This window comes from Rattus rattus, chromosome 14, assembly GCF_011064425.1.
Source record: "Rattus rattus isolate New Zealand chromosome 14, Rrattus_CSIRO_v1, whole genome shotgun sequence".
Lineage (NCBI taxonomy): Eukaryota > Metazoa > Chordata > Mammalia > Rodentia > Muridae > Rattus > Rattus rattus.
In genome coordinates, this window is record NC_046167.1 from 54,013,759 (window position 1) to 54,085,847 (window position 72,089).

Sequence of the window (72,089 nt, forward strand, 5' to 3'; positions counted from 1 at the left end):
GTTCAAGTAATCTTTTTATACATGATGTGAATTTATATATAGAAAAACACAAAAGACTTCACTAAATATCATTATAATTGATAGATGAATTTAGTAAGGTTGCAGGATACAGAATCAAAATACACACACACACACACACACACACACACACACACACATGCACGTGGGACTGTGAAAGGCACCCTGGTTCTTGGTTGAGCAAAGGCTAGAAACCCAGATGACCCTGAAAGGGACAGTAGGCATTTTGCCTGACTCCCAGGAAACCAGGTCCCATCACTAGCCACAGCCATCCATAGATTTATGGCCATTGGTCATGTAAGGGCAACGCCCCAAGCCCCTCCACAGGTAGAGGGCATTACCACAGGTCATGTAGGCTAATGACAGATCTATCTCCATTATAACGATGTACCTACAGGCCTGAAGGCTTAGTCAATGAACTTTTCTTCCCAGACACTTCTCCCTGCAAAAGGTATTTAATCTCAGGCCCACCCTGAGAAGTTGGATATGGTTTTACTCATCCACTTTCTGCCACAACAATAAATGTCTTCAAACCATGGACCGTCTTTTCATCAGGACCCCCAAAACCCTATGCGGACACACACACAGCCACACACAAACAATGCCCTGTGTTCATGAACTAGAAGAATACTGTTAAATACACCCAAAGTATTATCTATAGACATCTCAAAAGGATGACAACCTTGTCATGACAAAAGCACACACACACATACTTTGTTCAAAGATGTTGACATATTGTATGTCAACAATGTCACTGGAGGATGGTGCTTTACTAATATTAACATTCTTGCAGTATTAATGTGAATTTACTGTCAAAATACAAATTTCATTCTTTACCAAAAAAATGAGAAAAATACCACTGACACTGGTATGGAATACAAATGACCCTAAATGCCACATCAATAGTGGGCAAAAATAACACATTTGAAGACATTACAAAACTTAACTTCAAAACATGCTGTGAAGAAGTAGAAACAAAAACAGCGTGGCATGGCATAAAAGGCAGACATACAAATCAATGAAACACTATAGAGAATCAGAAGATGAAATCATCTCTATAGACAACTTATTTTCAACAGAGGCCATAGTAGGATCATGAATTGATAAATGAAAGCCTCTTCAACAGATGAGCCTAGGAAGCTGGACAGAAACTTATACAAAAGAAAGAAGTTAAAGAGAATTAAATCCTGCCATGTACGGTGAAATGTGTGGAACCAGAGAACATTGCATTAAGTGAAATAAGCCAGATAAAGAACAGGCTTATCCCCACCTCTATGTGGCAGCCAAAACATTAATGGCCAAGAACTAGAAAAAAGATGTGAGGGGATTTGTGGTTGACAAAGAGTACTTAGAGAGTAGAAAGTCTAGTTAAGTAAGAATAACTTCTAACATTGACTATGAAAAATAATTTCTTTTTTTTTTTTTTCTCGGAGCTGGGGACCGAACCCAGGGCCTTGCGTTTGCTAGGCAAGCGCTCTACCACTGAGCTAAATCCCCAACCCCGAAAAATAATTTCTTACATACAGCATGATGGCCTTTGTTATGGTTGGTACTATTAAATGACTATATCAAAATAACTAGTTATAGTGGCTATTTATTCCTGATTGTCAACTTGACTATATCTAGAAAGAAATGCAATCCAGAATTGGAAGGCTCACCTGATCTTGAGGTGAACCTGATCTTGAGGCTGGGAGATACAAGTTTCTGACCTGGATCTTGGTATGGAGATCTTGAGGCATAGTGGCTATGAATCCCAGGAGACTAAGACATGGAGAACTCTGAATCCAAGGTCATCTGGGACAAAGAAAATCCCAAATCCAGACAAGGTGGTATGGGTCACACCGTCTGCTGTAGACCTAACTACATAAGGACATTAGAAGAAAAGAGATTCTCTCTGTTTTGCCTTTTTGCCTTGTGGGATTGAGCAACTGCTAGATCCTTGGACTTCCATTCACAGCTGCCGCTGACCATTGTTGGGGAGTTGGACTGAATAGTTCTGTGACTCTAGAGAACCCTGACTAATACATTAGTAGAGAGAACTTTGAACATTCCCCAAACAAAGAAATAATGTATCTAGTGTGATAGATACACCAATTAGCCTCAATTGATGAACATAACACAGAATGGACTGGAATCTTATTATATCACTCCATAAATATGCATAGCTACTTTTAATTAAGATAAAAATTAATTAGAATAAAGAAGACTTGGTTACTTCTGCTTTAGATTCTGACACTTCCCTCTCCTCACTGTCACACTGAGACAAGAGTTAGTGGGCTGAACTATCAAAGTGAGAGTTCTGGTGGCAAAGATCAAGAGCACTTTGTCAAAAATGTTCTCCAGGACTGGAGAGATGGCTCAGTGATTAAAATCACTTGTTGCTCTTGCCGAGGATTTGGGTTCAATTCCAGGTACCCACACAGTGGTTCATAACCATCTGTAACTCCAGTTCCAGGGGATCTGAAGCTCTCTTTTGACTTCTATGGGTACCAGGCCCAGGTATGGTGCACACATACACATACATGCAAATTATTCATACATATAAAATAAAATCTTAAATATACATTCTCCTGGGTATATATTCTACCTGGGTATATATTCTGTATTGTTTATAGGTGAGAGAGCAAAATCGCTTAATGAATATCCTGTATTAGAAGAAAAGTTTCAAATCGTAGATTGTATTTCTGTTTTCTTAATCTCTTACAACGTGTTTGGATATGAGAAAAGTAAAATACATTGAAGAAATGTTAAGTTTTGCCTCATGCTCCCAATTTGTCTTCATTGAGCTGAGAGTTCAGTTATATAAGCACACATTAAAAAGAGAAAGAAAAACAGGAAATTTCAGTAATCCTAATACACAAAAGCACATGTGGATGTAATCCACACAGCATATGATGACCTTGAGCACAAAGACTCATAATAGTTAGTGTTGGTAAATTGCTTTGTGTTTTACTCACATGCATAATTTAATTTGATGCTCACAAGAGCTCTGCGCAATACGGTGGGATTATTATTCACCTCACAGATGAAAAATGCAATATCAAAATTAAGTAACTCCTTCAAGTTTACACAATTAGTTCGTGGGAATTGGAGCAGAGGTGAAGCCTGTGAAAAGTCTGCCCAAATTACAGACTCCAAAAGGAAGATGGGAGATAGAGGAGATGTGCAGACATATTATAGAGAGATGCACTTTGCATAATTGAATGTTTTGTGTAAAATTCTAGCCTGGTGAGTTGAATTGCTTAATATAGTGGCTCTAAATCCAATTTAATTGGAATCTCTGGGGGTGAGACCCGGGGCCGTGTTATTTTTTTAAAGCTCCCTGGGTGATTCTAATCACCAGCCAGGTTTGGGAAACACTGGCTTTTGTTGCTTCATAAGCAAAGAATGTGTGCGTGAGTGGCAGAAGAGAGAAAAGCAAGCTTGTGGGAGTAAAGGGAGATGTAGGAGGAAGAGTGTATTTATTCAGGGTTACAGGGACCATTTGCTTCCAACTTTATTAAACCTTATCAGGCTTAATGTTAGCCTTCACTTTTAGTTTTAAAACCTTTAAAGAAACCTTTAGAAGAATTTACTGTTCACATACTCCAGTGGGGCAGTTCTATTTCATTTTAAAATGGTTTTTCTTAACAGGATTTTAACGTATGAAACAGAACTTTATTTTTGTACATATGTAGAATAGCTATTATATTTATGCATAATTGTGATGGTTAGTGTTGATCGTTAATAAAACTGAAAACCATCTGAGACATGGGCTCAGGACATGTCACGAGGTGTGGGGGGGTAGGATTTCTTGATTACCAAGTTAACAGATGTAAGGAGACCAGCCTATTGTAGGCAGCACCACTTCCTGAGTGGCATCCTTTGCTGGGTATTTACCTCATTTGAGGAGAGGAGGTAAACAATTCAGTCGCATGCATGCACTCATTGCTCTCTTCTTCTGACTGTGCAGACGATGTGACCAGCTGCTCTAAGTTCCTAATTGTCTTGGCATCCCCACCAATAAAATGAAACCAATCGACTTTAAGCTGTTTTTCTCAGGGTGCCTTTATCACAGTGACAGGAAGAAAAACTAAAACAGTATTCAGAGTAACAAAAGTAGGAATTGACATTGTTCAGAGTCCTTGCATTTTTGATTTATTAAGAATGAGCTGTGCGGTACAGAAAGATAGAAATAATCCCATGCGTGCTATCGGACCACCACGGCCTAAAGCTGGTCTTCAATAACAAGAAGGGAAGAATGCTCACATATACGTGTAAGTTGAACAATGCTCTACTCAATGATAACCTGGTCAAGGAAGAAATAAAGAAAGAAATTAAAACTTTTAGAATTTAATGAAAATGAAATTGCACAAACATACCCAAACTTATGGGACACAATGAAAGCTGTGCTAAGAGGAAAACTCATAGCTCTGAGTGCCTGCAGAAAGAAACAGGAGAGAGCATATGTCAGCAGCTTGACAGCACACCTAAAAGCCCTAGAACAAAAAGAAGCAAATACACCCAGGAGGAGTAGAAGGCAGGAAATAATCAAACTCAGAGCTGAAATCAACCAAGTAGAAACAAAAAGGACCATAGGAAGAATCAACAGAACCAAAAGTTGGTTCTTTGAGAAAATCAACAAGATAGATAAACCCATAGCCAGACTAACAAGAGGACACAGAGAGTGTGTCCAAATTAACAAAATCAGAAATGAAAAGGAGACATAACAACAGATTCAGAGGAAATTCAAAAAATCATCAGATCTTACTATAAAAGCCTATATTCAACAAAACTTGAAAATCTGCAGGAAATGGACAATTTCCTAGACAGATACCAGGTACAAAAGTTAAATCAGGAACAGATAAACCAGTTAAACAGCCCCATAACTCCTAAGGAAATAGAAGCAGTCATTAAAGGTCTCCCAACCAAAAAGAGCCCAGGTCCAGACGGGTTTAGTGCAGAATTCTATCAGACCTTCATAGAAGACCTCGTACCAATATTAGCCAAACTATTCCACAAAATTGAAACAGATGGAGCACTACCGAATTCCTTCTATGAAGCCACAATTACTCTTATACCTAAACCACACAAAAGACCCAACAAAGAAAGAGAACTTCAGACCAATTTCCCTTATGAATATCAACGCAAAAATACTCAACAAAATTCTGGCAAACCGAATCCAAGAGCACATCAAAACAATCATCCACCATGATCAAGTAGGCTTCATCCCAGGCATGCAGGGATGGTTTAATATACGGAAAACCATCAACGTGATCCATTATATAAACAAACTGAAAGAACAAAACCACATGATCATTTCATTAGATGCTGAGAAAGCATTTGACAAAATTCAACACCCCTTCATGATAAAAGTCCTGGAAAGAATAGGAATCCAAGGCCCATACCTAAACATAGTAAAAGCCATATACAGCAAACCAGTTGCTAACATTAAACTAAATGGAGAAACTTGAACAATCCACTAAAATCAGGGACTAACAAGGCTGCCCTCTCTCCCTACTTATTCAATATAGTTCTTGAAGTTCTAGCCAGAGCAATCAGACAAAAAGGAGGTCAAGGGATACAGATCGGAAAAGAAGAAGTCAAAATATCACTATTTGCAGATGATATGATAGTATATTTAAGTGATCCCAAAAGTTCCACCAGAGAACTACTAAAGCTGATAAACAACTTCAAGCAAAGTGGCTGGGTATAAAATTAACTCAAATAAATCAGTAGCCTTCCTCTACAAAAGAAACAAGCCGAGAAAGAAATTAGGGAAACGACACCCTTCATAATAGACCCAAATAATATAAAGTACCTCGGTGTGACTTTAACCAAGCAAGTAAAAGATTTGTACAACAAGAACTTCAAGACTCTGAAGAAAGAAATTGAAGAAGATCTCAGAAGATGGAAAGATCTCCCATGCTCATGGATTAGCAGGATTAATATAGTAAAAAATGGCCATTTACCAAAAGCGATCTACAGATTCAATGCAATCCCCATCAAAATACCAATCCAATTCTTCAAAAGTTAGACAGAACAATTTGCAAATTCATCTGGAATAACAAAAAACCCAGGATAGCTAAAACTATCATCAACAATAAAAGGACTTCAGGGGGAATCACTATCCCTGAACTCAAACAGTATTACAGAGCAATAGTGATAAAAACTGCATGGTATTGGTACAGAGACAGACAGATAGAACAATGGAACAGAATTAAAGACCCAGAAATGAACCCCACACCTATGGGCGATTTTGACAAAGGCCAAAACCATCCAATGGAAAAAAGATAGCATTTTCAGCAAATGGTGCTGGTTCAACTGGAGGTCAACATGTAAGAAGAATGCAGATCGATCCATGCTTATCACCCTGTACAAAGCTTAAGTCCAAGTGGATCAAGGACCTCCACATCAAACCAGATACCTCAAACTAATAGAAGAAAAACTAGGGAAGCATCTGGAACACATGGGCACTGGAAAAAATTTCTGAACAAAACACCAATGGCATGCTCTAAAGATCAAGAATGGACAAATGGGATCTCCATAAAAACTGCAAAGCTTCTGTAAGGCAAAGGACACTGTTGTTAGGACAAAGCGGCAACCAACAGATTGGGAAAAGATCTTTACCAATCCTACAACAGATAGAGCCTTATATCCAAAATATACAAAAGAACTCAAAAGTTAGACACATGGGAGACAAATAACCCTATTAAAAATGGGGTTCAGAAGTAAACAAAGAATTCACAGCTGAGGAATGCCGAATGGCTGAGAAACACCTAAAGAAATGTTCAACATCTTTAGTCATAAGGGAATTGCAAATCAAAACAACCTGAGATTTCACCTCACCAGTGAGAATGGCTAAGATCAAAAACTCAGGTGACAGCAAATGCTGGCGAGGATGTGGGAAAAGGAACACTCCTCCATTGTTGGTGGGATTGCAGACTGGTACAACCATTCTGGAAATCAGTCTGGAGGTTCCTCAGAAAATTGGACATTGAACTGCCTGAGGATCCAGCTATACCTCTCTTGGGCATATACCCAAAAGATGCCTACATATAAAAAAAGACACGTGCTCCACTATGTTCATCGTAAAGCCTTATTTATAATGGCCAGAAGCTGGAAGGAACCCAGATGCCCTTCAACAGAGGAATGGATACAGAAAATGTGGTACATGTACACAATGGAATATTACTCAGCTATCAAAAACAATGACTTTATGAAATTCATAGGCAAATGGATGGAACTGGAAAATATCATCCTAAGTGAGCTAACCCAATCACAGAAAGACATACATGGTATGCACTCATTGATAAGTGGCTATTAGCCCAAATGCTTGAATTACCCTAGATGCCTAGAACAAATGAAACTCAAGAGCGGATGATCAAAATGTGAAGCTTCTCCTTCTTTAAAAAGAACAAGAATACCCCTTGGCAGGGGAATGAGAGGCAAAGATTAAAACAGACACTGAAGGAACACCCATTCAGAGCCTGCCCCACATGTGGCCCATATATATACAGCCACCCAATTAGACAAGATGGATGAAGCAAAGAAGTGCAGAAGTGTAGATCGCTCCTGAGAGACACAGCCAGAATACAGCAAATACAGAGGCGAATGTCAGCAGCAAACCACTGAACTGAGAATAGGACCCCCGTTGAAGGAATCAGAGAAAGAACTGGAAGAGCTTGAAGGGGCTCGAGACCCCATATCTACAACAATGCCAAGCAACCAGAGCTTCCAGGGACTAAGCCACTACCTAAAGACTATACATGGACTGACCCTGGACTCTGACCTCATAGGTAGCAATGAATATCCTAGTAAGAGCACCAGTGGAAGGGGAAGCCCTGGGTCCTGCAAAGACTGACCCCCCAGTGAACTAGATGTTGGGGGGGGGGGCGGAAAGGGGGGGGGGATGGGGAGGGGAACACCCATAAAGGAAGGGGAGGGGGAGGGGGATGTTTGCCTGGAAACCGGGAAAGGGAATAACACTCGAAATGTATATAAAAAATACTCAAGTTAATTAAAAAAAAAAAAAAAATGAGATGTGCTAGGTTGGGCTATAGTTCAGCAGTAGAACACTTGCCAGCAGGTTAGATATTCAGACCCTAGGTTATATCCTCAGCATTGCTATAATCATAATTAATAATTATAATCATAATAGTAATGGTAACTTCCAAAATAACTTAGATACCCTAACTTAAAAGTAAGAATTTCTGTAACTTTGGAAAGTCATTAAACACTGCTCATGTAGGAAATGTACTGAGAGATCAGCAATTTCATTTTATATTAGAAATGCACTCTGAACTTAGCGATAATTCACTTCATTACTTCAATGTTCCCCAGATATCCAGGGATATTAAGATGGGTAAAATATCAGGTGAAGAATTCATAAGTTTACTTCTAAAAATTATCAATCATGTCAAAGAAGATGTAAATAGGCAGGTGGACAAAGGAGATGAATTCAGGACCCAGAGAAAAAAGTCATCAACATAGAGGAAAAGATTGAAAATGTGGGTTTGGAAGTCAGTACCATGGATGAGGAAACTGGCAAAGAAATTGAGGCAAGAAAATTTAAAAAGTACAAAAATGTTGAGAATGACAAAAAATGAGTTAAGTGAAAATGCCAATGGAAAGCATCAATAGATAAAGCCCAGTGGGATGCCATCAATGGACAAGCATAAGAATCCATTGGGTACAAGTAGCACCTGTAATAAAAACTGAAGTCAAGGAAAATCTACTTAATGAAAACATAGAAAAGTCAATCTGGGGAAAAGAAATATATATCCAAGCACAAGAGGCATTTAGAATCCCAACCACTTATAAACAGAGAAGTATCTCTCCAGGACACCTCATTTTTAATAAAATAAAATAATGTTAAATGCTATAGTGGAAAAATGCCAAATCACAAAAGCAACCACATCAAAACAAAATGAGGCCTCTCTGCAGAAATATTAAAAGCCAGAATGATAATCCCAAGCTCCAAAAGCAAATAGCTCACCAATTAATGTTACTATCTTCAAAAAGTATCTTTTAGAGCCAAGAGAAAGCCATTTTGGGACATGCACAAACTAAAACAATTCACAACCATCAACCCAGAGCTGAAGAAAAGATGCGCAGGAATTTTAGAGGAAAAGCAAAGTCTAAATCTTAAGAGTATAGGAAAGACTAAATCTCATGATAGGACTAAATTAAGAAAGGAGAATTAGGAATGAATCTGTTATGTTCAACACAGCAAACACCTAACACAAATGTAGGATAAAGAAAGGAATAAACATTAATCAGAGTAGGAGAAATCAACAAATGTCTCTCAATAATAACCTTAAATGTGCCTGGCATGGTATCTATTGGAAAAGTGTTTGCTACATAGGCATGAAGACCTGAGTTTTATCCCTAGCACCCACAAAGAGAGCCAACTATGGTGGCACGTGCTCATAATGCCTGTATTAGTGAGGTAGAAGCAGATGACTGGGACTGAGTGACTTGCCAAACTACCCTAACTCTTAAGGCTCAGGTCACAGTGAGATATTCTGTCTCAAAACAATATACCTTGAGTTGACCTCTGACCTATACCTTGACCTCTGACCTCAACACAGAATTATACACACACACACACACACACACACACACACACACACACACACACACATCTTGAATGTGAATGGTCATAAATATCTCACTAGAAGATGCAGATTGGCTGACTAGATTTTTTTTTTGAAGATCCAACTATCTGTTGTCCAGAAACATACCTCACTTGCAAAGACTGGCAGAAACTGATAGTTAAAATATTGGAGCCAATTTTAATATATCAAGCAAATAGAAGCTGAAATGGTTAGGTATAGTTATCCTTATAGCTGCTGAAATAGATGTCAACCTAAAATTAATAATAAGAGATTGAGGGCATTATGTATTGAAGAGAACAATTCTTCAAGAAGATTTAACAATTATAAATATATATGCATTGAACATTGGGGTTCTCGATTTCATAAAACAAACACTAATAGACATAAAAGGACCAAAACTCTGAGTAACTTCAATACCATATTTTCACCCAGAGGCTGTCCAGACTGAAACCAAATAAGCATAAAACAGAAAAAATAAAGTTATATGTCAATTTTCCTGACAGAAATAGAAAAAACATTAAAAAAGGCTATCTATGCACCATGATCAAATGGGTTTTATTTCAGGAATGCAAGGATGTTTAGACACACACAAATCAATAAATGTAATACAGCATACAAATAGACCCATGGACATAAATTATATGCTATCTCAATGACTGTAGGAAAGGCATTTGACAAAGTTCAACATCATTTTATGATAAAGTCTTGAAGAAAAAATGAATATATCTCAACATAATAAAGACCTTCTATGACAAAGCTATAGTCAACATTATATGAACCAAGGAAAACTTGAAACATTACCTCCAAAATCAGGGGTAAGTCAAAGTACTCATTCTCTCCAATCTTATTAAACATTGAATTCTTTGCTATCAAAATAAGAAAAGAAAAAGAAATGAAAAATTACCAATAAAAAAGTGAAAATTACTTTTCAAATTACTCTTGTTTTTATGTGCTCTGACCCCAATATTTAAAAGACTCCACAGAAATTCCTTAGACCTTGATAAACACTTTCAGTCAAATATTAAACAGATTCGAGATGTGAGCTCTCAGCTTTGTTTCTGCCATCTGCCACCTCTATTCAGTCATCATGAATGCTAATCTTCTGAAAACACAAGACCAAAACACACCTTTCTTCTGTAGGTTCCTTTGTCACGGTGTCTTATCACAGTAATAGAAAAGTAACTAAGACAGGATATATAATGAACATACTAAAATTAGTAACCTTTATCTATGTCAATAATTGACTCTCTAAGAAAAGAATTCCTGACCCAATAGCATACAACAAATATTTCAAAATAAATCTTAGGGTGTGAAAGAGTTTTACCAGTGAAAACTTTAAGCCACGAAAGAAGAAATCTGAAAATGACAGAAGATTGAAAGACTCTCATGCTTATTGATTGGCAGAATTAATATTGTAAGACTGGCTATGTTACTGAAAACAGCCTACAGGTTCACATAAAACAGCCTACAGGTTCAAAAGTCAGTGGTATCATTCACAGATCTAGAAAAAAAATGTTAGCAGGATTCATCGAAAGTACAAAAAACACAAATAACCAAAACAACTCTAGGCAGAAACAGAAAAGGTATCAGCTCACTAAAACATTGATAGGATAAGATCAAATAAATGAAACATTCTGCAAAGGCACAAGGGGAGGTGAGGATGCTTATCTAGTCCTATGTTAATGAGAGCTCTAGATTTGTCTTCATAAAGCTTTTTTTTAAAAAATCCATGAAGCAATAGGATTTAGTATAAATAACCCAACACACTGAAGCCCAAGCTACTTAGAGAATGATGGCAAAATCCACACAGTCAACAAGCTAGTAACCATTGAACAACTTCTGGTTAAAAATCACTCTATTGGCAAAAACGTGGCAAGTGAAACCAATAATCCAGAGGGGAAAAATCAATAGAACCAGAATCAGTATTTATATGAACTACGGAATTTACAAAGACATCAAAACAGCTGTCATAAATATAAATATTTCTAAGAAATGCCAACATACTGTGTAAAGAAATGGGAGATATAAAAATAGCTTGATGAAATTATAAATCTAAAAAAATACAATATCTGAATAGGAAAGGAAAGTTACTAGATAGTTTGACAGCACATTGAATACCATAAAAACAAACTAATAAAATGAACTTGAATAATACATTGAACAGATATTATCCACCATAATGTATGTAGAAAACTAAGTGGCAAATATAAAATTAAACATTGATTTTTATTTTATGTATATGGCTGTTTTGACACCACTTATGTATGTATACTGTGTGCCTGCCGATTGTCCTCAGAAGCCCGGAGAGGGCATTGGAGCTCTGGAAATGAAGTTTGGGTAGTGGTAAGCCATAACTGAAATGCTGGGAATTGAATCAGGTCAGTTAAGAGAAGCAAATGTTCTTAATTGCTGAGCCTTCTCTCTGTGTCCATAAATTTTAAAGTCTTGAAGATGTAACTAAATTTACAAAAGGAGAGAAAAGGTATTTAATGATAAAATGATTGAACATTTCAAACTTGATGAAAACTCTGAGCTTACATGTCTAAGAAACTCTGTGAAACCCAACCAAGCATGTACCCCAAAATTATGACACAAACTATACTGCCTGATTCAATTCACCAGGTAAGCCTATAGCTGCCAGGCTGTTTCTGCTTTACCTGACAAGTGGGAACATTGAAATCACAAACCCAGCTGGGCTCATGATCTGAAAGGCTACACTTAAAGCCAATAACAAGTTCACAACAAGGAAGTCTGAAGTGGAAAACTGGTTCAATGTATATGTTGGCCTGTGGTCAAGTCTACAGGGGATTACTGTGACTGCCTTAATGTGAGAAGACTTCATCTGAAGTGGGTGACACCTCATTTCTGTTTCTGGCACTGGAGAAAGTGAGTTGAATAGTAAGTCCGTACATAGCCATATTTATCTGCTCTTGACTGTGCATGCAATGTGACCAGTTGTTTTAAGTTTCTGCTGCCTTGACTTCCTTTCTATGATGAACTGTAAACCTGAAAGTATGAGCTAAAATAGACCCTTTCTCTTTTAAGTTGCTTTACTCACGATAGTGTATCCCAGCAACAGAAATAAAAATAGAAGACTTATATATGTGTGTTCATGTATGTTCACATGCATATAGGGATGTGTGTGTGTGTGTGTGTGTGTGTGTGTGTGTGTGTGTGTGTGTGTGTGTGTGTCTACAAATGTGCTCAGGTATGTGGGAAGGACAACCTCAAATGTCACTCCTCAACATCGTCAACATTTTTTTTCCATACAAAGTGTCTTGCTAGCCTGAAGATCACCAGATGGGCCAATCTAGCTGGCCAGTGAGTTCCAGTAGCAATTCATACAGTTATTAAGTTTATGTTTGGGGGTCACGACAACATGAGGAACTGTGTTAGTGGGCCACAGCATCAGGAAGGTTGAGAACCACTGCCCTAGCACTTCCCACGACCATGTGAAGATGGAACAGAATCATGTGCATCTGGGAAGGATGTGAACGAAGTGAGTGGCTGGCATGTCAGGTAAAGGTCTAATGACCTGTCTTACTCTCTTTCAGTCTAAGAACTCCACACACTCCATCTTGAGTCACAGAAACTCCTGTCAATGTGGCAATGACTGTCATGTTTGGAGAACAATATCCCACAACAAAAGATTTTGAAAATTAATTTTCTTCACTTTTAAAAATTTTCCTCTTTCTTTCAAAAAGTTTGTTTCACAAAATTGAGAGAGAATTGCTTCAGCCACATTTTTTTCACTTAACAATGTACTATACATTTTTCAGTGGGATATATCCATTTGCTCAAAAACTCAAAAAATATTGTAATAAAGTTTGCCTCAGCTTGTAATAAAGTTTCCCCTCTCTACTCATTATAATATGGACATCTTTGTCTTAACCTGGCTTTGGAAAGAAAGCCTCAAGTTCTCATTGGTGATTATAGTTGCTGGTTTAAGATATATAATCTCTATACTCTTATTTGTCCTTTTCTTTGAATCTTCTAGGAGTTGATTTACTTACATATTTATTACTTATTTTTAATTAACAAATGACTATGGAATTGCAGCAGATGTCTCCTGGTCCTCAAGCTGCAGTTGGATGAGGATGGGTCCTTGAGATGGGAAGGTCAACAGTGAGGATTATTACTAGGTCTCTATCAGAGGAATGGGGATAATACACCAGAGGGAAAAGAAAGAAGAAGACATTAGCTGTCATAGAAACTCAAGAGAGCAAGAATGGGTTGAGATGGCTCTCAGGCTTTGACCTTGGCCATTCCTAGGACCATCCCATGGAAATCAGAGAAGGAGTCAGTGTGAAGGGGAAAAAAATAAATGGTCAGCGACCAACCCTGAGTTTCAGACGGTTGAGGCATTTCTTGTGGAAGAGTCCAGTCAGCAGACAACAATGAAGACTTCAAGAACATGAGAGAGAAAAAAAGTTAGGTTTACAAATTTACCTGCATAGAAATTAATCAAGATGGTAAGGAGTCATAGAGTGGCCAAGGGGAAGCCAGTGGGATAAGAAGTTCCGTTTAAAGAAGGAGGGACTTTGCAATGCTCTTGTGACCCTTTTGTGATCAGAGGGTCCTTTGTTGAATGTTTCAGTGATATTTAACCAGACATATGGATAGGAAAAATGACACGATTTGGGAATTTGAGGTTAGGAATAACATTTTAAAATAAAAGAACAAATCTTTTAACTATGACAGAAAGGCAAAGATCATGTAAACAAAAAGAAGAGAATACACCCAGGAGCTGAGTGGGGAAACCTCAGCCTCTGCTATAAAGTGGATAATGAGGTCTGCTAGGGAGGAGATGGAGTTGCCTGGGATGTGAGAATTGCAAGAAAAACAGCTGTGGTCGAGGGTGTAGGGAGTCCGTTAGGAAAGAGACAGAGGCTTACAGATTCTGAAAGGTCACATCGGACTGCTATCAGAGTTAGCGGTTCAACCCATCACGGATCCACTGTTCTCAGCTCTTGCGCTGTCTCTACACCCAGCTCTTCAATGTGGAGCTTCTTACTTGATCCTTAAAGAAACCTTTCCAGATTGGTGTTGTGACCAATGCCAGAAGATTTTAAGGTTGCAATGTGCGCCTCAAAGCTCAGCTGTTAGAAGTTTCATTCCTAGTGAAGACAGTGTTGGGAGGCCGAGCCTAACAAGAGATCACATCATGTGGGCTGTGCCATTATCGCAAGAGAGTGTGTGTCGTGAAAATCTAATCCAGTTCATTCTTCCTTGCTCTCTTGAATTTGTTCTTTACCTTCTACCACAGGATAACACAACATAAGCAGCCTAACCAGGGGTGACAGCTTGGAATTCCATTTCTCAGTCCCCCAAACTGTGAGTTGCCCAGTCTGTGATGTTCTGTTATAAGCCTATTAAATGGAATGACAGTGACTCAAACCCAGCTCTTTTCTATACCTGAAGCCCATGTTAGCACCCTTCTCTACACAGCCCTCCATTTCTACTATATTGTTCAGTATGTGGATTCCTTGACCTCCAGTCAGCTACATTTGAATTCATTTCTTTTTCTTTATTGAAAACAGATCTTTTCCTTTGCACAACATATTCTGACAACAGCTTCCCCTCCTCCAACTCCTCCCAGTGTCTTCCAACCCTTACTCCCATCCAGATCCACACCCTTTCTGCCTCTCATTAGAAAACAAACATTTAGTTTATAAACAACATCCTGGATGAGTTTTCAGACACAGTTCCATTTTAACACTGAGATGATAGACTGAGTTCTGTCTCATTCCCACCAGTGATCTCTGGCTTGGTTTCCTGAGAAACCTCTCTTACTGGAAGACTTGGGATCTCTGTTTACTCTGAAGCTGTCCCCTCAAATGGTGTCTTGTTTTGCGTACAGTGCACCTTTAAATTGCGTTGTGACTTTTCCAATTCTCTCTTCTAAGGTAGACTCTTTGCTCAGAAAATCTTGGTCAGCTGTGCGTAGAAAGATGTAAGCACGTGTAACAGAATCTCCAAGGTATTGTCTTGGAGGAAGAACATCCTCAGAGCAATAAATTCCCAGCTGTGTGCTTCCTCTGGGTTGAAATTAAAGACCCATAAAACTACCCTATGGGGTCCCTAAGACTAAACACAGTGGCTTCAACAAAGGGCTTGAAGACCCATATGGTGAATGTCACAAGTAGTTAATGAACCCAACTGCTTGCTTTCCAGATAACTGAAAGGAAAATTTGCATAGTCTCAGGCAGAGAACAACAGGCTGCCATGGCATACAGCATCCTAATCAGTGGCAGAAGTTGACATCACTGAGATGGGGAACGTGCCACAAGATCTCACCAGCCTCCATCCTGGAGTCAGCCCCTTTCACTTTGCATTTAATCCTGTATTAAAGTGGTTCTCTTGGAGTTTGATAGCATGACATAATTGGTTTGTTAACCTAGCAAAGAGAATTTCCTCCTCCTCCTCCTCCTTTTCTTCTTCCTTTTTTTCCTCCTCCCCTCCTCCTCCTCTTTTCTTCCTCCTCCTTCTCCTCTCTCTCAGCAGAACTCATACTCATATATCTCCCTGTCTCAGCCTCCCATATATAGAGATTGCAGAATATTGCCATTTTTTTCTGTTGGGCACCAATCATTAGGGACTCCTCCACCATGATCTTGGTTCATTCCTGCTGCTATTACAAAACACCTTACCCTACTACATCAGCAAAATATATTTATTTCTCATAGCTCTAGATACTGGAAAGTCCAAGATCAAGGCACTAACAGATTCAGTGTCCTCAGCATCATAGGTAGTACTTCTTGCTTGGTTTCCCAAGACCAAGAAGAACACAGATAAACTTACTCACTTCAGTCATTTTATATGGGTATTAATCCTACCCATGAGGATGAATTTCTCAAAGCTAATCATTATCTTCTAAAGGTTCAACCTCTTGCTGCTATTGCATTGAGAAGTAAATTTGTGCGTTACTTTTGAAGACATAGAAAAATTAAAACCCTAGCAGCCCCTAAGCAATGAGTAAATGCCACCACATATTAGGTACTATGCTTGGTGGGGAGTCAACAAGGACACAGAACATCCCTTTCCTTGAAGAATGTTGACAGGTGAGTGAAAAGATGGATTATAATATGATGTGCTAGAGATGCAAACAACCCAGGAGTATGAAAGAAGTCACCAATTCCACTTTTTGGGGGTAGGAGGAGTCCCAAGCAGTAGGAAATATAATAACACCTGGGCACTTTATAAAAATGCAATTTCCTGGGTATTGTCACTACTACCCAGGCTCCAGTATTACACATTTCAATTTCTCATCAGAATCTCCAGGCTTGTCTTAGGATTCTACTTTGCCCAAAAACATTCCTAGTGATTCTCCACAGGTGTGGATGCTGTCTACAAAATTCTGCTCTAAGAGGAAGGCTGGAAGAGGGACTGGTGAGGGCGTTCCAGGGAGAGGAACCAGTGGGGGTGCAGATGACTGGCAGAGTTTGGCTTATGTGAGTTTCCAGGCACCTTAGACCCGTGAGCCAGCACGTGATTACAGCACATGGGATTCAGCCTGAATCACAGCAGCAGCCAGAAACTAGGGTGCCCTGGCTGTACTTCATAGTGGTTTTCAACCTTCTTAATGCTGTGACCCTTTAATACAGTTCCTCATGTTGTGCTGACCCCCAACCATGAAATTATCTTCGTTGTTACTTTATAATTGTAATCTTGCTACCATTATGAATTATAATGTAACAATCTGATATATAGGATATCTGTATGAAACTCCCGCAAAAGAGTCGTTTGACACCCCCTCACCCCACCTCTACCCTCCCCACCCACCCTCTCTACCGAATTGATCATGAACAGGTTGAGAACCACTTGCCTAGACGATGCTCTAGGCTGGGATACAGGAGCCTGCTCTAAGCTTCCCTGTGAAGAACGGGGCCAAAAGAATCATGCTGCACTTCAATCCATACAGCCTGATGACAAGTCCACCCTAGCTCCTGAGCCCTGTTTCTTGTCCTTATAGCACCTCATCCTCCCTTTGCCACTCTTTGCTCTCTAGGGGCTGATGAATCCTACTGAATGTCCCTAGCTTTGCTACCCTGAACTTCTGTCCTTGTTTCCAGTACTTAGTTATTCAATATCTAACAAGTCCCTCTAGCAAGTTTTGTCCTGGCCCCTTCTGGATGTCCAGTTAGCCTGCTTGTCCAGGGACATAAGGGACATCCTGTCCAGTCAGAAAGAGAAAGATCTCTGCTTCCCAGCTTGGTCGGTCATTGTGTATGGCTGTCTTCAACTCTCCAGTCACTAAGGTAGCTGAAAAATCAGTGTCCATCCCTCCAACTGGTCATGCACTTACCTCGGGGGTGGGCAGAGACTTTGTAAACGATACATATGTGAGGATAGCTATATGGGTATCGAATACCCATATCTATTCTTTACTGCTGTTAATCTGCTTGACATCAAGCCTCAGTAAAAAAAAAATACCTTTTCTCATTTTGTACAATAAAGGATTAATCTGCATCAGAGCCTGCCCACATGTGGCCCCATATATATTCAGCCACCCAATTAGACAGTCTAGAAGTGCAGAAGTGTAGATGCTTGGCAGAATTACAGAGGAAGGATCAAGAAAACAGTTGATAAATTAAAAGAAATGAAAACCAGGGTCCCATATGTACACAGCTTCCAGGGACTAAGCCACTACCCAAAGACTTATGGACTCTGGTAGCAATGAATATCCTTAAGAGCAAGTGAAAGCCCTGGGTCCCTAATACTGAACCCCTAGTGAACTAGACTTGTAGCAATATTTCTTCGGAAAGGACTTGAAAGGGAAATACAAGTTAAAAAAAAAAAAAGAAAAGAAACAGTTGGATAAATTTGTCCCCATAGGCAGGTCTTTGAAAGCTTGATTTAGGCGTGATGATTTATAATACCCAAAGTGATACCCAAGTTATAATACTGATCCTTTTGAGGTAATTGGAATTTTTAGAGGATGATTAAAGTTTTCAAAATAAAACAAACCAAGGTACACAAACCCAAAGCTCTGTCTGGTCACTTTCAGGTACATTATCCTTTATGAGGCCCAAGAATCCATTTTGTCAGATAATATTATGAATACGCATGGCAGCCAATTCTTATCTTTTTACAAAATAGAATATTTAGTGCTTTCTATTTCCGATTAGTAGGGAATAAAATTACTTAAACATAGCATGAAATTTTTAGATGACAACATGTAGATTATTACAGAGAGTTTCAGAGTAATTTCTTGTGGCTCAATAGCAGCCGTGTGAAGGCTCCCAGTCAGGACACTGGGTGTGAAAGACTGTAGTTTTAGTCCTGTAGTGTTTAATGATGGGGACACAATCTAAGAACTGCACCATTAGGCAATCTCATCAGTGAACATCATGGAGTCATTGAGTGAATCTAGAGGCTATTGGGGACAGCCATGTGGCCTCCTCATGAAGTCAAGATGGGCTGATGCTAGTGCCACACAAAAGACAATGCCACAATTAATCTTTTTTTTTTCCTTCAGTAAGTGGAGCCATTCCAAAATCCCAATTAAAAGCTCAGTATAGGAAGCATATAAACCAATAGTGGTCATGTGTTATCATTTCAAGTATGATGTGCTGAATAACACACTACGTGCTGTGCTTTTATACAACCAGTACCACAGTAGGCTGGTTTACACCAGCATTGCTCCACATGGTGCTTTGTCATTACCAAGGCTACAAGGTCACTAGGCAACAGGAATGCCTCAGCTTCATTATACTCTCATGGCTCTGCTGTGTGTGCAGTTGGTGGAGAACTGAAATACCAGTTTGTAACCTGACTGTTTTAACTCAATACATGCTAAGTTCCTTCCTTGTGCCAGGCAGAGCAGGAATTCTTTAAAATAAGTAAATCTTTGGCTGCTGCCCAGTCTTCAATCACTTGATGATGGTTTTCCTGTTCACAAAGGGCCACCACTTGGTCTGTATCTGACCCTAAGAAATGTGTATACCAAACTCTAGGCCAAGAGCTATGATGTCAGTCCATGAAGACAGCAGGCTCAGTTACGTAGTTTAAGTCTAGTGTTTCCTGGTGTCAAAGAGCATGAAGCAGCAGTGATATGAAATGGATTGTAAAGGGACTTGGAGGAGAGGTGTCTCAGTGGGATAGCGCTTGCCTAGCTTCTAGTTCAGGACTACAAACTGTAATAATAAACCTATAACTGATCGAGTAGTGTGTGGCTTCCCCGCAGTGGACCAGTGATGCAGAGTCAGGACACAACAGATAGTGTAAAATTCATAGATATGAGCTATACTTACAGACTGGTGGTGAAAATTAAACATGTCACCTCTAACTGGGGAGAGAGATTAGGAAGTGTGGGCTTACAGTGTGAAGCCGCCAGGAGATTGATGTGGGGCGCAGCTTACGCCAAGCCTCAGCAGAGGAGGCTAGTGTTTGGATGATGGATATAGGATGTGGGTGTTATATAGAAGCTGGGAAACTACACAGTACCAATCTATCACCCAGACAGCTATCGAGCAGTTGGTCTATGTGTATCTCTGCTTGGAGTTTAGAGGATGTGAGTCTGGGGTGGGTAGCAATCTGGTAAGGGAGGCCAGACATGGACATGGAGAAAACTCTAGTGACGAGGCAGGGTAGCACGTGTTAAGGTCTGTGCCCACAATATCATGGTAAATTTGGAAGTGGCAAAACTCACAGTAGATCATATGGGTCAAAGGTCAGGAGCCAGGGACCAGGGATAGCCTTCTCTAAAGTAAGTTGCTACATAGGAACTAGAAAAAGTAAAGAAGATGCAGGAGGGAGAGGGGGATGGAAAGGCATCCAATGCTAAGTAAGCAGGAGCATGAAAGTGGGAATAGAAATGACTGGTGCACTGGCAAACGGTATGGATGTAGATACTGGGAGGAAGGGCCAGCCTAAGTGCTGCCATGGTCACCATTTTCACTTGCCAGAGATGGATGGAAATTCTGCTTACTGGAGATTGCAGCCATGTTAATGAGGAAACCAGCTGAGCTCTGTCCTTGGAACTTATACGATGTGGGAGAGAGGCTGAACAAGTGTAGGCAGCATGAGGATGGCTTGGGAGAGCCAGTGGGAACCTTGTGGAGGGTATTACATGGGTCCACCGCAACTGGGGAATGGGGGAAGACTGGTGAGGCTGAGAGAAGGCTTCGAAAATCAGAGGTTTCTAAAGTCAGAGAGAAGCAACCTCTGCACCTGGTGCATGGCACATGATGTAGCAAGAAGCCATCCCATTCAGGGATGCTTCAAGATCAGCTGCCCAGGAGGCCCAGGAAGATCCCTTGACTGGCAGTTTACAGTATGGGTTTGGACTTTGAAGGTGGAAAGAATTTAGGAGGAACATCAAACACTACATCAGACTGGGCTCTCTGAGTTTGGAAGACAAGACTTGTGCCCTAGTTGTATAGACTAATCTTATTGCCACACTGACAGCAATCTGCCCAGAAAGAGCTTCATGCTCTAGTTTGAAGGCCTGGAGATACCTATATGAAAGCCAGATATAAGATAACATCATTATTTTTAAAACAGAATTATATTTTCCATATATTTTCATATTCTAGAGCCAGGCATAGTGGTATAGAAGTTATCTCAGATACTCAGGAAGATTGCTTTAGTCCAGGAGTTACAGGCTGGCCTGAAAAACAGGCAAGATTTTTGTCTTCCTATTCAAAATTTTGCAAAATATTCCCGTGTACGATTGTTGCAAAAATCTTTACAATGAATACTGAAACCGCAATCACGATGTTACAGTTTGCCTCCTAGAGAAGTGAGGTCTAACCAACTACAAAGAGCAGAAAGGAAGAAATGAGGTCCAGCCTTAATATGTTCAACTTTAAGTCAACAGTCTCCAGCCATTTGGCATTTGGTTGCATTTATTCACATCAACCCCTTTTAAAGTGTGTGTGTGTGTGTGTGTGTGTGTGTGTGTGTGTGTGTGTGTGTGTGTGTGTGTGTGTGTTTAGGTAGCTGTTTCCAGGGCTCTCGGTTACAGGGACCATCTGGGCTATGTGAATAAGTCATCTTCAGCAAAACAAAGTACGGCTCAAGTGAGACCCTATGTACAAATGGGACAGCCACCCGTTCTGTGGCAGCTGGCTGCGCTGGGCAGACTCCAGCCCACTGGCCCAGATGGCATTGCGAGATCTGCACCTTGTGCTCTGAAGGATTTGTTCCTACATGGCATGGAAACAGTCTGTCCCTGTTTGCTCTGCTGCTCTTTGACTGGTGCCAGGAAAACAGAGCTTGCGGGTTTAATGCAGGAACGGGTGGATCAGCACAGAGGAAAATGAAACTGTTCTTCCTCACGGACAATACCCCTAGTCTGGCTAACATGCTGGCAAACGGCAGCCAAGTGACAATTGTGTTCTTTTGGGGAAAACCTGAATTCAGCCACTCTGCACTGTGAGTTGGGAATGTCTTCCTTCCTTACGCATAAAGAACACTGCAGGGAGTCCACAAACAAGTTGTCTGTAGAGACTTCAGTCCCTGCCCCATCGGAAGCCACACTGTAAAAGCAGACTAGTGTTGTTGGTACATGAGGAAGACAGCAAGACCCAGTGGGTTGATCAAAGGCGTGAGCCCTGGAGGAGGCAAGACTGGCTTCCTAGCTGGGTTGCAGATCAGCGGTAATTGATGGGGGTGGGTGGGAGTATGTGAGGCAGAAACGGAGCTGGTAAGAATCATCATAACCAGAAGTTCAAAGAACATCAATGTGGTGCCTCCATCCCCTCCTTATAAGCACAGAATCAAACAGAATGGTTTCTACAAACATGGGTCTCTGGGAGCAGTGTTTCAAAGCAGCGCTTAGCTATCTCTGAAATACTCAAGGCTGTCAAAGCACCATTCACGCAAGTGACAGTAGGCTCACACGATAGCAGCTCTCTTCTTTTCCAGGATATAAGCCCAGAATGCAGGATGACACTCAACCTTCAAACTGTTCTCTGACCACTTACAGGGAAGAAAAGACACTAAATTGTTCCAGAGTTAATTAGTCTGACTTTGGCTTTGATTGAACTAAGACTAAGACACATCACTTCTGAGTCCTTGCGGAAAACAGACATGCACTGTCACAGAGCATATATGCATATTCTTTAGCTGTTATTGCTGTTTCCCTAAAAGATTCCAAGTTGCTATAGATAAAAACTGCATCTCCAAATGCTGTCACATTATGGCGACAGTTGTTGTACTAAGATGGCATCAACCATAATGAAGACATTTTTGACTTACCTTACTAGAATTCTTTCAACGACATTTCTTACTCTAGCTCCAAAAGTAAGTTCAGCCTTGATTTCTCTCATAAAGATACATCTTGTTTTTGACTCAAAACTCATAGATTAGAACAACAACCAACCCTACCTAGATCATTGGTGTATTGTCCTCATTGTTCAAATGTTTCCAGATTATTGGATACTTGTTGTAGAAATAAATAATCTACATCAAAATGTCAGCAAAAATATTTGCAATCAATATGTCTAAAAGCTAATCTCCTGCTTGCCTGTGAGAAAACATCTGGATGAGATGATACTCAACAACTTTTTGACCTACAAAGAAGCTAATGGCTTACTCAATGCTAAGACACTTACAGATAAATGATCCCAGATTATTGGCTGAAAATACAAAAATGCTAAAAACATGGAAAACTGAGACTTTACCAAAAGCCAAACAAATGTAGATAAAAAGCAAAAAAAAATTTCCAGCCATTATTAGTAGTAAGAACTCTGCAGAGCATGGCCAATCTAGCATGCAGTGTGAAGAAGCTTCATATAGAACTAAGAGAACATAAACTGAAACAGGCTTTGGAGGAAGCAGACCTCCAGTAAGATGACAAAATGTTAGATTTTGGAATAACAATAATTATGGGTTTGGGTGATTCTAGTTCTATGAATTGATTTTAAGAAAATAGAAAGTTTAAAACCTTGGTCTAAAGATATAAACATTGCACCAATTCATGTAGAAATTGGAAGACAAACTGTATGTCCAACAAAGGACAATGAGCAGTGATGAGAGATGGTAAGGGCGTTTGCTGCCAAGCCTGACAACCTGAGTTCCATCTCTGGGATCCACAGGTGGAAGAAGAGAATCTACTCCTGCAAGCTATCCGCTGCCATACACAGTGTACTCTGTGGCATATGAGTATACACACACACACACACACACACACACACACACACACACACACACTCTCTCACACGCTCATGCATATATGCACATTTACACACACACACACACACACACGAAGGAAGTAAATGGGTAAGTGTAATCAAAACTAAGGATAATTGTGCGATGCTGATCAAATAGCTGAAACTTTATATTAAATTTTCTGATCCAAACTCCTACTTAACTGGACTGTTGCTAGAACGACATGGAAACCGTGTCTGCATGCTGCTTGGAGCAGGATCTAGAACACAGAACATGTACGCTTCTTAGTGTGATCATTTTGTTGCTACTCTCCTTCAGCGTTGCTCAGCTCTTTGATGAATATCCAGCAACATACAAATGTCTATGGTAACACGTGAAGATCTAAATAAATCTGGATTATATGAAATTATCAGAGATGATGGGCTAGACTCCATGATACACAGGAGGAAAGAGAAAGGTGAACAAAATGGAAGTGACAACTTAACAAGGTCATCTAGCTCTTCAATGCAGGAGCGGTTTTGTTATGAGCCCTTAATTTCTGTGCCATTTCCAATGCTGAGTAAGAAGCAAGATCATTTTCACCTTTGAAAGAGGACATATAACAGTTTTTTTCTAAGATATCATCAGACTCTGAGGTTTGGTCTCCAGGCAGAGCAGAGAGCTGTTTTTATTCATGGCTTCCAGGTAGGGATTGAGGACTGCAAGGCTACTGTGTAGAGAGGATGTTTAGTTGCTGGATTGTGGAGTTCCTTTCAGTGTGAGGCAAATCTAGCCAATGTCAGTCATGCTGAAACAGGGAGACCCTGGAATGAAATCAAGATCACACTTTGAGGACCTCAGAGGAAAGCCTCTCTGCTCCCTCTTCAGGTGCACCCACTTATTTTTCTTCCGGGATCTTATATTTCCCTTTGGTTCCCTGCTGCTAGTGGTGGGGTAGAGTCCTTTACCTGAAATAAGTTGTTAAGAGTGGAGTTATGCTCCTCTAACCACTCAAATGAGGAACTCTTAACCTCCAATGACCTTACATAACCTTAATGTGGGCATGATTAGTGAAAGTGAGATTATTAGATTGGAAATTTGGGAAAAGGAGACATGTAGATCATGGTCACATTCTTCACCCAGGGAAGATGCCTTCTAAATGCATTCTTTGCCTCCAGCCAAGGAAGAAGGAAAAGCTGAGAAGACTCCTAGAGACACCTATTAGTGCCTTCAGAGGGAGAACAGCCTGCTCACAATTTGACTTTAAACTTCTCCCCTTCAGAACAGTGAGGCAATACGTGTCTGTTGTTAAGATCATTGAGTGCGTGATGCCCTTATGGCATCCCTAGGAAACATGCACATCCTCTCTGCAGTCTGTACCAGGTCCTCCTCCACTCCTCCTCACTGACAAAAATGGCTGAGTTCTAGACAAGAGCAAAAGTGTACTGTGTGGTCCAGAGACAGGATGCCCTCCCCTAAGGGGCACTTGTAATCGGTGATTCTGTAAGTTATTCACAGTCCAGTGGCATTTGCCTTCTGGTGAAAATGTACAGTCACGTGGTACTGCCTGACCGATGGGGACAAATTGTGAGGAATGCATCACTGAAGAACTCATCATTGTGCAAGCATCACAGAGTACATTATATAGAGTCAGACAGTTTAGATAAGACGACAGCATGACCTTGGAGCAATCTAGAGATGTGGTAAACATGACATAGACAATGTCAATACACACGGCCTCCTGTTTTACAGTGAATTTTTAGTAGTATGCTCTGAAATAACAATAAAGGTATTGTGTAGAAAACACACAGACTAGTAGCCATCACTTTAAAATCACATGTTGTACTGCACATGATTTCAATGTAATTGTCAGTGCTACCATAACCACAAGCATTGTGCGCCGTGATATCTCAGCAGCCATAGCATTGTTACCTTGCCAGAAATTTTTTACTCTTCTAATCTTATGGGACCAGCATAATGTGGCCCATTCCTGACTAAAATGTTATGGAGCACAAAACTGTGTTTCATCCCACCAGCAGGGGCCACCTTTAACTCTCACAACTGCCACCTAATGCCTGCTTCTGACAAGACTACAGAGCTCCTATGGGGTAAGTGTTTACCCCAGGCACCACAAAACACATCAAAACAAACTTCAGTGTGATGTTGGTAAGGGAAAAAAAACCTCAGTGATTATTTAGGCTAAATTACAAGATCATGTCGGTACAAATGAGGCTCCAAATTCAGTTTAACAAGTGGGGGATTCACTTCTTAGACAGGGGAAATTCCTTTGCTCATAAAGTGTATTGTTGTTGGAGACAGAGTGTTGTATCCCCTCAAAAATGTATGTGTTGAAGGCCTAAGATGATATTTTAAGACAAGGACTTTGAGAGGTGTATTAGTCAAAGTTCTCTATAGATAGGTAGGTAGGTAGGAAGGTAGGTAGGTAGGTAGATAGATAGATAGATAGATAGATAGATAGATAGATAGATAGATAGATAGACAGATAAGAGATTAATTAATTTATTAGACTGACCTACACATGATGCCCCTAATAGTCCAATAGTGGCTGTAGTACATTAGAGAGAACAAAAGATCCAGTTGCTGTTAAGTCTATTAGACTGGACATCCCAGAAGCCCTAATCTTGTGCTAAAGTCACAGAGGATTTCTGGAGAACTGCTGGTCTTCAGACTGCACTGGAAGCTCAAAGCTGCTGGTTCTAATTCCCGGCAAAGGAATGCTGCAGTAATAGAGTAGATGGGCTTGCCAGTGTGAGTGGAAGCCAATAGACAAAAAGGATGCCCTTATCATTTCATCCGGGCTGCCACCAGAAGGTGTTGTCTGCGTTAAGATGGGTCTTCCTGCTTCCAAGACTCTGATGAAGAAAATCCTCCATGGCTATGCCTGGTGGCTTGTGTTTGAGTTGATTCTAGCGGCAGTCAAGTTAACAGCTAAGATTAATCCTCACAAGAGGTAACCAAGGTTAAAGAAGGTCATAATTGTTGAGATTTTATTCAACATCACTGGTGACCTTATAAGAAGAGAATGAGAAACAAGAATTCTCTGTGTGCAAGCCAGAAAGAGCCTGTTACCAGAACCAAATTGGCCATCCCTGTCACCTTGAACTTGTACTTCCAAATTTGAGAGTTCTGTTGTTTAAGGTCATAATTGTTTGTATTCTTTGATATGGACTGAACTGACTGTTCGAATTTTGTCAGCCTTCAATTTGATTCGATAGAGTACCCTCACTTCCAAGATGGCACTCTAGACTCTTCCTGCAGGATAGGAAGAAAAGATAGCAGAATATACTCTTTCCCACTGGGATAGCAAGTAGAGGTGTTCCTTGTGTCCTGCTGGCTAGAACCCAATCCCAGGACCATGCTCAGTGCAAAGAACTGAAGAACACAATCATTTTTTTCCCTAAGCAGGCAGTACCTATAATAAAATTTCTATTCTTGAGGGAAAAAAAATGACCACAAGGATATAACTCACTGTGTTTCCTTCCTTTAACAACTGTGGAGGTTTGAATGAGAAAGATCCCCATAAATCTCACAGATGTAAATGCCTGGTCATTAGGAAGTGGTACTATTCCACAGCGATTAGATGTAGCCTTGTTGGAGTAGATGTGGCCTTGTTGGAGGATATCTATCTATCTATCTATCTATCTATCTATCTATCTATCTATCTATCTATCTATCTATTTCTCTCCTCTCTCTCCTGGGGAGAGGGATCCAGATGTAAAACTTTTAGCTCCCCTTCCAGTACCAATTCTGCCCACACACTGCCACACTTTCTCCCATGATGATAATGGATTAAACTTCTGAAACTGTAAAGCAGGCCCAATTAAATGTTTTCCTTTATAAGAGCTGCCCATGGGCAGCTCTTCACAGGAAAAAGTAACTGATTAAGGCAACAACCAAAGGGTTTCTTTTATAATAGAATCCTTTTGCTGAAGCAGGAACTCCTAAAAGGTTAACAGTTTCTCAAGCATTGGGAGAACAGATAAACAGTGTATCCTCTAGATAAGAAGTTGGATTGGCCCACCTTTTATTACTATAACAAAACATTTGAAGAGGATGAATTATAAAGAATCATCGGTTGTTTTATTTAAGAACTTTGCTCCAAGATCAGGGGACCATATCCAGTGATATCTTACCAGCAGAGTCCCAGGGTAGTGCAAAACATTACAATGCAAGGAAAAGTGGATGAGAGTGTTTATGTGTCTCTACTGGTCTGTCTTCTTGGAAAGTTGCCAGTATTCAATAATAGGGCTCTCTCATGACTTTAATTGCAGTCCCCTTCTAAAGGCCCCATCTCTACACAACTTTAACAATATGTAAACAACAAAATTAAGTTCCTAACTTCCTAATACCTCACAGTAGGGGTTAGATTTCAACACATGAACTTTGGAGAACACACACAAACCTTATTCAAACCATAGAAGAAATATGATGCTGATCAGATGGGAGGATGGGATTCAAAGGAGAAATGAATACCCATGATCATTTCTCAATAAACTGGGGATCACTTGCAGTCATTCATCTGGACTTGTGAACACCTCTGGATACAAATTTATGGATACTCAAACCCCTTACATTAAATGGTATACTACCTTCACACATCCTCCTACATTAAGGAGTCACCTTTAGATTATTTATTACAGGTAATGTAAAATGAGTGCTGTGTGAAGAGTTGATATGTTGTATTGTTTAGGAATAAGGACAGCAAGTCGATAAATGTCCTCTGTGTCTATATTTAATAATCCATAGTCTGCTCTGGGACTCAACTTACTTCACTGCCAGGAAAGACAATGGCTGATGGGACTGTTGATTCTTTCCTAATGTCCTGAGGTGGCCTGGCCTGAGGATTTGAACAAGAAAACGCTTCCATTTAAGATGTGCCAGGAGCTGTTTGAGCATCAAGTCCATTTTAAACCAAAGTAAGCCCAGAAAGGATGGAAAGGAACAGACACTGGGGTTTCTGTGTCTTCTAGAAGGTAAGTGTTTTGAGAAAGACACCAGAGAGGTCAAGAAGGAAGGTTCTACCTTGGTTCTGCTATTTTGAGGGGTTTGTTTTGTTTTGTTTTTCTGGAGTATGATTCTGTTACCTGTATCATCAGAACTCCAGGTCCTATCTCAAGTCTAAGCAACTCCAAGCCAAGCAAATGAATCAATTCTCTGAGATAGGGGCAACAGTGGGCTCCTAGGGCCATCCTTACTCAAACAAAAATGAAATGTTCCCTGAACAACATCCAGATGCAAAGTTTCCATGCATAAAGATGATGATTGAGGTGACACACATATAGAAAAAAGTGTGACTGCAGGTTCAGGACAGGTGAAAGGTAGCCCTTTTGCTTGGTCCCATGAATTCAATGAGCAAAGATCCCAGGCCAGACTCATCCAGTGAGTGGAGCAGGCCTCCATGAACCATCCAACTGACCGCTAGAAATGACAGCTCTGCTCCAACCTCCACCAGTTAGGGATAGGCCTGAGTTGAAAGGCAAACTGCTTGTCTGTAAAATAAAGAAAACTGGGTAGGATGGCCTCTGGGTAAAGATGTTGCAGAGGTAAAAGTTAACCTCGAAAGCCAGGCCTGGAGATGCAAACCTGTAATCCCAGCTACTTAGGAGGGTAAAGCAGGAAGATCTCAAGTTCAAGACCTTCCAGGGCTATGGAGTAGGTGTCTTAGTTCTGGTTTTACTGCTATGAACAGACACCAGGACCATGGCAACTCTTATAAGGACAACATTTAATTGGTGTCTGGCTTACAGGTTCAGAGGTTCAGTCTATTATCGTCAAGGCAGGAACATGGTGGAATCTAGTCAAACATGGTTCAGGAGAAGCTGAGAGTTATACATCTTCATCTGAAGGCCACTAGCAGAATACTCGCTTCTAGGCAGCTAGGACTAGGATATTAAAGCCCATGTCCACAGTGACACACCTACTCCAACAAGGCCACACTTCCTAATAGTGCCACTCCCTGGCCCAAGCATATATGAACCATCACAGTAGGTTCAATACCAGCTAAGGCAACACAGTAAGACTTAAATGTATAATGAGAAATAGAAATGTAGCTCAGTGGTCATATGCTTACCCAACAGACTCTAGGCCCTACATCCAACCTCCAGGTTTGTTTGTTTGTTTTTTAATTATCTTTGTTTTTCTAGCCCATGCTAAGCAATTGCTGAAATTCTCCCCAGCCCTGTAAAGTCAAGCTTTTAGCTCAGTATCACTCCCCTAGATATTGAAATTATAAACTGTATGAACTTAGCACAATTATCCCATTAACCTACATAATAATTAATTAGTAATTAACTTAAATTTGTGGAGAGAATAAATAAGGTCACTTTTCAGAATCACAGCTTAGATGTTTTTATTAGCTACTTATGAAATCCACTTTGTCGAACAACCAGTACCACTGTTTCTCCTACAGCAGGCTTCAATCTTGTGTATGTAGCAATGGAAATGGCCATTTAATGCGCTTCTTTAGGCTTTAAAATTTTTTAGTTTATATCTTCAGAGTACTGTGAGAAATTTTATACTTTCCTTTCTAGATTTGTTCCTGCTTGTTTGATTGTTTGGTTTTGGTTTGGTCTGGTTTGATCTGGTTGGTTGTTTTAACTTTTAACCTGTAGTTCACCGTCAGTGAGTTGCTATTACATGAAACACCCTTCGTCACCTATGGTAACCTACTTTCCTAGAATGCACCTAATAGCGTGCAATGAATGGGTGGCTCTGTGTTCAACAGTGCTAGATACTTAGAAAAAGGCCATTTGAGAATGAGATGGCATCGATGGACTCTGTCCTCACCTGAGGACACCTGGACACCCACACAATTTTGCATGGCAATTACATGGCATAATAAAGTCGCCCTCTGATTTGGGGTTCTCTAAATCCCAGATGTCACATTCAAGCATTAGAGACTTCCAGAGTATTAACACGTGTTGGTGTAGGACGTGGTATGAAGAAGATGGTGTCTTGACATGACATGACCTGGTAATTCAAGATCCTCTCTTTCTCTCATAGCCATTTCTACAGGCACAAACACAGGCCCTCAGCTGTTCCTAACAGGCAGGTCTGTAAGGAGGGGAAACAATGTAAGACCTGGGGTCTAAAGCATAAGTCCATAAATCTAACTTCACCTAAACTGCCCTAAGAGACGCTGCGAGTTAAAAGCATAAGTAAGCTCGGATATCAGGGTCTCTGACTTGAAGGGTGACTTGAAGAAAGTCTCTGAGGAGCTCATTAGTACACAGGTCTGACTAGGTGAGGCCAGAGATTTTGCATTTCTAGAATGCTCCCCAGTGGTGGGGCCACTGCTGCTGACCTGTTCACAGACCACAGCTGCTGTAGCAAGTCTTAGAGCATTCATCCAGGGCACCATAAGCACAGTTTCTAAGCAGTATCACACACCAACTTGCAAAGCCACATTTTGTGATCATTGTTCCTTGCTCACATAAGCTCAGGTGTCAGCATCCTCTCATTAGAGATGAGAATACAAGGTTCAAATGCCAGCCAGTCAAAGGCAGATCATCTGCCTGGTGACTGGGCAACCCCTGCTTCATACTGACAGTCTTAGCTGAGAACTAGAGGGTGGTGCCACCTCTGAAGAATGGCAGTGTTCCCCTGCCCAGCCCTCTTCAAAAGGCTCTCTAGGGATATCTGACAAGGCCAGAAGATCTTCCAGAGCTCCACAGTTGTCAGATAAATGGGTTGTCATATAAACTGGTCCTTCAGCACTATAGCCTAGTATGTAAATATTTGTTTTCTCCCAAGTGGGGATATCAACATTATTTTCACTGAGCTTGATTTAGGGAAAGGCTGAGGAATTCCTTTCCATAGCTAAGGTCCTGACAGACAGTTCCTACTGAAGTTTCAACTCAGCACCAGACATCACAGTCATAGCAGAAATAGTCTACATCAGTGCTTTTCAACCTTGATACTTTGACACTTAGGACAGAGTAATTCACATGAGAGAGAATGGAGAGAGAGAGACAGATGGAGAAGAAGAGGAGAGAGAGAGGAGAGAGAGAGAGAGAGAGAGAGAGAGAGAGAGAGAGATTATAGGAGGGAATGGAGAGCATTGAAAGTTTGAAAATGTCTTCAGTGTCACAAAAAAACAGCTCTCTCCTTAAAGGGAATAAAAGAGTATAGCATCGGTGACGCCCTAGTTAGTTTTCATTGTCAGTTTGGCCCCTGGGAAGAGGAAAGCTCAGCTGAAGAATTGCCTCAGATTGGACGGTGTAACAAAGCTTGCTGAGCATGAACCAAAGACTGAGCAAGCCAGTCAGGGGTGTTCCTCCATGGTTTCTGTTCCAGTTCCTGCTCTTACTTCCCCCACTGATGAACTATCACCTGGAAGTGTAAGCTTAAAAGATCCCTTTCTTCCCCAAGTTGCCTTTAGTCATGGTGTTTTATCATAACAATAGAAAATGATACCCAGACAAGGAACTATGGCCCACAATACATACATCACTCAAAATACCGTGTTCAAACATCAAGCTTTATAGTGACAGAATGAAGGAAGTCACAAGCCAAGGAATTCTTAATATCCATTGATGGGAACATACAGGATGTGAATTACAACAACGGAGAGAATCTCTACTGGAGGTCTCAGATGTTGTCTTTTAGCCTTGAGATGGTAAAAACTAGGGGTCTGTCAGTACATTTTAAAAATGACTTCACCTGACAATCACAAGGATGCCAAGTCAAGGTGGACCACAATTGAATGTCATTTAAGGTGGCAAAAGATAGATGGCCCAAGATAATTTGACTTCGTAATATTCCATCTCTCCATTACCACTGACACTCTAATCAATCAAGCCTTGTAGACTCTTTAATGCAGCTGTGGTTTTATTCTGTGAATTTCAGTTCACAAGACATTGCCAATGTCCTCTAGGTACACGATCTCTTCTCTGTGCCACCAGGCACCTGTGCTCGCACCTCAACCTGCAGTAAAGTCAGAACAGAAAGCAGAATGCCGGAAGCAAAGGCACTTCTTGGTGACTTAGCACTATAGATGGGCCAGCAGTGACTCACTCCTCCCAAAATATTACTTCGCATTTGCCACAACAGGGGGGCATTTGAGGTGACTTCAAAGAGAAGAAAACAAAGCAAGTCCTGGAGTTCTGTATACTATGCACTAATTAGCTAGTTAGCTAGTTAATAGAATCTGCCAAGTTTCAGGACAGTCTCTCTCTCTCCCTCTCCCCCTCCCCCTCCCCTCTCCCTCTTCCCCCTTCCTCTCTCTCTCTCTCTCTCTCTCTCTCTCTCTCTCTCTCTCTCTCTCATTAGGAAGGAGATATAGGAGTCACATCCCTTTTGCTCCCAGAAAAGACATAACACAGCCAAGGGTTCAGGCATAACTACTATGGAAGAAATGGCCCCTGGTACACATGGACAGGGAATGCAAGTGTCCAAGATTGGGACTGAACAGACATAAATAGCCCAGCTTACCATTTTTTCCTTGGATCCCATTGCAAGGACTCCATAGGATGCAGCCTAGCTCTACCTGTTTTAGAATTCTTGTCTTTTCCTAGACACTTACACACCCCCTTTCACCCTACAACACATAAACACATCTACATCCACTGCTAGAAAATTTGGAAGTGGCACACCCCACCTTGCGAGTATTCCCACTCTACACTAAAACCCAAAAATTCACTTGAGCTCAGAACCCTGGCAGTACCTCCAGGGGCTAAGACCTTGGGCTAGTCAGAGCGCAACAAATTCAGCCCTGCCTGATAGAGGCCCAGATGTGGTCTGGAGTCTCCAGTGTACACAATTCATCAAGCATTTGTTGTGAAGATGAGATACAGGCAAGCAGCTATCAAGGTTAAATTCAAACCCCAAAGATACAAAGACCGATCAATAGTCTTGAATCGTTTTATCCAGCTCTGTTCTACTGGAGGCTCACATGCCACTTGAGGGTTCGGCCGTGTGTCTACTAGACCAAAGGAATCCCCTCCAGTCCCTCACAAGCCCAGCACCCTCGGCCCTTTCTTCCTACTTCACTGTCCCACCCATAAGCTCACCTCACTTCTCTCACCACTTTCCTCCACTCTAAACTTTTGTCCCAGAAACGTTCATGTCATAACCAAACTCTAATGCCAGATATTTACCTGGAAAGCTTAGAAACCTAAAGCAAACAGCTCCCATTTTTGAGGAGACCTAAGCCCAGACACCTTGAGAATAATGCTTTCCTCAATAAATATTTTTGGAAAACATTCTCAATTTAAACAACAACAACAGCAACAACAACAACAGCAACAACAACAACAAAAACCTTTTTTGACTTTTTGTGTAACCTGCCCAGATTTTCATTTCATTTCTGACTGATTTTTTCCCCCTGCTATGGGCATCTGGCCCTAACATTCTAAGAATATCTTTCCCCAAAGCTTCAGGAGATTTGTAGACTCTGAACAAGTGCTAAATGCTATAAATTCATCAACATTATTTGTAATGGCTAAAAATTGGAAGCAAGTAAAGTGTAAAAGGGAAGAGAATAAATCTAATTGTTGTGTGTGCACTCAGTGGACTGCTGTAAGCCATATTCAGATTCATTTTCTCAAAGAACATCTAATCTAATGGTAATTTTTTTAAAAGCCTCTAAATGGTGGTCCCATTACATAAACAGACTTAGATGGGAATTATAATGGTGTTTATCTTTGGGGGAAGACTGGTGTTATGAGTATACTTTAATTTCCTTCTTTGTCTATCACTGTAGAGTCTAGAGTCTAACCTGTGAACTACCATATTTTTTTGCAATCAGGAAAGAAAAGAAAAATTTAAACTTTTACCTTACATAAATTCTGTATTGTGGCTGGCTTTAATGTCAACTTGCTGCGCATTAGAATGACCTAAGTAGGGAAGCTTAACTGAAGAACGGTTTTGATTGCCTTGGTTAGTGTAGGAAGACCCACCTGAGGTATTGGTGGCACCTTCTGGGAACAGTGCAGACAGGCACAGCCAAAGGACGATGATTCACCTTTTGTACGCTTGTTCGTCCTCCTGAGGCTCTCCAGGAACTTTCCACGTTTTCCATGCTAGATTGGAACCACTGAGGCACCCAGCCTTGTGGACTGAATAACTACTGGGTTGTCAACTTCTCCTGTGTGAAAAAGAGACTGTGGGATTACCAAGTTTCAAGAACTAATTAGGTACCCAATCCTGAGTCTCCTAGGTGTGAGGCAGTTATTGAAATTATTTGAATGTAAGCTGATTTAATAAACTTACACACACACACACACACACACACACACACACACACACACACACAGTGATTCTACTTCTACAGAGAACCCTAATACATGCTATAACTAATCTATGTATAGGTATATTCTACGTTGATCCTAAGATTGATGTTCCCAGGTATATAAGATAGAACAAGGGTAGACCTAAATATGACAGAAGTAGTGGTTAGGTTAGGTAAGGGCTTAGGGAAAAGATAGAGGGGTTTGTTGTTTCTAGAATACTGCCTTTTTAAAGCATCTTAGTTTTGATGTCTTAAGTTTGTACAATGTGTACATATGTGTATGGATGGGTCTCTGCACATGTAAGAGCAAGTGTCTTCAGAGTCCATGAGTACTGTGTTGGGTGGCTGGAATTGGCAGTTTGGAGCTGCCCAACATGGGCCCTAGGAATAGAATTCAAGCCCTCTGCAAGAGAGGTACACGCTCCTAACCACTAAAACATCTCTCCAAGTTGATCAAATTAGTATTTGGAAACAGTAGATCCTCTCTCTCTTCCTACTCGCCTGAAAAAAGCAACTGCTGTGGGTTCTGCTGAAAAAGACATGAACTCTCCCAATAGCCCTGCTCTAGGTAAACAGGGAGGGCCCAGAACCAGTGAGACCTCCTACCTTAGCCATCACTTTGGCTGCAACTTCAGGAGACTATAGGCAGATGAATTATGCAAACATGGCTTGGTTTCTGATCCATAGAAATTGAGGCAATAAATGTGCATTGTTTATGTTACATTATTTGAAGGTAGTTTTTACAGCACTAGGATATCAGCACAAATACTATTTTAAGTATCCAAAGTAAATCCATTGCCTACCCATCACACCAGTCCCACAGCCACTGGCGACAGAATGGGGACCTGCAAGCGATTAGGAATGTGAGTGCTGGAGGCTGGTAGTCAGGTTGTCTTGAGGAAAGGAACATCCTATATCAGGCTGTCCCTTCCTTTCTAGTAAGACCTGACCCCTACTAAAGTCACCAGAGCCCTGTAGATTCTCAGCCCAGTGCCTGTGCTGTTTCATCACACAGACACCTGGGCCTTTCAGCCTTGTTGGTGGCACTTTGGCAATTGCTTTTACATGGACATGCAATGTTGCCCTAAGCACACAGCACACTCTACTAGAGTGTGTTCTACTTACCTGTGCTTGCAATCTCCACAGTCACACACAGCCAACCACTGTCTGGAAACACTAAATGAGAAATTTTAGGCAATCAATTTATTTCAGATTGCACAATGTTCTGAGTAATGTCGGGCTACCTCACTTAGCTCTGCCCAGCAAGTGGATGACCCCTTGTCCAGCATATCCACATTATACACACTACCTGCTGGTTAATCACTTGGTAATTTTCTCAGCTGTCAGATCCTCTGCCGGGAATCACACAATGCTTTGTTCAGATAACCCTTCTTTTTCTGAACAATGGCCCCAACTTGTAAGACTAGTGGTGTTGGTGATTAAGACCTACCACAGATTGCTTTCTTCAAGTGGAAGGTTGAACATTCTAGGCTTTGTTATACATGTACATGTGCACACAAGTGTACTGTAGACAGGCCTGGGTATAGCCTATAGTTTTAGGGTTCATTGGAAATCCTGGAACGCATCTCTGAATAGAAAAGACAGCTGCAGTTGTGTTCTTCCTCTCTCCCCCATGGTGCTCTATTACCTTCTCCAAGCTCCTCCAGCATCCACTCGTTTCCTTGCTGTCAACCTCTATTTCCTACCCCCACACTGTCCCACTGCTTTCAGATGCTATCCATGTGATTATGCTTAATTGAGAAAATAGAACTTGTTAGCTAACAGTGACTCTCATTTCCCCTTAACTTAGAAAGCCCAGTACCCTGTCCCTTTCTTCATTCATTTGACAAAACTGGAGGAAGTGTCACCCATTGCTCCTATAGAAGCAAGTTCCTGTGATAATCTAGGACCCCATGTGTAGTAAGAACTCTCTCCTCTGATGATAGATAATGATCAAAGCAATTTCTCTCTCCCTGCCTTCCTTCCACCTTCCCCCTCCTCCTTTTGTGTTCTCTTCTTTCCTCTATGGAACACCTCTGGCAGTACATGCTGTGATTTGAATGTGTTTCCCAGAAGTTCACAAGTTGGAAGTTTAATTCCTCAAGTTGTGCTTTAATGGATTGGGACATGAAGTCTTTAGGAGCTAATTAGGGTTAGATGAGGTCATGAGAGCAGAGACCCCCTTAATATCATTGCAGGCTCAAGAAGAAGAAGAAGAAGAAGAAGAAGAAGAAGAAGAAGGAGGAGGAGGGGAGGAGGAGGAGGAGGAGGAGGAGGAGGAGGAGGAGGAGGAGGGGGGGGGGGGAGGGAGGGGAGGGGAGGGGGGAAAGGAGGGGGAAAGGAGGGGGGAGGGGGAAAGGAGGGGGAAAGGAAAGAAAACTGGCCAACCAATAGTGCTGTCCTGCCTTGTGAAGACCTCCAGATACCAGCTTTATGTTCCTGGCCATCCAGGACTACAAAGTCATGAACCAACAAGCTTATCTTGCTGGTAAATTGCCTGCTTTCAGGTATTTTGTCAGAACAATAGAAATTAGACAGACCACATATAAGCCTATTTTATATGCAGGCTCATTCTATTACTCACCACTTACAGAGCCTCCTGCTACTGCACATCTGCTTCCAGACACCACATCTTCCTGTTCTTCTTCATGGTCTTTTATTCTCCTTTATAGGGGGAGAGATTTCTTTCGAGTTCATGGTTTCAAAGAGTTCAGTCGTGGTTGTAGGGTCTTGTGAGCTTCAGCAGATCACAGTGACAGGAAAATGTGGCAAAAGAGCTTCTTACCTCGGGCTGGCCAGGAAGCAGGGAGAGACAGCTAGACGGACTTCTTGAAATAACTTTCAAGATGACTTCTTTCTCTCTTTCTTTCTCTCTCTCTTTCTCTCTCTCTCTCTTTCTTTCTTTCTTTCTTTCTTTCTTTCTTTCTTTCTTTCTTTCTTTCCTTGTCAGCTTCATATAAACTTGAGTCATCTGTGGAGAGGGACCCTCAACTGAGAAAATGCCTACATCAGATTGGCCTGAGGGCAAGTCTTTGAGGACATTTTCTTGACTAATGGTTGGTGTTGATATGGAAGGGCACAAGCCACTCTGGGTAATACCAGCCCTCGGCAGGTTGGCCTGGATGGTATAAGAAAGCAGGCTGAGCAAGCCACGAACAGAAAATGAGTGAGCAATATTCCTCTAGATCGTGGCCTCTGCTTCAATTCCTAACCCCAGGTTCATGCCTCTGTTCCTTCTTGAATTCCTATCCTGACTTTCCTCAATGATTGACCATGATAAAGTCATGTAAGCCAAATAAACCTTCTCTTTCACAGTTAGGTTTTGGTTAATGTTTTATCACTGCAATAAAAAATGAATAAGGACAGTTTTTTATACCCATATTTTTTTTTTCTGTTTAGTCAGCTTCCATTCATCCTTTAACACATCTAACCGGCTTCTGTCTGTGCACACATCTGAAAACACTTGCCTCTCAGTCTATTGACTGCCAGCCTTCAGAATCAGCTCAGAGAGTGCTGATGCTGCTGTTCCACTCTACTCCATCGCTGACAACTTTGCATTTCTCTCTGTAATGTCTCTGCCTCCTGGTTTTTTCTTATGCAGGTAGCACTAGTGTCAAGATTCAAGGATGTCGATTCTTGGATATTTTTGTCTCTATTTTTCTCTCCTATGTGATGACTAAGGTACCAACTAAATGGCAATATCCCCTACCTATAGCTCACCAGCCACTTCTAAGAATTCTTCAGTATCAACCTCTCTTCTGCCCATGGATAACCAAAATGCCTTCATGCTGCTGCTTCTAGCTGTAGAATGTATCTCACAGACTAGCTCATAACTGGCTTCTCATGGCCACCACTCTAGGCCACACCATCATTGGCTCACTACTGAGATACATCTTCAGTTTTCTAGATTTAGTGATCTGCCGACTCTTGCCTGTTTGAATAATTTGAGGAGTTTTATAAACGTCCAGACCAATAAAATCTTAGGAGCAGGGGAGAGTCACACACGAGGGTTGTTTTCCTAACTCCCATGAGTTCCTATCTGCAGAGTGCTTTGGAGATGGAGGTTCTGGCTAGTCACCTACCCCTCCTGTCCATTTTCACATTCTCTCCAAAGGGATGAAAACTAGAGAGTGTCACCCCTATTTTAGGGCCCTCTGTAAATTCTTGCTGGAATTAATTTCAAGCTCCTACAGCAGCCCCAGGCCATGGTCAGGCTCCTTGTCTACTTACCCCAAACACAATGTTGTTTCTAGGTTTTTTTTAGTGCACTCCACACCCTCATTTCCAGTATCCAACCTAGCTTAGAGACAGCTGCAACCCCTCCAAGGAAAGACAGTTTTGCTCATCTTTCACCTCTTCAGACAGTCCTTTGCAAAGGACCATCTGTCTCCATGCCTACTCTTGATCTGTCTTGGTTCTTGACCTCAGTATCACGTATCGCCATCCACACACAACCAAGTATATTGGCTTCCTTCTTTATTGCCCTCTACCACTCTGCCTGGTGAACTGCATGAAGGCAGAAACCACATGCTTTGTCACTAGTATATGTATATGGGTGAAAATATGCCACAAAGCAGGACTGCTCAATCAAAGGTCAAGAGCAATCTTAGACCCATAAGAATCAGGTGGCCCTTCATGAACACTCAAACACAACATATAATCTCTTCAATTTCCGCTTTGCAAAATCTCTTGCACATGAGGTCTTAACAAGACAAAACTTGATTTTTGTGTTGAACTTTCCATCTCAAAGCAGCAACTCTAGCTATAAGGGAAGAGCTTCTTCCAAAGTACTTACCATTTGTTATTGATGCTACAGCTGAGTGCATGCCAGGGCTGTCGCTCAGGCATCACCAAACTGTGACCATTAAATGGGAGTCCTGGAGGATCCACTACTCTCCAAGACTTCCCAGCGATCCTGCTCCATACCTCCACCCTTGGTGTTTCTATCAGAAGACCCTTTCTCTGATGTTTAGTCAGTGTCTTAATTTGTAGGGATGACAAAAAGTGCCATAGAATGGATGGCTTCAACAATGGGCACTTATTTTTCACAATTCTGGAAGTTGAAATGCCCAAGGTGCTATGTAATAGTATTCAGGGGGATGGAGGAGGACCAAATGTCTACACACCCCAGATTGAGAACTGACAACAGGTCAAAGTATGGATACCAGCCAAGTTCAACTGGGTAAGCCAGTTAAGTTTTATTGGGGTTACTTGCAGGCACAGAAACAACTCAGAGACAGCTGTATCACCAAAGCTTATGGCATTATGGGTAGCAGCTCATAAAAGCTGGAAACCTAGAGTCTGCGGGCAGCTAAATAGGTTGAAGGGTGTTCTTTCCAGGTAGTTTAACTGGTTAAGTTTCCTTTTCTAGGAAGCTCAACTGTTCTGTTCTGGATGAGTCTCTAAGCAGTCCTTACTGTTTGAATATACTTGGGGAAGGAGGAACATAGTAAATCTGGTAAGTTTCAGGAACTTCCTAAACCCCTTGAGTTGTTTACTTCCTGAGCTTAATGAGCTTCTCTTCAAAATGGAATTTTCAGTTCCCCTCAGAACATTCTATGTCTAAATGAGCATCCCTGCAGAATGGGATTTTTCATTTCCCATTTAAAGCACTCTGTTGTTTTGCCTTCTTTCTAGCATCCTGTTTCTTAATGAGTTTCCATTTAAAATGGAGGAAACAACTACACAACACAAGGAGTTTACCATTTGGGTTCCTGGTGACGTTCTCTTCCTGGCACATCTCTTTATCCTAACTCCACTGTTTATCCTCATCTCCACTGATGGCCTCTTTCTCTATATTTATTTATAAAGCTTTGTTTCTTCTCATGAAAGCCCCCACTTCATAACCTTATTTACATAGTTCCCTCCCAAAGGTCTTATCTCCAGAATTCATCATACTACTCTTAGGACTCCCATATCCAAATTCGGCAGCTAATAGTTCAGTGGAGTGCTAGACTAATGTGCAAAGCCCTGGTTTCCATCTTCACTACACACACACACACACACACACACACACACACACACACACACACTATACATATACCTATACACATATACATTTATACATTGAGAGGGGAACAGCAAAGCCCATGATACTTGGTAAACCTGTATTATTCCCGATTCTACTCAACAGTCTTTTACATTTGCTACCTTCCCATTGAACTCCTCTCTCTCTCTCTCTCTCTCTCTCTCTCTCTCTCTCTCTCTCACACACACACACACACACACACACACACACACACACACCAGGTTTCCATCATTCTCTGTGAGTATCCCTCAGAGCATTCATATACCCTATGGTCATTATTTGCTAAGTTCTTTGTTTCTCGCTGGATTATTGTGAAAATAATCAGAGTCAAAATGGAATTGCTTTTGTCAACCACTAATAAGATAAATAAAATAATAAATAAGCGGATTTCATGCATACTCATTTGACAGTAAGAAATATTACATATGAGTATGTCATAATCGGAATGGTTCACACAGACCACAACAATCTTATACGCACACACACACACACACACACTCTCTCTCTCTCTCTCTCTCTCTCTCTCTCTCTCTCTCTCTCTCTCTCTCTCTCTCTCCTTCTACAAGAGCATCTGCCTAAACGGCCTGCTTCACCTTGGACTGATGCCATCCTTGTTATCAATCCTTGTGGTCAAGGACTAGTGCTTCAAAATAATTTATGTCATATTCTTTATTTCGCCTTCAAAAACATCACTTTGCCTCGAGATCCTTGAATGCACACGTAATCTCCCTTAGCCCATGGTTGGGAAATTGCAAGGCTATTCCCAAAGAAATTCATTATCTTTAGAGAAGCTTTTTCTGTCACTTGGGGTTTGACCCTGTTCATCTGTTAATAATCTCTGCTGTCATGGGGAGTGACTGGCTAGTAGATGTTTATAAGTAAGCATTTCTGTTACAATCAGAAAAGAGGGGAAGGGCGGTGGAGGAAAACAGAAAATGAATAATGAGCCCAGTATGGTGCTCCATTTTTAAGTGGCAGGTCAAGGACCTTAACCCTGGAGACACAGAAGGAAGCTGGGCAGGAATGGTGCAGGTCATCGCCTGCTTAGAAGCCAGGGCAAGGACAATGCTAAAAAAGTGTTTTAGTCTCATGTGCTTATCAACTACTACTAGGTAGGATTATTCATACATATATATATATATATATATATATATATATATATATATATATATATTCCTTGGCCTATAAAATGGGACTAAGAAAATGCCTATAAAATGGTACTAAGAAAAGCACTCAGCTGACACAGTTTCCTGGCTATTTAAACAAAACAACACGTGCATGATCCTTCACATCAACAGACACAGACGCTCCGGTCCTTTCCAGCTAAGAATTCAGGTAAGATAAACACACACAGACCCCAAGACCCATCTAACTAGATGTTTGAGAGGTATTTTTCAATGTTTGCTGGAATGAAAATTTTATTAACTAGCTGTGATTTTTTTTAAATGATAGTGTTCAGTGTTTGGTAGGATGGACAGTTATTAACTAGGTGTGATTTAGAAACTAGACCACAAAGTTCTTGCACAGGAGTGGGGTAATTCCACAATAAATGTCAAATATTAGGAAAAGAGCAAAGAAGAAAAGCAATATTAACGCCAATTCTTTCAGAGCTGACCTTTCATTGTGTGCCTGTGCCTCTATTAGACTGAGAAATGGAGCCGTATCTGAGCTTTGCTGATTTACTGTATCCCCAGCACCCAGGAAAGGATGTGCCCAGGGGTGGAGTCATCTCAAAGAACGTTGTCTTAAGCCCCCTGGGAAACCCAAGGGGCCCGAATGGTGTTGTCAGACTGTGGGGCGGGCTCCTTCTGTCTAGAGATTTGTGCCTTTGAGATTATGACTCTCAACATCAGTGGGATCACCCCCATTCGCATTCCGGTCCTGTGGGAACACCTAGTTTTCCCAGCATAGCCAATGCTGGGGGTCCCAAGTGAAACCTGGCATCTCGTCTGCTCCCTTGCCTGAGGTACTGATGTGGAATGCGTAATAAACATCTGTTTGGTAGCAGCCTTCCAAAGGCTATGAGAGGCTGAAGCAAGCTGTCTGGATCCCCCGATTCCAGGGCCTTTGAGCTGTTAGTCAGCTTCCTGCTACTGTAACAAATACCTGACATAATCAACTGATAAATAGAAAAACTGTATATAGTGCAGTTTCGAAGTTTCGATCCACAGGGGTCCGGTCTTCTTAAGCCTGTGTTGAAAAAGCACGCGATGGGTTATGTACATTAACAGAGTAAACAGGAGTCACAGGCCCTGGAGACTGTAAGGGAAGACAAGAGGGGATGGAGGGAATCAGGGATCAGGTGAAGGGAGAGTCAAGGAGAGCAAGCTCCAAAGCCGGGAAATCAACACCAAGAGAGAGACGGAGCTCGGAGCAGAGGGGGCGGGGCGAGAGCAGGCAGCAAAGCCACAGGAGGCCTGCTTTTCTCTTCGCTCTGGTCTCCCCAGACCAGCAGTTCTCTCCTGCCACAGTGCTGAAGTCTCAGGACAAACTGGAGGACAGCTTGGGTGGCTGGGGTCCTTCCAGTTGCAACAACAACTACTGAAACTGTTGAAAGCCTGAGGACTGAGGCCCAGGGGCCAGTGCGCTCGAGGCTGTAGAACCAACCAGTCATCCTGGAGCAAAACCCAGGGCTGTACACACTTCTGCACGAACTTGTTCAGACCTGCCTCCTGGATGCCTGTTTTCCTCAGCCCTGCACAGGATGAAAATAGAACTTACCTCACTGGTTCGTAAGGTGAAAACACCAGGGGAAAAAAATGAGTACAATATGCAAAGCCTGTGGAATCTCCTGAGGTAAATGGGTACCGCTTCATAGCCTTCCTGATGCCTCAGTGTGCTTTGTCTGCTACCATAAGAAAATGCCACAGACCAGAGAGCTTAACTAATATACAGTCCAAGGAGGCTGGCGCCCCGGTCAAGATGGCAACAGATTTGATGTCGCAGAGGGTCTCTTGCTGACAGATAAGATATCTGACTTATTAGTTCATATGGCAGAGAGAGAGAGAGAGAGAGAGAGAGAGAGAGAGAGAGAGAGAGAGAGAGAGAGAGAGGCATCTGGAGAGAGTCACTGGCCCTTTTTACTTGAGGAACACAAAATGCTTGATTTAATATCTACATCCAGAGTGAATTAATACAGTCAAGAAGATCAATTTATTGAACGCCTCCTCCCTCACTCTCTTTTCCCCTGGCCATGTGGCCAGCACGGTATGTTTTGCTCTGTAATATACATGGCCACCTTGAAGAGCTGCTTCATCACAGGCTTAACAACACTAGACCAATCCACTTTTATCAATAGAGAAGCTTTTCTCTTATAGAGAAGCTTCTCTCTCTAATTCGACCATGTTGAACATTTGTGACAGGGACAGAAAGCTAACCAACATAATGTCAAGTGAGGCCCTGCAGTACTTTTCTATGTGTAGCTAATTTCACTTAGCTTTATGTCATCCAAATTCATCCACATCACAATTGATGGAATTTTCTTCCCTTTGGAGCCTGGGTGAAACTCTATTGTGTGAGGCTGAAGAGACGTTTCAATTGTTAAGAGCACTTGTAGGGACCAGGGTCAAGTTCCCAGAACTCACAGTCATCTGTAACTCCAGTTTCTCTTCTGACCTCCTTATACACTAAACTAAAACTAAGCAACTATTTTTAAAGAGTCCACTGTGTATGAGGTCTGAGTATCTTAACTTCTTTCCTTGTCCATCTTTGGTGGATGCTCATGTTGTTTCTACTCTGTTGCTACTGTAAATCTATAAGATGGTGACTCCATTTCCATTGGGCAGTATCCCAAAAAGGATGTTTTGGACAATGTCCTACTCTTACTGTCTGTCTTAGTTAGGGTTTTATTGCTGTGAACAGACACCATGACCAACGTAAGTTTTATAAAGGACAGCACTTAATTGGGGCTGACTTACAGGTTCAGAGGTTCAGAGGCTCAGTCCGTTATCATCAAGGTGGGAACATGGCAGCATTGCTGCATCCAAGCAGACATGGTGCAGGAGGAGCTGAGTTCTACATCTATACCCCAAGGAAGCCAGCTGAGCTGGTTCCACTCCCTGTTAGCAGCTTTCCTCAGCAGATAGCCCATGGCTCTGGCATCTTTAACATCTTTGGGTCTCCAAGGCAGCTTCAATGTTACAGTTTGTTTCAATGTCTGGGATCCACACATGATCCTCCAAAGGGCTGGCTTCACTTCTCCAGCTCTGCCCTCTGTAGCAGTTTAACTTCAGGTTGATCCACAGTACACTATTGCTGTTGTTCTTAGTGATCATCCCATGGTACTGGCGTCTTCAATACACTGGGGTCTTCCCTTGCATCTAGGCTTCACCAATAGCCTCTCTTAGGCTCTCTTCATGGTGCCAAGTTTCAACTCCTTTGCCTGACCTCTTCAGTCCTGGGCCATCAATTGCAACTGAGGGTGTACTTTCTCCAATGGCCTTCCACGGCCTCTCATAAGTGCCCAGTCTCAGCTGCTTGATTCACGCCTTCAAAATCAGTACTACCTGGGTGACTTTACATATTACCAAGTCTGGCCACAGCAGGAGGTACAACCTGGTATCTTTGAAACACAGCTCTCAAAAAATACTTCCCAGAAGATTTCACCTCAGTGATGCTGATCTCTTTCTTAGCTCCAGCTGACCAGCATCAATTCTCCCTGTAGTCTCCTTCTGCTCTTGAATATAAAGCCAGAGACACATGGCTGAAGTTGCTGAGTTCTGCTGCTTTCAAGAGCTGGAACATGGCCCCCTTGTTCTATTACATTATCACCAGCTTCCTCTCTTCTAACTCCTTCACTGCCTAAACTTGCTGTCCTGAACCTTGCTGTAGATTGACCTTGAATTTAGAGATCTCTATGCCTGTCTCCTGGGGTAAAGGTTTGTACTAAATTGCCTGGAGCTAACATAGCTGGGCGGGATTTTCCCCCAAGGTCATTACTCCCTCAATTCAATTTAATATCCTTGAACACAGGATTCAGCTCCATTTCACTTCCTGGTGGCCCTTTAATGCTCGAACCATATATTTTGTATTTTTCCTTTCTCAACTTCCCTTTTTTCATTAAAATGCTCTTCATGAAACTTAACCAGAGAACAAAATCTATGATGGGCGCTTCTGAGACTTCCTTTGTCAATGCAATTAATCTGAGTCTCTTCACCTTAGCCTCAGGCCAACTCTTCAGACAAGGGCAAACAGCAGCCACATTCTACACCAAAATACCACAAAAGCAGTCTTCACAGCACCACATACCAAACTTCTCCTCTGAAACCTCTTGGGCTAGGCCTGCACAATTCAAATCACTCTCAGTAACAAAGACTTCCACATTCCTACTAGGATAGCCCATTAAGCCCCATTTAAAGCACTCCACTGCTTTCCAAATCTAAAGTCCCAAAATCCACATTCTTCCACACAAAAGTATGGTCAGGCCTATCAGAGCAATATCTCAGTCCCTGGTACCAACTTCTGTCTTAGTTAGGGTTTTATTGCTGTGAACAGACACCATGACCAACATAAGTTTTATAAAGGACAGCATTTAATTGGGGCTGACTTACAGGTTCAGAGGCTCAGTCCATTATCATCAAGGTGGGAACGTGGCAGCATCACTGCATCCAGGCAGGCATGGTGCAGGAGGAGCTGGGTTCTACATCTTCACCGGAAGGAAGCCAGCAACAGTCTGAGCATCCCCAGGCAGCTAGGAGGAGGGTCTCCAAGCCCACCCCCACAACAACACACTTCCTCCAACAAGGCCACACCTTCTAATAGTGCCACTCCCTAGGCCAAGTATACACAAACCATCACACTAGGTCTGATACGTCTGAAGGGTGCCACCCCCTACTCCACATCTTCACCAATACTGTATCATGTCCTTTCTACAACAGCCAGTCTACCAGGAGCCTGCACTGTGACTTTCATTACCTTGCACCTGCTGAGGGTTGACACCAAGCTCACACACTGTTGGCCACTTCCATGTCTGTGGTCATTTTTCAGTTGGTTTCCCCCACCTTTTTTTGGTTTGGCTTTGTTTTCATTTGCTATTGAATTATATGAATTTCTTATATATTTCAGATATTAACCTCATATCATATACAAGGTTTTGAATTTTTTCCTCTCAGGCTGCCTGTCCATCTCATTGATTGGTTCCTTTGCCCAGCAGAAGATTCTAGGTGTGGTGTAATCCCATTTGTTTCTTTTTAATTTTATTGCCCAAACTTTAAAAAAGTATATATATATAAAAACACACACACACACACACACACACACACACACACATATATATATATATATATATATATATATATAGAGAGAGAGAGAGAGAGAGAGAGAATGCTAAGGAGCTTTCTTCCAGAACTTTTTAAAATTTTATTTATTTATTTATCTATTTATTTATTTATTTATTTTTACACTCCAGATTTTATTCCCCTCCCAGTTAACAACCCCCCCACACACACACACACATACAGTTCCATATTTTTTAATCCATTTCCAGTTGATTTGGGGACAGGCTGTGAATCTGGTTTCTTCCTTTTTCATACACAATCATCCTAGCACTGAAGAATCTCTTTCTTGTTGAAAGGTCTCAGTGTTTTCATTTCACTATAAGGGCATCATTCCCATAAGATTGAGATCCTGTTCTCACAACTTCATTTAACTTCGTGTTCCAAAGACCTACCTCCAAATACCACCATATTAAATTCACAGCTTCGACATGTAAATTTGTGAGGACAGAAGCATTTGTTTCACATCTGGCATAAGACACCTCCCCCTGGCTAGGGGCTTATGTTCCACTGAGGGGTTACCAGCTGTGCAGCAAGAATTTTCTTCCCTAATGGGCACATTTGTGTCACTCAAGTGCTAGACATACTTTCTTGACTTGGGGGATTTCTTAGGCTTTATCTCTAGGTCTCTGCTTTGGTCGTGTGGTTTCTATGGTTTCTGTCTGGCTAGCCCATCCCTACAGTCTCAGACACTCTCTCTCTCTCTCTCTCTCTCTCTCTCTCTCTCTCTCTCTCTCTCTCTCTCTTCCCCCACACCCCTTCGACAAGAACAATGTGTTCAGCATATCATTGGATGCTGGTTTTTTTACAAGATCCCACCTCTTTGATGGACCCTTATGCAGCCAGAGCATAGTTAGTGTCTCTCCATGCTATGTTATCACCAGTTTGGCTATTGGCTCTGAAAACTAGGGATCTGGGACCTGCAGGGATTAGAATGCAGTGATTTAATAGTGACTGACAGGTTGTGAAATAGGAAAAGATTTGGGTTTTGTCTTAGATTGGCAAAGAAGTAAAAGCAGCCTACAGGAAGATATAAGAAAATCTATGACAATTTCTATGAAGGAGTGTATGTCAAATAAAGCCGATTTTCTAAGATGTCTCCCTTATGCAAAGCCCAGGGATGCCCAGGGACTTGAAGGCCCTCCTATCAGGAAGGTGATCCATGCTACCATTTTATTCTAGAGGAGGAGAAGTGGATGGAGAAGCCACTCCTCTCCCAAGTCAGGCTCTGATTTGTGGGTCTGAGCAGTGAGTAAATATTCTTCCCTGGACCTCACACCAGTCCTTCTACACCTGTCTGCTCCGGTTCTGCTTGCCATCTTGGGAAACTCTGGATGTAGAACACACTGAGAAATGTTTCAGTTGTCTTGAAATTGTCCCAGTGCCCCTGGTTCTGCTGGAGCTGACAACTACAGAAGCCACTGACTCCTCAGGGTAGCACTCATGCCAGGCGTTCTCCCTCTCCTCAAACCCACTTCTGACCTGCTTCCTGATCACTCCTGCCCAGCTCCTCAGGGGCAAACAAGTTAATGACCTACGTCTGTACTGCTTATTTCTGGACTATTCCCTCCTTAGGGGAGGAACAGTGTAACGTATCCTCCAGCTCTGTGAAATCAAGCACTGGGAGGGGATGCTTCCTGTTCTTTCCCATCCCTGTTTCTCACAACAAGTGCCACTCATGTTTCTCTCAGATCATGTAGTTTAACAGGCATGGCTGGTGACTCTGGATTGGAGAAGATTTTGAAATGGTGCGGGGGTACAGAACATCTTGTTCTTAATATGTAAATACAAGGACTTCATTTTTTTTTAACCCCCTTGGATCCCAATTACAAGATTCTTCTCAAAAACCAGATAATGATTTCCAAATTAAGAACTCTGGCAATGATCAGCTCCAGAAGATGAAGAAGAAAATGATGAACAAAGGAAGAAGAGAAATATAGCAAAGACACAACTGTGAAATGAGGAAGGGTTCATTTGTTCATTCATCACAGTTATTTGGGGTAGACAAAGCTAGGCTTTTGGTACTTCTATGTGTAGAATACTTTTCTACCCAAGAGTAGGAGGATCCACTGTTGACTGTCCTCTGGCCAGTGGTTAGTGCTGTGTAAGAAGTGGTCAGTTCCATCTCTACTTGGTATAAAAGTCATGGCCTTGGACATCAGTAGTTCAGTAGCCTTTCCTACAAGATCCACAGCCACAGCACAGATCCAGACATACCTGAGGATCCCTCCTCATCTCACTTGCCTATGACCACTGACACTGGAGTGCCTGTTTATGTCTTGAAGGTTGGAGGGTGAGCCTTCTCACAAGGGACCATCTGCTTCAAGAACAGTGCAGACTCCATCAAAAAAAAAAATGGTTCTATCAGAAAAGCAGGCGAGACGTGGCATCTAAGTTGTCAGAAACAGTCCCTGCTACTGACATTCTCCCCTTATGTCACCCTTGTCCTTAAGAGGAAGGGTTCTAATCAGCAGATGCCTTTTAAAAGTTAACTTTTAAATTCAATTTCATATAAGGAATTAGCATACAAATACACACACAGATGGGGAGGAGGGATTTTGAAATATGTTTGGTACAGTCTGGAATAGCGGTCGGCCGCTTCATCCAGTACTTATGGTCCAAGTTACCAAAACACCCTATACAAATTAAGAGGAAATTCCCCGTAGTGCTCCAGGTCACTTTCTGGAATATTTGCCCACTTGCCCCAAGAGGCGTGGAATGAGCCAAAGTGGAGGGGCATCTATAGGAGCCCCAGCAGCCCCGCCCAGCCCCACAGGTCTTCTCCTGTTCTCCTGCTGTGGCTTGTAGTCCTCAGTACCTCCCCTCCCTCTCTTTGCCTCCAGGGAAAGATTTATTTTAAGGAATTACCCATATGACTGTGGGGGCTAGCAATTCTACAGTGCCATCATGGTCTGAAAGCAGAATTTGTTTCTTCTCATGGAATGCTGGCCTTTTCTCTGGAGTCAACTACTGACAAAACTATCCAGCACCTCCAACAAACACTCCAGTGCAACCCCTAGATAGGTGTTTGAGCAAGAACCCAGCCTCCGTAGCAAATGACCTGAAACTTTAATAGCCATGCATCATACATTAGCTTATCCAACTGTGAGTGTATTCCTATACAATCATCAGTCCTAGGAGCTTCTCAGCGTCCTGAACATTCTGGGGAGGAACAAGCAACATACTCAAGGTTATGAGGGAGAAGAAGCATGGATCAGTGACGGTGTAAGCAGTGAATGCTATGGAGAAAGTCACACAAAAAGAAGATTCACATGTACGTACATGCACATGCACACACACATGCTCATGTACATACACTCAGACCACATGCACATACAGGAACACAGGCAGGGAAAGCTCAGAAGGTTTCCTTGCATCCCATCCTTCTTAGCATCACTAGACAGAGAAGGGGCTGCTTTTCCTCCAGAGGCAGCATCTGCTCATTCATTATCTTTTCCGTGAACCGCAGAGACAGATGGAAAAAACGAATCTTCCTTCCCAATGTAGTTCCTTATTGTCTTATCTCTTCTATCAACATCTCGAGCACCAGCAGCAAAGCAATGAATGCTGTGTGATGTTTGGGATGTTGGTTCTGCAGTATGCCAAATCTCACAGCCATAATGAATGGTTTACTCTTTGAGCTCAACTGGACACATCCTAGACCGCCAAGGAGGATGAGGGGTTCAGAAGTGCACCTAAATCCCTACCATCTGAGTGTTCCGCTTCTAAACCACAGACCAGCATACAGAGCACCACTAATTAACTGATTATCTCCCTCACCCCAGCCACACCCAGAACCTTTGAAGGGCTTTCCAGTCTGCTCAGGAAAAATCTCATCCCCACGGTGCCCTGACACCCTTCCCATCACCCACTCATTTCACTAGCCTGCCCCTCCCTTCTGACCTCAGGTTCACTCTGTTCCAACCCTGGTAACTTCCTGGCGTGTTGTGGGTGGACAGGACACCCACAAGTTCCTACTCAACACTTCCCACCCCTCTTTAAGATTGATTTTCCCATAGGAGCACAACCCCCGCCCCCCAAAAAAAGATGATAAAGTCAGTGTTTTGCCTACATTTTCCTTAAATCATTTCGTCTGTGTTTTCAAAGACTGAGAAGTCAAAAACACTTGTCTATCCCTTAAATGCCAACAGCTGCCTTTTAAAGAAGATCTGCACCACTCCTGGGACATTGTTTATTAGTTTCTTCTGAACACCCCACCAGTTGTTATCTGTTACTGTGTAACAAATTACATTAGCAACAGTTTGTCCTTGGTGTACTTATCCTATTCAAACCCCTTACCAAGCTCTGGTTTACAGGCACTCACTACCACAGCTGCCTAAGCTTGGCAGCTCTAAGCAACACAGATGTACTATCTCCCAGTTCCGGGACATCAAAAGAGTAGGCGTGGCTGGGATGGGTCCTCCTGTCAGAGTTTTAAGGGTGACAGTGAAGGTGATGATGAGACTGTGTTCACATCTGGAGGATCAACAGGAAGAGACATTGCCTCCAGATGTCTTAGGTTGCTGGAAAATCTGTTCCTTGTGGTTGTGGAATTGAGAACCTCAGATTCCATGCTGACTCCTGGCCAAGGCTTCCCTCAGTTTTGACTTGTGGCTGTCTCCATAGAGCGGTAAAGCCATGACTTCTGCATACTTTAAAAGCCAGATGAAGCATCAGAGGGAATCTACTGGAAAACCTTGTTCAACATTAGGCAGTCTTGTAGTTACCTGGGTCATGTACCATCAGTTAGAAGAAAGTTAGGTACCACTCCCTACTCTCCTCTCTCTCTCTCTCTCTCTCTCTCTCTCTCTCTCTCTCTCTGGAGGAGGTCAAGGAAGAGTTTCTGTTCTCCCATTAAAATAAATTGTGAATTTAAAAATAATAAGGCAACACAACAAGCAGTAGTTTTGAATGGAGCCTCCCTGAAGGCAAGTTGGGAACATAGCACAGAGGTCCTTGCATAGAGCTCTCCAGAGAAACCCAGAATGGTAAGCACTGCAGGATTGTCTTTCCAATGGAGAAGATGAAAACCTGATCTTCCATTCAAAAGCGGAGAACTGGAAGTGATCGAGAACCTGAGGATGGGCATATCTATTGGGCCAGGCTGTCCCCAGGGGACCCAGTTATTCAGGGTCCCGAAGAGGCTTTCTACCTGGGCCAAAATGGGGGGTGAAGAGAAGAAGGAGACCAAGCAAAAGTTCTGTTGTCAAGGTCTCATTTATTGGGATGAACACATTTTAAGGCTTTCAGGTAGGGGGAGGACCTTTGTGAAATATGAAGGAGGGGGAGATGAGGGTATAGGCAGTGAAGCTGGAGGCAAAGAGGTCAGGCGAATGAGGTCAGGTGGTGGAGACACTGGGTGTGAACTGAGGAGATAACTGGTATCTGCTCGAGCTGAGGCATCCCTTGAATGTTATCTTCCTGTGCCGTAAATTCATGGGAGAGGCTTTCATTCAACAATCTTAAGACTTATGGCAGTCATCTTATGGGTGAATATCTGTGGCCAAACAGCCCAAAGTCACCTAGCCACTTTGAGCCATGCAGTCAAAAAGCGGCTAGGCCCAAATCCAATATGGCTCCGTGCACCAGGCCATATCAAGCTCCTACAACCAGAACCAGAGGTAGCTAATAGCCCAAATGACCTCTTGGTTATCTGTATGGCTGAGACCAGCCCAGACCCTTCCCTAAGCCTGTAAGCTGGTACAGGTAGCATATATCTAGAACCCATCTTCTTGGAAAAAATGACATGGACCCTGAGTTGAGTTTGAATGCAATTGTTTCCTTGTGCGGTACTGTATGAAACCAGGAAAACTTTTTTTCCAAATTATACTAGGTTTAAATACTTGTGAATAAACTACCTGTTACTAGACCCTCCCCCCTCTCCCTCCCCCCACCAGAGTCTGATCCAGGTTGACAATCTCATTCTGGGCCAGGTTTCATTCTTTTCTCTTTTCGTGGTTCCGTGTATGACATACCTGCAGGTGCCCTTCAGAAGTGTCGGGAAGCTAATGGGCTTTGACTTGCCGTTTAGCGTCATTGCGGTGGGGATTGGGTGGGGGCATGGGGTGTGAGAGGTTGTTATTGCCCTGATAAAAGCAGAAGTCCTTTGTGCTGAGAAGGGGAAGCTAAAGAGCTGAGAGCAGTGATGGCTCCCAAAGGTACTCACTTGAGACTCTGATCACCTATTCACCACAGAAGGGGAGCAGATCTCAGCTTTTCCATCAGGGGCAGCCGCAGAAGGAAGTAGAGCATTAATTTGCAACTCTAGGTCCAGAATTTGTGCCATGTCTCTGCGCACGACTCTTTGAATGACTTTAGGCACGTTTTTACCGTCACCTACCTCACCTAGCAATGGAACAACCAATAATTCCCCTCCGTGGGTCGTCGCATGACCTAATCGTGATCTTGAGCACCAACTGCTTTAAAACTGGGATGGAGTTTTCAGACAGAAGATGACAGTATCTTGTTTTCTCCATTCTTTATCTTTACAGGGATTTAAAAGTTATGAGGACAGTTTTAATAATATCTAGAAAGCTATTCCTCAAATTGATGGGGTGAGGAGCTCAGAGAACACCCCATCCAACACTTACTCCTGTAGGAGCCTGATTTCTTCTTCTCAGCCATTGTTTATGCGATTTGGCTGTGCACCAATTACAAACCCTGTAGTTTTGAAGGGAAAGTTAGAGGCTTCTTACAAAGGAGAAAAATGATACTATGTAGCCAGCCACCCTTCTCCCTCCTAGCCTCTCCATTTTCCTCACAATCCACCACCTGTAACCTCTCGCAAGCTCAGAAAAAAAAAATGATAACCGAGATTTGTGAGTTTTACAGAAACTGTACTAGACAACTTTTTATTACCATACCAAAATACCAGATGCAATCAATTTATTTATTTTGTTTTTTTCCCCATCTTTATTAACTTGAGTATTTATTTACATTTCAATTGTTATTCCCTTTCCGGGTTTCCAGGCAAACATCCCCCTGAACTCCTCCCATTCCCTTCTCTATGGGTGTTCCCCTCCCCATCCTCCCCCGTTACCTTCCTCTCCTCAACAATCACCTTCTCTGGGATTTCAGTCTTGGCAAGATCAAGGGCTTCCCCTTCCACTGTTGCTCTTACTAGGCTATTCAATTGCTACTTATGCAGTTGGAGTCCAGGGTCAGTCCATGTATAGTCTTTCTTTGGGTAGTGGCTTAGTCCCTGGAACCTCTGGTTGGTTGGCATTGTTGTTCATATGGGGTCTCAAGGCCATTCAAGCTCTTTCAGTCCTTTCTAAGATTCGTTCAACGAGGGTCCTGTTCTCAGTTCAGTGGTTTAATGATGGCATTCGCCTATGTGTTTGCTGTATTCTGGCTATGTCTCTCAGGAGATATCTACATCCGGTTCCTATTAGCCTGCACTTCTTTGCTTCATCCATCTTATCTAGTTTGGTGGCTGTATATGTATGGGCCACAGGTGGGGCAGGCTCTGAATGGGTGTGCCTTCTGCCTCTGTTCTAAACTTTGCCTCCATATAGACTGCCAAGGGTATTCTTGTTCCCCTTTTAAAGGAGTGAAGCATTTGCATTTTGGTCCTTCTTGACTTTCATGTGTTCTGTGCATCTAGGGTAATTCAAGCATTTGGGCTAATAGCCACTTATCAATGAGTGCATACCATGTGTGGTTTTCTGTGATTGGATTACCTCACTCAGAATTATATTTTCCAGTTCCATCCATTTGCCTTTGAATTTCATAAGTCATTGTTTTTGATAGCTGAGTAATATTCCATTGTGTAGATGTACTACATTTTCTGTATCCATTCTTCTGTTAAAGGGCATCTGGGTTCTTTCCAGCTTCTGGCTATTATAAATAAGGCCTACGCCAAAGGAACATAGTGGAGCATGTCTTTTTTTATATGTTGGGGCATCTTTTGGGTATATGCCCAAGAGAGGTATAGCTGGGTCCTCAGGTAGTTCAATGTCCAATTTTCTGAGGAACCTCCAGACTGATTTCCAGAATGGTTTACCAGTCTGCGATCCCACCAACAATGGAGGAATGTTCCTCTTTCTCCGCATCCTCGCCAGCATTTGCTGTCACCTGAGTTTTTGATCTTAGCCATTCTCACGGGTGTGAGGTGAAGTTTCAGGGTTATTTTGATTTGCATTTCCCTTATGACTAAAGATGTTGAACATTTCTTTAGGTGTTTCTCAGCCATTCGGATTTCCTCAGCTGTGAATTCTTTGTTTACCTCTGAACCCCATTTTTAATAGGGTTATTTATCTCCCTGCAGTCTAACTTCTTGAGTTCTTTGTATATTTTGGATATAAGCCCTCTATCAATTGTATTGGTAAAGATCTTTTCCCAATCTGTTGGTTGCCGTTTTGTCCTAACAACAGTATCCTTTGCCTTACAGAAGCTTTGCAGTTTTATGAGATCCCATTTGTCGATTCTTGATCTTAGAGCATAAGCCATTGGTGTTTTGTTCAGGAAATTTTTTCCAGTGTCCATGTGTTCCAGATGCTTCCCTAGTTTTTCTTCTATTAGTTTGAGTGTGTCTGGTTTGATGTGGAGGTCCTTGATCCACTTGGACTTCAGCTTTGTACAGGGTGATAAGCATGGATCGATCTGCATTCTTATACATGTTGACCTCCAGTTGAACCAGCACCATTTGCTGAAAATGCTATCTTTTTTCCATTGGATGGATTTGGCTCCTTTGTCAAAAATCAAGTGACCATAGGTGTGTGGGTTAATTTCTGGGTCTTCAATTCTGTTCTATTGGTCTATCTGTCTGTCTCTGTACCAATACCATGCAGTTTTTATCACTATTGCTCTGTAATACTGCTTGAGTTCAGGGATAGTGATTCCCCCTGAAGTCCTTTTTTTATTGTTAAGGATAGTTTTAGCTATCCTGGAGTTTTTGTTATTCCAGATGAATTTGCAAATTGTTCTGTCTAACTCTTTGAAGAATTGGATTGGTATTTTGATGGGGATTGCATTGAATCTGTAGGTCGCTTTTGGTAAAATGGCCATTTTTACTATGCTTATCCTGCCAATCCATGAGCATGGGAGATCTTTCCATCTTCTGAGATCTTCTTCAATTTTTTTCTTCAGCAGCTTGATGTTCTTATCATACAGATCATTCACTTGCTTGGTTAAAGTCACACCGAAGTATTTCATATTATTTGGGACTATTATGAAGGGTATCGTTTCCCTAATTTCTTTCTCGGCTTGTTTCTCTTTTGTGTAGAGGAAGGCTACTGATTTATTTGAGTTAATTTTATACCCAGCCACATTGCTGAAGGTGTGGATCAGGTTTAGTAGTTCTCTGGTGGAACTTTTGGGATCACTTAAATATACTATCATATCGTCTACAAATAGTGATATTTTGATTTCTTCTTTTCCGATCTGTATCCCCTTGATCTCCTTTTGTTGTCTGATTGCTCTGGCTAGAACTTCAAGAACTATATTGAATAAGTAGGGAGAGAGTGGGCAGCCTTGTCTAGTGCCTGATTTTAGTGGGATTGCTTCAAGTTTCTCTCCATTTAGTTTACTGTAAGCTACTGGTTTGCTGTATATGGCTTTTACTATATTTAGGTATGGGCCTTGAATTCCTATTCTTTCCCGGAATTTTATCATGAAGGGGTGTTGAATTTTGTCAAATGCTTTCTCAGCATCTAATGAAATGATCATGTGGTTTTGTTCCTTCAGTTTGTTTATATAATGGATCATGTTGATGGTTTTCCGTATATTAAACCATCCCTGCATGCCTGGGATGAAGCCTACTTGATCATGATGGATGATTGTTTTGATGTGCTCTTGGATTCGGTTTGCCAGAATTTTATTGAGTATTTTTGCATCAATATTCATAAGGGAAATTGGTCTGAAGTTCTCTTTCTTTGTCTGAAGTTCTCTTTCTTTGTTGGGTCTTTGTGTGGTTTAGGTATAAGAGTAATTATGGCTTCATAGAAGGAATTTGGTAGTGCTCCATCTGTTTCAATTTTGTGGAATAGTTTGGATAGTATTGGTATGAGGTCTTCTATGAAGGTTTGATAGAATTCTGCACTGAACCCGTCTGGACCTGGGCTCTCTTTGGTTGGGAGACCTTTAATGACTGCTTCTATTTCTTTAGGAGTTACAGGGTTGTTTAAATGGTTTATCTGTTCCTGATTTAACTTCGGTACCTGGTATCTGTCTAGGAAATTGTCCATTTCCTGCAGATTTTCAAGTTTTTTGAATATAGGCTTTTGTAGTAAGATCTGATGATTTTTTGAATTTCCTCTGATTCTGTAGTTATGTCTCCCTTTTCATTTCTGATTTTGCTAATTTGGACACACTCTCTGTGTCCTCTCGTTAGTCTGGCTAAGAGTTTATCTATCTTGTTGACTTTCTCAAAGAACCAACTTTTGGTTCTGTTGATTCTTTGTATGGTCCTTTTTATTTCTACTTTGTTGATTTCAGCTCTGAGTTTGATTATTTCCAGTCTTCTACTCCTCCTGGGTGGATTTGCTTCTTTTTGTTCTAGAGCTTTTAGGTGTGCTGTCAAGCTGCTGATATATGCTCTCTCCTGTTTCTTTCTGCAGGCACTCAGAGCTATGAGTTTTCCTCTTAGCACGGCTTTCATTGTGTCCCATAAGTTTGGATACGTTGTACCTTCATTTTCATTAAATTCTAAGAAGTCTTTAATTTCTTTCTTTATTTCTTCTTTGACCAGGTTATCATTGAGTAGAGCACTGTTCAGTTTCCATGTATATGTGTGCGTTCTTCCCTTATTGTTGTTGAAGACCAGCTTTGGCCCCTTTAGTCTGATAGGACGCACGGGATTATTTCTATCTTTCTGTATCTATTGAGGCCTGTTTTATGACCAATTATATGGTCAGTTTTGGAGAAAGTACCATGAGATGGTGAGAAGAAGGTATATCCTTTTGTTTTAGGATAGAATGTTCTATAAATATCTGTTAAGTCCATTTGGTTCATGACTTCTGTTAGTCTGTCTACATCTCTGTTTAATTTCTGTTTCCATGATCTGTCCATTGATGAGAGTGGGGTGTTAAAATCTCCTACTATTATTGTGTGAGGTGCAATGTGTGCTTTGAGCTTTAGTAAGGTTTCTTTTATGTATGTAGGTGCCCTTGTACTTGGAGCATAGATATTTAGGATTGAGAGTTCATCTTGGTGGTTTTTTCCTTTGATGAATATGAAGTGTCCATCCTTATCTTTTTTGATGACTTTTTCTGAAAATCGATTTTATTCGATATTAGAATGGCTACTCCAGCTTGCTTCTTCAAACCATTTGCTTGGAAAGTTGTTTTCCAGCATTTCACTCTGAGGTAGTGTCTGTCTTTGTCTCTGAGGTGTGTTTCCTGTAGGCAGCAGAATGCAGGGTCCTCATTGCGTATCCAGTTTGTTAATCTATGTCTTTTTATTAGGGAGTTGAGACCATTGATGTTGAGAGATATTAAGGAATAGTTATTGTTGCTTCCTGTTATATTCATATTTGGATGTGAGATTATGTTTGTGTTCTTTTCTTCTCTTTGTTTTGTTGTCAAGACGATTAGTTTCTTGCTTTTTCTAGGGTGTAGCTTGCCTCCTTACGTTGGGCTTTGCCATTTATTATCCTTTGTAGCGCTGAATTTGTAAAAAGATTTGTGTAAATTTGGTTTTGTCATGGAATATCTTGGTTTCTCCATCTATGTTAATTGACAGTTTTGCTGGATACAGTAACCCGGGCTGGCATTTGTGTTCTCTTAGGGTCTGTATGACATCTGTCCAAGATCTTCTGGCTTTCATAGTCTCTGGTGAGAAGTCTGGTGTGATTCTGATAGGTCTGCCTTTATATGTTACTTGACCTTTTTCCCTTACTGCTTTTCATATTCTTTCTTTGTTTTGTGCATTTGGTGTTTTGACTATTATGTGATGGGAGGAGTTTCTTTTCTGGTCCAATCTATTTGGAGTTCTGTAGGCTTCTTGTATGTTTATGGGTATCTCTTTCTTTAGGTTAGGGAAGTTTTCTTTTATGATTTTGTTGAAGATATTTACTGGTCCTTTGAGCTGGGAGTCTTCACTCTCTTCTATACCTATTATCCTTAGGTTTGATCTTCTCATTGAGTCCTGGATTTCCTGTATGTTTTGGACCAGTAGCTTTTTCCGTTTTACATTATCTTTGACAGTTGAGTTGTTGATTTCTATGGAATCTTCTGCTCCTGAGATTCTCTCTTATGTCTCTTCTATTCTGTTGGTGATGCTTGTATCTACGGCTCCTTGTCTCTTCCTTTGGTTTTCTATATCCAGGGTTGTCTCCCTTTGTGCTTTCTTTTTTCTTTTCTTTTTTTCAGAGCTAGGGACCGAACCCAGGGCCTTGTGCTTGCTAGGCAAGTGCTCTACCAGTGAGCTAAATCCCCAAACCCCTTTGTGCTTTCTTTATTGCTTCTATTTCCCTTTTTAAATCCTTCACCTGTTTAATTGTGTTTTCCTGGCATTCTTTTCAGGGATTTTTGTGATTCCTCTTTATAGGCTTCTACTTATTTATTTATGTTTTCCTCCGTTTCTCTAAGGGAGTTCTTTATGTCTTTCTTGAAGTCCTCCATCGTCATGATCAAATGTGATTTTAAATCTAGCTCTTGCTTTTCTGGTGTGTTTGGATATTCAGTGTTTGCTTTGGTGGGAGAATTGGGCTCCAATGATGCCATGCGGTCTTGGTTTCTGTTGCTTGGGTTCCTGTGCTTGACTCTCGCCATCAGATTGTCTCTGGTGTTACCTTGTTCTGCTATTTCTGACAGTGGTTAGACCGTCCTATAGGCCTGTGTGTCAGGAATGCTATAGACCTGTTTTCCTGTTTTCTTTCAGCCAGTAATGGGAACAGAGTGTTCTGCTTTCAGGCATGTCGTCTTTCCTGTCAACTGGTCTTTAGCTGTTCCTGTGGGCCTGTGTCCTGAGTCCACCAGGCAGGTCGCTTGGAGCAGAAAAGTTGGTCTTACCTGTGGTCCTGAGGCTCAAGTGACTCCTGGGTGGGGGGGCTGCTTTTGAGCTTTCCGTGAGGGCAGCAACCAGGAGGGCCTGTGCCATCTTTTCCCGGGGCCCCTGTGCACCGGGGTCCCAAATGGCGTTAGGTGTTTTCCTCTGGAGTCAGAAATGTGGGCAGAGTGTAGTGTCTTCTGGCTTCCCATGCATGTCTGCCCCTCTGAAGTTTCAGCTCTCCCTCCCACGGGATTTAGGTGCAGAGAAATGTTGACCGGGTTCCTTCAGATCCGGGTGGTGTCTGGACCACAGGGGACCTGCCGCTCCAGTGCCCCTGTCTTCCGGTTCCCAGAGGCCGTATACAGTTTCCTCTTGGCCAGGGATGTGGGCAGGGGTGGGCAGTATTGGTGGTCTCTCCTGCTCTGCAGTCTCAGGAGTGCCCACCTGTCCGGGCGGTGAGCTCTCTCTCCCAAGGGGTTTGGAAGCAGGGAATGTGGGCAGGGATCAGGGAGGTCCGGCTCCAGCTAATAGCTGGAAGTGTCCAGTCCCAGAGGAATTTTGCCTCTGTGTGTCCTGAGTCCACCAGGCAGGTTGCTTGGAGCAGAAAGTTGGTCTTACCTGTGGTCCCGTGGCTGAAGTGGCTCCTAGGCAGCTGTTTTTGAGCTGTCAGTGATGGCAGCAACCAGGAGGGCCTGTGCTGCCTTTTCCCCAGGGTCCCCATGCACCAGGGTCCCAGATGGTGTGAGGTGTTTTCCTCTGGATTCAGAAATGTGGGCATTGTGTATTCTCTTCTGGCTTCCCAGGCGTGTCTGCCCCTCTGAAGGTTTTTAATTCAAGCTAGCTCAGGCTTACCTCACCAGATGGTTCCTACCTTAAGTTGTTTTTATTTCTTCTTTTAGTACTACAGATTAAACTTCAGGCCTATTAAGATCTGTATATGTGGCCTATGTTATTCAATTTATTCAGAGAGAAAAATTAATTGTGACTTAAAATTTTAGAAGGTCCAGTAGATGACCCCATTGCATTAGGCTGTATCAAGAAAACATATTATGATGAGAGGAGACACATCCCTTGTGGCCAGGAAGCAAAGGAGACTGAGGAAGGAACTGGGGCCTACAGCATTCTTCAAAAACATTCCTCCAATGACCTACAGATTTCCCACTAGCCTCTACCTCTTAAAGATTCCACTGCCTCCAAACAGCATCACCCTGGGAATGTGTAAGACTTTGAGGGACATTCAAGATACAAGAAAGCTGCCAAAAGGATGTGGAGAAAGGGGAACACTCCTCCATTGTTGGTGGGGTTGCAGACTGCTACAACCATTCTGGAAATCAGTCTGGAGGTTCCTCAGAAAATTGGACATTGAACTGCCTGAGGATCCAGAAGCTATACCTCTCTTTATAACCCAGCCCCAACATATAAAAAAGCATTGCTCCACTATGTTCACAGCCTTATTCATATAGCCAGAAGCTGGAAAGAACCCAGATGCCCTTCAACAGAGGAATGGATACAGAAAATGTGGTACATCTACACAATGGAATATTACTCAGCCATCAAAAACAATGACTTTGTGAAATTCGTAGGCAAATGGTTGGAACTGGAAAATATCATCCTGAGTGAGCTAACCCAATCACAGAAAGACATACATGGTATGTACTCATTGATAAATTTTTATTAGCCCCTTGAGATGCCTGAAACTCAAGACGGATGATCAAAATGTGAATGCAGATTGAGAGACACAGCCAGAATACAGCAAATTGCCAGCAGGAAACCACTGAACTGAGAACAGGACCCCTGTTGAAGGAATCAGAGAAAGAACTGGAAGAGCTTGAAGGAGCCTCAAGACCCCATTGTACAACAATGCCAACCAACCAGAGCTTAGGGACTAAGCCACTACCCAAAGACATGGAACCCTAATGACCTCAGGGTTGCAATGAATATCCTAAAGACCCTGGGTCCTGCTAAGACTGAACCCTAGTGAACTAGACTGTTGGGGAGAGGGCAGCAATGGGGGAGGGTTGGGAGGGAACACCATAAGGAAGGGGGGAGGGGGATGTTTGCCCGAAACCGGAAAGGGAATAACATTCTGAAATGTATATAAGAAATACTCAAGTTAATAATAATAAAAAAAAAAAAGAAAGAGCAAAAAGTACTGCACACTAGGTGCTTAAACAGCAGAAAAGCATTTCCTCACAGTGCCACAGGCTGGAAGGCTGTCCTGGGGTGTTGAAAGGGAACATTTCTACTGAGTTGGCTTGGAAACTGACTGAGTTTTCCTTGTAGTCTATTGTTTTTCTCTTTAAGTGAGTCTGTGTCCTTGGTCTCTGTCATATTGGATTATACTCAACCTAATGACCTCACTGTTAGTTAATGACCTCTCTAAAGACCCTGTCTGCAACACAATCATATTCTGAGATGCAGTAATCACCAGTTACTCATGAGAGATCGATACACTGAAGTTCCCTAGTGGATGTCTGAATCTACCAGTTGTACTAAATCTTATAATACACACACACACACACACACACACACACACACACACATATGAAACAGGTTTATTTTATAAACCAGGCACAGTAAAGGATTATCAATAACTAATCATAAAATAGAGGAATTATAAAAATATACTATAGCGAAAGTTAGATAAAATTGTTCTCTCTCTTTTTCTCCCCTTCCTCTCAATTTTAGATGTTTATCCTCCCCATGATTATGTGAGATGTGCAGTGAACGAAGTGCATGGCCAAGCCCTCACTTATACACTATGGCTGTGACCTTTCCAACCAGAGTACAAGCAGGGACTTAACTTGTATCTCTTCTTCCTTCCCCGTGTCACAGAGAGAAGACTGACCTTATTACAGGTAACATACTGTTGGAAATTATCGTATCCACTTTTTTTCTTTATCGACAACATTCATTATTTTCACTTAAAGGAAGTATTTATTAGCTTCTCACTGAAAGATTAGAGTTTCCGGCTGCATTTGGGGACCATAGAAAGTAAATAAGCATGGATACTAAAGGTGAAGATGCAATTCAGGACCCTGATGGGAGAAAGTGGGCCTGTGTGATATTTCATTACTTCACTCCAGATGATATACAGCTTAAAATCTACAAATTGTTTATTTCCGGAACAACCCAGTTACCATTCACAGGCTCAGTGGATTGCGGGTAGTAGAATCTTCAGAAGTGAGACAGTAGACAAAGGTGGAGACTTTTATACTGGGGGCTTACAAATTCCAGGGTAAGACACAATTCAGTACATGACAAAGATACAAAGGTGATAGCCCTGTAAGAAAACCATGTTGGAAGGAGGAAATGTTAGCCACTTTTTCTCCTGGCACAGGAAACAAGTAACGTAAAGTTGTTTGGGCTCACAATTTCAAGGCATCTGAGTTTGCAGCATTGGGAAGACATAGTACTGGAAGTGTCTTGGTCCATTGTGGACTAAGGTCCAAGCATCAGCAACTTCTCACAGGGTGGCTAGACCAAACACAAAGAGCTCAAGGAAAGCAGGCTAGGCTAGTGACCTCTAGGGCCTGCCCCCAGAGGACCCACAGTCATCAGCTAAGTCGTATCTCCCAAGGTTTCACTGTCTTCAAAAGCAGTGCCCCCAGGTCAGGAAACACTATGCACTCATAAGCTAGTAAGAGACATTCTAGATTCAATTCATAGCAGGCAGTAGTCATACAAAAATTATTTTGTTTTCCTCATTCAAAAAAAGGTTAAAGAAAGACTAAGTTATGTAATCACTCATATTTGTAAACACTCAATAAATGATTGGGGAATGGGATTTACAACTCTGGGAAATCTTCTAGTTTCTTTTGTTGATAAACTGGTTTCTCTGCTTCTTTTCCACCATTATGACCCAAGAAAGGGAACCAGGTATGGCTTAGCAGGAAGAAACATAATACTTCAGTGGTGCTCTTTGAAGATTGCAACATCTGTGATCATGATTTTTACCTTTACAGCAAATAAATGGAACTCCAAAGACTGTTCCCCAACCTTCATGGAAGCCTCCTAAGCGAGCAGAAAGTACTAAAACCAACTAGAGAAACATCAAGGTGGAGGACAGGGAGTCTATTTCTGGCATCATAAGACACTATTATAGGCAAAAACAACACTTGTTTTAAGGTTGCAAGACCTCCAGGCATCCCAAAGTATCCAAAGGTAGGGACTCAGACAGACAGAAACAGAGCAGGAAGAGTCACAGGGCCTCCCAGGGTAGAGTCAGAAAGGATTAGAGAGTAGGATGAAGAGGGAGGGGAGTCCTTTAAGTCAGAGAGAAAGGCATAGGGTATTACATTGAAAAGTGCCAAAGGAGTTGGGGGTTGGGTTTAGGGGCATGTGAAGGTCACAGCTCACCCCAGAGAGACCCTCCACCTTTGGTGGGGCATTCATCTAATCCAAGAGAAGGCAAGGAAATGAGTAAGGTATAAGTTTCCAATGGCTAGACCACACAGGCTACACACAGCAAAGGATTCTAGGACCAGGAAAGTGACTTCTGTAAATCAAACTATTTATGCAATTTGGATTACTCCTCTTCACTTTGATTTCTATAGTTTGCTAAGAAGGAAAGCTTTCTCCTTAATAATCTAAGTTTCTCAACCATGAGATTAAGGGAGTGTTTGTCATTTCCATGATTGGTGGAAATGGCCTTCAAGAAGAGGGTGTACATCCTTCTTTGATCAGGGAGATCCTGAAGCAGCTTCTGTGCTTCCCAACAATTCCTGGAGCAAAAGAATTGGTAGAAAATAAGTCAGTGCACAATAGGATAAACAGAACCATCTTCCTAACTGCTACCAAAGACACAGTGATAGCATTACTTCTGAAGAACCAAAGTGAAGATCATTCTAGAGGGTCAGCTGTCCTAATATTCAGTCACAGAGTCCACTGTTCACTCAAGTTAGCCTGAGGTGAAGGTACATTGTGAAAAAGGAAGAAGAAAGAGGTTGCAACAGCATGCTCAGGTCACAGGCTGGATGGTTCAAAGAAGAGGGCACCAAAAAACCTTCCTTGTCTGATTATGGAAGTGCCAAATGGCTTATTCAGCATGATGGTTAATCTTCTATATTGACTAAGTTTTAAGTCTCTAGATCAATTAGGCACAGTTCTGGGTATTTCTGTAAGGGTATTTCCAGAAATGATTAACTAACAGAGATTAGGCATGGCCTGAAAGTGGGTGGAAGCATACTATGGGCTGGAGTTTCAGACAGAAAATAAAGGAAGAAAGGGAAGAAATTACCCCAGCAACAGTTGTTATTGTTGTTGTTGGGTGTTTGTTTGTTTTCCTTTCTGATCCACCATGGCATGACCACTCTGCTCCTCACCACCATGACTGATGTGAAACTGTGAGCCAAAGTATTCCTTCCTATCTTACACTGTTTCTGTAAGATATTTTGTCACAAGAATAACTAACACACCCTTTAATTTAATGCCCTTTAATTTAAAGTGAGTTCCAAATATAATTCAGGACCTAGAATGGACCCACATATCCCCATAAGCTCTTTCTAGGAGCCTACATTTATCAGATGTAAGATGTTCAATTTAGCTGGATTGTAAGTAAATGATGAATAACTGCTAATCTCATGTCCCATGTAATATCTGGGGCATGTTTATGTCATAAAATTATTCATTGTTTATCTGAAGATCAAATGTAACATGAAGTCCTCTGTGTTCAATTGCTAAATCTGGTAGCCACTGGTACTTGTCACTTTTCAAGTTGTAAAAGATGGACAGGCCACTGTGCTGTTTGGGAAGATGGCCAAATGTTGTGATACCCAAGATGGTTTGTTCATCCCTTCGTAAATGTGTCACTGCGTTTAGCAACCATTTCTGGATCTCTGATTCAACTAGTTTAACCAGAAGAACATTTCCTGTTCCATTGCCTGGCAATCCAAAGACAAGCTGTGCACCACTACAGCGTGATAAATGCTGTGTGCTACTGAGGACAGTCCACACCCCTTTGGTTCACTCTGATGTCCTCAGTGCTGGGTCTACCTTGGATAGAGAACACGGTGGGTGTCAGCCACAGTATCACTTCCAGATGTAGCCACATTATTGGAATCAGTTCTGAGACATTGGGGGGAAGAACAGGACAAGAGTTTAGAGGCATTCAAGACCATGTAGCGTATGTATCTGTGGATTTGTGACCAGTGGGGAACATGAAAAGATTTGGAGTCAGCAAGTATGGCTGTCAGTGGAAGGAACTGGCTCACGCTTCATCCACAGAGGGAGAATAGTGACAAATGAAAACTCAGCAACCATCCAAAGTGGCTGGTAAGCAACAGTCAAAAGAAGCAGTATATTGGTGGGGCTGTCTGTACCACAATGCTCTGAGTGATGGGCTGGAAAAGCTTGGTTTGCTCTTTCTGCCTTTGGGAAATTACCCATTGCTCACAAACGTAGCCCATGTGAGGTCAGAAGCAGCTTGCTCCCTGGCTCACAAAGGAAAATGCTGCGGTTAGTTTATGGAAATTCTTCCCTGCTGAATCACCTCAGCAAATGAGAGTTGGCCAGGATGGGCCCTCGCTCACCCTGTTCTGAGTCATTCCCATAAGTAGAGGACTATTTATTCAGGAACGAAACTACATGATCAGTGTAGAAACTCTTCGAATGTCATCTAAAAACAGTTCTTTGAGGAACGCTGCCAAAGGGCACATACTTCAACAATTTGGTGATGGCCTTGCCATTAGAAAATGGAAGATTGAAGGGGCATTTGAGAGAATGGAAGGGGACAAAGAAGAAAAGCTTTTCCTTTTGTTTTTAAATTTCAAAACCAGATTTTGCTTAATGTCTATTGGTAGCAACAACACAGGACGTTGGTCCCCTGTTGTTTGGTTTAGGTTTGATTCAAGTATTCAGGGCACAAGTATAGTATCTGAACATGAAATGGGCAATACACACAAGCTAATGGAGCTTGGGCTGGACCTCCTTGGGTTACTCTAGAGCCTTGACAGCCTTAGCATGGCACTCATGGCCTTGGCACAGTTGACATCTTCATTAGGGCTCTCTTATTGTTATACTTCTGGATCCTGCACTCTACACGTGAAGGGTTTCATATCTGTTATTGGGGTTTCTTAATGTCACTTCTGTGCCATTTATGTGGTACAGTCCTTGAGCATAGTCATATCTGCATATGACTCTCAGTTCCTGAAGTATCCAGAACAAAAACACCAAAGTCATTTTTATAGCAAAACTACTCTTAGATAAGGAAACCACCCCACCCCACAGAGGTTAATGTTTATCCCAGGAAAAAAGGTCTCCTGACCTCCTCCTTACTCCTAAACATCCAGCCTCTCAACAGAGGATTAAGATGGCTAGGTGAGTAAAGGCACTTGCTGTGAATTCAATCCCCAGGATCCTTATGGTGGCAACAACTGGCTATTGCATGTTGTGCAAGCAATCCTCTAATTTCTACATAGGTTCCATGGTACTTGGGCATGCTCATATGTGCATGTGCACATGAAAGTGTGTGTGTGTGTGTGTGTGTGTGTGTGCATATGCACACACAATTTTAGAAAAAGAGAAAAAGAATTCCAGCACATAAACTGAGAGATACCCTCAGATCCAAAGCAAAGGCATTTTCAGAAGCCAATGAGGTGTATTAGCTAAGTAGACATGGGTCTGGTCTTATTTCTGGTTCATTTACACAATGGAGTACTACCCAGCTATTAAAAACAATTTCATGAAATTTTTAGGCAAATGGATGGAACTAGAAAATATCATCCTGAGTGAGGTAACCAATCACAAGAGAACACACATGGTATGGACTCACTGATAAGTGGTTATTAGCCCAAAAGCTCAGAAAACCCAAGATACAATTCACAGAACATATGAAGCTCAAGAAGAAGGAAGACTAAAGTGTGGATGTTTCAGTCCTTCTTAGAAGAGGGAGCAAACTACTCACAGGAGACAGTGAAAAGCAGAGACTGAAGGAAAGGTCAGCCAGAGACTGCCCCACCTGGGGATCCAGCCCATATACAGTCACCAAACCCAGACACCATTGTGGATGCCAAGAAGTGCATGCTGACAGGAGCCTGTTGTAGCTGTCTCCTGAAAGATTCTGCCAGAGCCTGACAAATACAAATACAGAGGTGAATGTTCATAGCCAACCATTGGACTGAGAACAGGGTCCCCAATGGAGGAGTTAAGAGAAAGGACTGAAGGAGCTGAAGGGGTTTGTAACCCCATAGGAAGAACAACAATATCAACCAACCAGACCTACCAGAGCTCCCAGGGACTAAACCACCAACCAAAGAGTACACATGGAACAACCTATGACTCCATATGCATAAATAGCAGAGGATGGACCTTGTTGGGCATCCATGGGAGAAGAGAACCTTGGTCCTGTCAAGGCTTGATGCCCCAGTGTAGGGGAATACCAGGGCAGGGAGGTGGGAGGGAGTGGGTGGGTGGAAGAGCACCCTTGTGGAAGCAGGGGGATGCCAGATGGGATAGGGGGTTTCCAGAGGGGAAACTGGGAAAGGGGATAACATTTGAAATGTAAATAAAGAAAATATCCAATAAAAGAAAAGAAAAAAGAGAAAGCGATGGGTAAAGGATGACTCAGGAGTCAATTGCATTGAATTGTAAGTTCTACCTAGTACATTATCCTCACTCCTCTAGCTTGATGTTATAGAACATCTGAACCCTAAGGAGACTATCTGGGAGAGCACAAAGTAAGATCATGATTCCAGAGCTTTCTGTGACCCTCTACCATGATTCCAGAGCTTTCTGTGAGCCTCTGGGTAAGCTAACCCCTTTCCACTCACCTGCAGAGCAGTTCTGACAGAGTTAGATTCCTGGAGTGCCATTCCAGGTAGTCTGTCTCCCTACTGCTATTGAAATAAAAGCCCAGCTGAGAAGCCTGGAACCCACAAGTGCCTCGACTGCCAGGAAGAACTGGTGCAAGCCTCTCAGAAAGCAATCTGGGGACACATAGCAAAAGCATGCGAGCCTCACAACCACTAACAAGGGCTCTGGCTTTGCTTTTGGGAACCAGGTCTAGCAAAAGTTTTCAAATTGTAGAAAGCCTTCCAGCAGCAAGAGGTTACCCTGTGGCCTTAGTGTAATAACACCACCAGAGGAAACACAAATATTGGCTAGGAGAATGGTAGGGCATACAGCAAGGGGAGGTTACACAATGTCTCAGGGTTTCTATTGCTGTGCAAGCTACCATGGCCACAGAAAGGTATTTAACTGGGGCTGGTTGCTGTTCAGAGGTTGAGTCCACTATCACCATGGCATGCAGCATGGTAGCACTCAGGCTCACTTGGTGCTGGGGAAGGAGCCTCACTGAGAGTTCTACATCTGGATCAGCAGGCAGCAGGAAAAAGAGAGAGAGACTGGGCTTGGCTTGAGCAACTGAAACCTCAAAGTTCACTCCCAGTGACACACGTCCTCCAACAAGGCCACACCTCTTAAGAGTGACATTCCCCGTGAACCTATAGGGGCCATTTTCATTCAAATCACCACAAACAGCTACACATTGCCATGGTTAGAAAGATGGTCTCATCGGGAAAGACACTTATGTGAATGTTTAAGTGAAAGTTAAAAAAATACAAGCTTAAAATCATGCTGTCACTAAAGATTTTATATAGACCCCCAACGTAGAATGTATTGATGATGTGATTTGAAATGACTTGTTCTCTTAAGTCTGTTGACATGAGATGAATGGGAAATAAGTTCATGATTTTTAAAAGGGAAGGAAAGGGCTTTGTGAACAATTTAGCTTCTCTGGTGTGATATATCAATTATGAAGGGAAATAAAAAGCCTAAACTAGGACCAGGCGTGTGGATCTATAACTGTAGCATTATGAGTTCAAGGCTAGCCTGGTCTACATAGAAGGACCCTGTGCTCTTACCTGTCTTCCTGTGAAGGAAGTCCATCAGCCATGCTGCTTAGAGGAAAGACAGTAGACAGGAAGAAAGGAAAATGGTGATGCCTCCTCTGATTCTTGATGACATTGTTGGAGTTCATTTATTGTAATCTATACCCAATGGTTTAACAGAATTTAAGAAAGTACTTCTTAATAAAAAGAAGTGTTAATTAAAAAACCTACTGGACTGGAGAGATGGCTCAGCAGTTAAGAGCACTGACTGCTCTCACAGAGATCCTGATTTCAATTTCCAGCAACCACATGGTGGCTCACAACCATCTAAAATGGGATCCAATGCCCTCTTCTGGTGTGTCTGAAGACAACTACAGTGTACTCATTTAAATAAAATTAATAAATCTTTTTATTGGATATTTTTTATTTATATTTCAAATGTTATCACTTTTCCCCTGCCCAACCACCCACCCCTTCACATCCCTCTGTCCTGACATTCTCCTACACTGGGGGGGGGGGGGGGTGTTCAAGCCTTGGCAGAACCAAAGGCTTCTCATCCCATTGATGCCCAATAAGGCCATCCTCTGCTACATATGGAGCTAGAGCTATAGGTCTATCCATGTGTACTCTTTGGGTAGTGGTTTAGTCCCTGGGAGTTCTAGTTGGTTGGTATTGTTGTTCTTAGGAGGTTGCAAGCCCCTTTAGCTCCTTCAAGCCTTTCTCTAACTCCTCCAATGGGGACCCCATTCTCAGTTCAATGGTTCGCTGCGAGCATTCATCTCTGTATTTGTCATGCTCTAGCAGAGCCTCTCAGGAGACAGCTATATCAGGCTCCTATAAGCATGCACTTCTTGGCATCAGCAATATTGTCTGGGTTTGGTGGCTGTATGTATATGGGCTGGATCCTCAGGTAGGGCAGGCTCTAAATGGCCATTCCTTCAGTCTCTGCTCCAAACTTTGTCTCCATATCTCCTCCTGAGAATATTTTTGTTCCCCCTTGTAAGAAGTACTAAAGCATCTGCACTTTAGTCATCCTTCTCTAGGTTCATGTGGTCTGTGGATTGTTATCTTGAGTAATCAGAGCTTTTGGGCTAATATCCACTTACCAGTGAGTGCATATCGAGTGTGTTTTTTGTGATTGGGTTATCTCACTCAGGTTTTAGTCCCTGGGAGCTCTGGTTGGTTGGTATTATTGTTCCTATGGGGTTGCAAACCCCTTCAGATCCTTCAATTCTTTCTAGTTCCATCCCTTTGTCTATGAATTTCATGAAGTCATTGTTTTTAATAGCTGACAAGTACTCTATTGTGTAAAAGAACCACATTTTCTGTATCCATTCCTCTGTTGAAGGACATCTGGGTTCTTTCCAGCTTCTGGTTATTATAAATAAGGCTGCTTTGAACATAGTGGAGCATGTGTCCTTGTTATATGTTGGAGTATGTTTTGCATATATGTACAAGAATAGTATAGCTGGGTCCTCGGGTAGTTCAATGTCCAATTTTCTGAGGAACCTCCAGACTGATTTCCAGAGTGGTTGTACCAGTTTGCAATCCACCAACAATCTAGAAATGTTCCTCTTTCTCCACATCCTTACCAGCATCTGCTGTCACCTGAGCTTTTTCTTAGACATTCTGACTGGTGTGAGGTGGAATCTCAGGGTTATTTTGATTTGCATTTCCCTGATGACTAAGGATGTTGAGCATTTCTTTAGGTACTTCTCAGTCATTTGATATTCTTCAGCTGGGAATTCTTTGTTTAGCTCTGTATCCCATTTTTAATAGGGTTATTTGGCTCTCTGGAGTCTAACTTCTTGAGTTCTTTGTATATATTAGATATTAGGCCTCTCTCAGTGTAGGATTGGTAAAGATCTTTTCCCAATCTGTTCATTGCCATTTTATCCTAATGACAGTGTCCTTTGCCTTACAGAAGCTTTGCAATTTTATGATGTCCCATTTGTCAATTCTTGATCTTAGAGCATAAGCCATTGGTGTTTTGTTCAGGAAATTTTCCCCAGTGCCCATGTGTTCCAGGCTTTCTCCCCCTTTTCCTTCTATTAGTTTGAGTGTATC